At 37.8% G+C, this 71,114-nt stretch overlaps 6 protein-coding genes across 6 annotated transcripts; 5 read left to right on the forward strand and 1 right to left on the reverse strand.

Moving 5' to 3' along the window:
- The first annotated feature begins 451 nt into the window (after window positions 1-451).
- On the forward strand, window positions 452-3,588 carry LOC114461734 (granzyme B(G,H)-like). Its single transcript, XM_028444032.1, has 5 exons — window positions 452-601; window positions 674-821; window positions 893-1,025; window positions 3,008-3,268; window positions 3,356-3,588. The coding sequence occupies exons 1-5, from the start codon at window positions 544-546 to the stop codon at window positions 3,515-3,517; spliced, it is 762 nt and encodes a 253-aa protein (XP_028299833.1). The 5' UTR covers window positions 452-543; the 3' UTR covers window positions 3,518-3,588.
- Window positions 3,589-4,586: 998 nt separating this feature from the next.
- Window positions 4,587-7,854, forward strand: LOC114462006 (duodenase-1-like). The gene is made up of 5 exons (XM_028444549.1): window positions 4,587-4,831; window positions 4,904-5,051; window positions 5,123-5,255; window positions 7,236-7,496; window positions 7,584-7,854. Exons 1-5 carry the CDS (start codon window positions 4,774-4,776, stop codon window positions 7,743-7,745), a joined length of 762 nt encoding a protein of 253 aa, XP_028300350.1. The 5' UTR covers window positions 4,587-4,773; the 3' UTR covers window positions 7,746-7,854.
- A 16,572-nt stretch (window positions 7,855-24,426) lies between these two features.
- LOC114462003 (serine protease 57-like) lies at window positions 24,427-26,632 on the forward strand. Its single transcript, XM_028444546.1, has 5 exons — window positions 24,427-24,492; window positions 24,625-24,778; window positions 25,529-25,658; window positions 25,742-25,996; window positions 26,090-26,632. Exons 1-5 carry the CDS (start codon window positions 24,450-24,452, stop codon window positions 26,249-26,251), a joined length of 744 nt encoding a protein of 247 aa, XP_028300347.1. The 5' UTR covers window positions 24,427-24,449; the 3' UTR covers window positions 26,252-26,632.
- A 1,572-nt stretch (window positions 26,633-28,204) lies between these two features.
- On the forward strand, window positions 28,205-38,940 carry LOC114462428 (spindlin-Z-like). The gene is made up of 5 exons (XM_028445250.1): window positions 28,205-28,361; window positions 30,187-30,218; window positions 31,816-32,063; window positions 32,800-33,033; window positions 35,287-38,940. Exons 2-5 carry the CDS (start codon window positions 30,199-30,201, stop codon window positions 35,490-35,492), a joined length of 708 nt encoding a protein of 235 aa, XP_028301051.1. The 5' UTR covers window positions 28,205-28,361; window positions 30,187-30,198; the 3' UTR covers window positions 35,493-38,940.
- Window positions 38,941-40,867: 1,927 nt separating this feature from the next.
- Window positions 40,868-47,440, reverse strand: micos13 (mitochondrial contact site and cristae organizing system subunit 13). The gene is made up of 4 exons (XM_028444461.1): window positions 47,289-47,440; window positions 44,877-45,033; window positions 41,952-42,009; window positions 40,868-41,185 (listed from the first exon to the last, which is right to left on the reverse strand). Exons 1-4 carry the CDS (start codon window positions 47,315-47,317, stop codon window positions 41,088-41,090), a joined length of 342 nt encoding a protein of 113 aa, XP_028300262.1. The 5' UTR covers window positions 47,318-47,440; the 3' UTR covers window positions 40,868-41,087.
- Window positions 47,441-48,767: 1,327 nt separating this feature from the next.
- Window positions 48,768-59,628, forward strand: hsd11b1la (hydroxysteroid (11-beta) dehydrogenase 1-like a). Its single transcript, XM_028445512.1, has 6 exons — window positions 48,768-48,920; window positions 51,263-51,393; window positions 58,019-58,222; window positions 58,880-58,973; window positions 59,099-59,264; window positions 59,365-59,628. The coding sequence occupies exons 1-6, from the start codon at window positions 48,836-48,838 to the stop codon at window positions 59,546-59,548; spliced, it is 864 nt and encodes a 287-aa protein (XP_028301313.1). The 5' UTR covers window positions 48,768-48,835; the 3' UTR covers window positions 59,549-59,628.
- Window positions 59,629-71,114: the final 11,486 nt, after the last annotated feature.

The following is a 71,114-nucleotide window of genomic DNA, read 5'->3' on the forward strand; positions in this document are numbered from 1 at the left end:
GTAGGTGACCAAATACTTATTTTACCAAGGGATTTACCAATTTAGTCAATAAAAATCCTACAATGTGATTTTATGGCCCCACTGTATATGTCATAAAAATAATGTAAAATAAATAAATAGACATAAGAAAAAAAAAAAAAAAAAAAACATTAAAATAAATGGTTTTAAGAAAGTGAATGAGGAACTAAATGCACAGTCAAGTTAGATTTGAATTAGTTTGGATATATTCAGATTGCACACTAGAATTTCAGTTTCTTAGTTTTAACAGCTTTTGTGGCAACATTGAAGTTTTCCTGTTTGTTTTAGCTGGACACATATGACTACATTACAAAAAACCCTAACCATTTTTGTGGTCTAACATTGATGTGAACTCTCAATAATGAGCCACAAACTACAAAGAAACTGAAGTAAAAAAAAAAAAAAAAAAATGTGTTCGTGTACACAGGAGAGGGGCGTGGGAAGTTTTAGTGAAGAATATAAAAGCCACAGAATAACTGCAAAGGACTGCAAAAGTGATCGCTAAGCCATTGTTCTCCAACCACAATGCACAACCTGCTGCAGTGTTCACTGTTTCTTTTTCTGATCTGTTTCAGACAAGAAGGTAAGTAGAGTTGTTCTCATACTAATAGATTCACAAGACATTGCTTTAAACTATGTTATTATTTGCTTTTAGGTTTGGGGAGTGAGATCATTAATGGCCATAAGGTGAAGAATAACTTGATGCCGTACATGGCATCAGTGCAAAACGACCAAGGTCATGTCTGTGGAGGATTCCTTATCAGTGAAGATTTTGTGATGACGGCAGCACATTGTGGTGATTCGTAAGTGTGTTTCTCTGTTTGGTAATGTTTCATTTCTAAATGGTTCTTCACTGTAGTTCATCTTCATGCAGGAAGACCCTGACTGTGGTTTTGGGGACTCACAATTGGAAGAAAGTTACTAAGACAATGAAGTACACGACAAAGAAGTGCAAGCACCAACAATATAATAACGTATCTCTAGAAAATGACATCATGCTCCTTAAGGTAATTAAAATACATTTTAACTTAATTTAATTTATGCACCAAATACTGTAAGGTCATCTCACAGCACTTGTCACTATGATAATAGTAAACTACTTTAAGTTCATCCTCAAATAATGAGTAACATTCAATTCCACAGTAGTGTAATTAATATAGTTATAGTTGTTACTTTTTTCAAGCAAATTAAACTGTTGACATGTTAAGAAAAAGTAAATTTTGAAAAATATTTTTGCCTTTTTTTTTTTTTTTAAAGTTAATGCATTGACTCACAAAAGTGAGAACACACTAAATTTCAGCAGCAGGTGTGTGTTGCATTTAATATAGGCAGTGGTTATCTGTACGGTTGCCGTATCAATATATACAACATTCTATCCGTATGCAGCGCCCCTATTTGGCCAGTTTAGGTCACGTGATAGGTCAGTCATTGGCCAGTTTTGGTCACGTAACTAAGACTAAACCTAAAATTTGTTGCGATATTAGGTTATAACTAGGGATGCACCGGAAGGAACATTTGTGGCCGAAGCCGATTAAAATATAAACGCTTGGCCGAATACCGAATATCAAATGTGGTTGTTAAGTTTTTCACTATTTTTTTTTAATAGTGCATTAATAGATTAGAATAAATTTCTAGACATGTTTTTTAAAGAAAGTAAATGTTTATTGAATATTCTGACATTTTTTAAAAATATTCCAGTAGCCTTTGGTTTTCAACAAAAAGCACAACAAAGTTTTTTATTCATAGTAGACCTTCAAACAAAACAAAACATGCATTCCAAAAAAGTTAAGTGCATTAAAGTGGATAAACCCACAACAAATGAATTATTGTCCTTTTGGCACAAGTCTGCTTTGCCACAGTAGATAATCATAAATAATAATGTAAACCTAGGGCCCTAAAAATTCTGTTTTATTTTTTCCCAAATTCCGTGTTTTCCACTTAAATTTTTTTAATTCTGTTTTTTTTTTTTTTTCATTTGTAGAAATATGTATCATTTTTTAAAGAAAACAAACAAAAGGCTGGAATAAAAACAACTAAAGGAAAACACGGACTGAGTTATTCTTAGTTAGCCAGGCACAACAGTTCAAACACTGAGCAGGTGAAGATGATTAAAGCTGATTACATTCTCACGGAGCACCGCTGCGCTACACGAAAAACGGACGGAGCTTTACAGGCACAGCAAAGTGAAACGGGCACTGGAGGCTCTGTATTTAGGAGTCAGTGATGATTTGTGTTGTTTAATGCAGGGCGGTGCACTTAATAAACGGTCTCCAGATACATTTCCCCACGGTGACAGCGTTTCATGCCGATTCTGTCCATTTCCGGGTTTAACTGTTTTCATTGGTCAATTCCGTGATTCCGTCCGCAATTACGTTAATGCGGATGTGCCTGTATGTCAAGCCCCAAATAAAATGCTTAAGAAATCTGTAAGTCGGACAGGGAGTCACTGCACGTTGTTTGATTGCATCATTGCGTAACATGCTACATTCGGCCTTGCTTTTAACTCATTCCACCAAAGGCCGAATGTTGCTTTTTTTGCTATATTTGGCCGAATATATTCAGTTACCGAATATTCGGTGCATCCCTAGTTACAACCTAACTCTAACCCTAAACTTTACTATAATCCTAACCCTAAGACGTTACGTATGTGTACTTCGGTAACTGCAACAATAGCACCGGAGGTTTTCCGTACGGCAACTGTACAAATAGACGCTTTCTTTAATTTATTATTATATATGATAAACTTGCTTTAAAAAATAAATTCAAAGTGTTTGATGTATTTGGAAGATATCCTGAGTCAGCTGATAAATTAATTGAGATTTTAATCATAAACAGTTTCAGTAATTACATCTTAATACTGTCATACTGTTCTTTCAGCAGGCATAGTAAAATCCTTACTGAGATGATTGCATACTGCTGCCAAATACTATATATTTTGTTTATAATCATGTTGAGAGAAACATTAATTTTTTTCCCCATGTATTTCCAGCTGTCAAGGCAAGCTTATCTTGGAAAACATAAAATCAAGCCAGTTCCAATTCCAAGCAAGCCAAGAAATCTGAACGCTAACACAAAATGTGAGGTGGCTGGATGGGGATCCATTAAAACTGGTGGTGGAAGTGTGAATGAGCTGTATGCTACAGATGTTTCCATCATCAATCAGAAAACATGTCGGAAGTTGTGGAAGAATAGACTTCCAGCTAACATTATCTGCGCAGGTGGATACGACTCAGACAAGGGCTTCTGTCAGGTATTTCCGTTATATGGTGCCCTTTCACAGAAAACTAAGTACAATCCCATTTCTTCACAAAGTGACTGTGATGTATTCCTCCAACAGGGGGATTCTGGTGGCCCTTTGGTGTGTGACAAGATGGCAGTTGGAATTGTCTCCTTTAACTACAGGGGGAACTGTAGCTACCCAAATAAACCAAACATCTACACAGACCTGTCCAAGCATCTCCCCTGGGTCAGAGCTATTCTGAAGAAAAAGACATGCTAAGCCTTTTATCACATGTTTGAACTGTGATGTGAATGTGTATCTTTGTGGTTATTAAAAGGTTATCAAAAGTGGGCTGGGCTCTTTGTCTAAAGAAGAACTGACTGATACACAATCAATTATTTTAGAGTCATTGCTGAAATCTCAAATCTTAAAGATCATTTGAACACCAACTTATTCAACACAGTCATCATTTTACAGATATATATTGTAAGACTTACAGAAATAAACAATTAAATAAAGGAGAAAGGATAAGGACTTTGACACCCCTCAAGGCAGAGGAGTCTAACTTATTTTCTCTTAGGGACCAAATGTGGAGCAGGGTCGGACAAAATTGCACTTCCACATATAACAGACATATTTTAATATGTAAGGCACTGACTATCCAAACAATAAATCTGTCTACCTTAAAACATCGTTTTGTGTATTTGGGAGGATTGTTTACGAACATTTGCAGAATTTTACATGAATTGAGGATTATTTTGACAATTTATGACAGTGGTCATGTGATACATAGACACAGGACAATAACCAGCCTCTAAAAAAATATGGTGTCTGTAGTTTCAGTGAATTTGTGTATTTGGAGTGACAGAGATTTCTACAACTGAATAATTTGGTAATTTACACAATGATGAATGTTTTCTCTCTAATATTTACTTTTTTTGCGGGCCATTTAGATATGCTAAAGCAGTGTTTCTTAAATGGCGGTATGCAATGGCATTATAGGGGGTACTTGAGAGAGAGAGAGTGGAAAATTAAAAAATGTGAGCATGAACATATTTATTTTTTGTTAAAAATGATGATCATAATAATGATGATGAAAATTATCTTGATTAGAACATGAAATATATATAATTAATAATACAAGGGTCAGTCTTGGTCCCACACCAGGGGGTGAATAAACAAAAACGATTAAGAAAAAAAACCTATGGAAATAAATCTATTCTGGAGGCACTCAATCAGTGTTTTTCAACCTTGGGGACATGACCCCATGCAGTGTTGTTTGTTTTCCCTGGACACATATGACTACATTACAAAAAACCCTAACCATTTTTGTGGTCTAACATTGATGTGAACTCTCAATAATGAGCCACAAAATACAAAGAACCTGAAGTAAAAAAAAAAAAAAAAAAGACGAGTGAAATGTGTTTGTGTACACAGGAGAGGGGCGTGGGAAGTGTTAGTGAAGAATATAAAAGCCACAGAATAACTGCAAAGGACTGCAAAAGTGATCGCTAAGCCATTGTTCTCCAACCACAATGCACAACCTGCTGCAGTGTTCACTGTTTGTTTTTCTGATCTGTTTCAGACAAGAAGGTAAGTAGAGTTATTCTCATACTAATAGATTCACAAGACATTGCTTTAAACTATGTTATTATTTGCTTTTAGGTTTGGGGAGTGAGATCATTAATGGCCATAAGGTGAAGAATAACTTGATGCCGTACATGGCATCAGTGCAAAACGACAAAGGCCATGTCTGTGGAGGATTCCTTATCAGTGAAGATTTTGTGATGACGGCAGCACATTGTGATATTTCGTAAGTGTGTTTCTCTGTTTGGTAATGTTTCATTTCTAAATGGTTCTTCACTGTAGTTCATCTTCATGCAGGAAGACCCTGACTGTGGTTTTGGGGACTCACAATCTGAAGAAAGTTACTAAGACAATGAAGTACAGCACAAAGAAGTGCAAGCACCAACAATATAAGAACGTATCTCTAGGAAATGACATCATGCTCCTTAAGGTAATTAAAATACATTTTAACTTAATTTAATTTATGCACCAAATACTGTAAGGTCATCTCACAGCACTTGTCACTATGATATTAGTAAACTACTTTAAGTTCATCCTCAAATAATGAGTAACATTCAATTCCACAGTAGTGTAATTAATATAGTTATAGTTGTTGCTTTTTTCAAGCACATGAAACTGTTGACATGTTAAGAAAAAGTACATTTTGAAAAATATTTTTGGCTTTTTTTTTTTTTTTAAAGTTAATGCATTGACTCACAAAAGTGAGAACACACTAAATTTCAGCAGCAGGTGTGTGTTGCATTAAATATAGGCAGTGGTTATCTGTACGGTTGCCGTATCAATATATACAACATTCTATCCGTATGCAGCGCCCCTATTTGGCCAGTTTAGGTCACGTGATAGGTCAGTCATTGGCCAGTTTTGGTCACGTAGCTAAGACTAAACCTAAAATTTGTTGCGATATTAGGTTATAACTAGGGATGCACCGGAAGGAACATTTGTGGCCGAAGCTGATTAAAATATAAACGCTTGGCCGAATACCGAATATCAAATGTGGTTGTTAAGTTTTTCACTATTTTTTTTAAATAGTGCATAAATAGATTAGAATAAATTTCTAGACATGTTTTTTAAAGAAAGTAAATGTTTATTGAATATTCTGACATTTTTTTTAAATATTCCAGTAGCCTTTGCTTTTTAACAAAAAGCACAACAAAGTTTTTTATTCATAGTAGACCTTCAAACAAAACAAAACATGCATTCCAAAAAAGTTAAGTGCATTAAAGTGGATAAACCCACAACAAATGAATTATTGTCTGGCACAAGTCTGCTTTGCCACAGTAGATAATCATAAATAATAATGTACACCTAGGGCCCTAAAAATTCTGTTTTATTTTTTCCCAAATTCCGTGTTTTCCACTTAAATTTTTTTAATTCTGTTTTTTTTTTTTTTTTTCATTTGTAGAAATATGTATCATTTTTTAAAGAAAACAAACAAAAGGCTGGAATAAAAACAACTAAAGGAAAACACGGACTGAGTTATTCTTAGTTAGCCAGGCACAACAGTTCAAACACTGAGCAGGTGAAGATGATTAAAGCTGATTACATTCTCACGGAGCACCGCTGCGCTACACGAAAAACGGACGGAGCTTTACAGGCACAGCAAAGTGAAACGGGCACTGGAGGCTCTGTATTTAGGAGTCAGTGATGATTTGTGTTGTTTAATGCAGGGCGGTGCACTTAATAAACGGTCCCCAGATACATTTCCCCACGATGACAGCGTTTCATGCCGATTCTGTCCATTTCCGGGTTTAACCGTTTTCATTGGTCAATTCCGTGATTCCGTCCGCAATTACGTTAATGCGGATGTGCCTGTATGTCAAGCCCCAAATAAAATGCTTAAGAAATCTGTGAGTCGGACAGGGAGTCACTGCACGTTGTTTGATTGCATCATTGCGTAACATGCTACATTCGGCCTTGCTTTTAACTCATTCCACCAAAGGCCGAATGTGGCTTTTTTTGCAATATTTGGCCGAATATATTCAGTTACCGAATATTCGGTGCATCCCTAGTTACAACCTAACTCTAACCCTAAACTTTACTATAATCCTAACCCTAAGACGTTACGTACGTGTACTTCGGTAACTGCAACAATAGCACCGGAGGTTTTCTGTACGGCAACCGTACAAATAGACACTTTCTTTAATTTATTATTATATATGATAAACTTGCTTTAAAAAATAAATTCAAAGTGTTTGATGTATTTGGAAGATATCCTGAGTCAGCTGATAAATTAATTGAGATTTTAATCATAAACAGTTTTAGTAATTACATCTTAATACTGTCATACTGTTCTTTCAGCAGGCATAGTAAAATCCTTACTGAGATGATTGCATACTGCTGCCAAATACTATATATTTTGTTTATAATCATGTTGAGAGAAACATTAATTTTTTTCCCCATGTATTTCCAGCTGTCAAAGAAAGCTTATCTCGGAAAACATCAAATCAAGCCAGTTCCAATTCCAAGCAAGCCAAGAAATCTGAAAGATCACACAAAATGTAAGGTGGCTGGATGGGGATCCATTAAAACTGGTGGTGGAAGTGTGAATGAGCTGTATGCTACAGATGTTTCCATCATCAATCAGAAAACATGTCGGACGTCGTGGGAGAATAGACTTCCAGCTAACATTATCTGCGCAGGTGGATACGACTCAGACAAGGGCTTCTGTCAGGTATTTCCGTTATATGGTGCCCTTTCACAGAAAACTAAGTACAATCCCATTTCTTCACAAAGTGACTGTGATGTATTCCTCCAACAGGGGGATTCTGGTGGCCCTTTGGTGTGTGACAAGATGGCAGTTGGAATTGTCTCCTTTAACAACGGGAGGAACTGTAACTACCCAGAAAAACCAAACATCTATACAGACCTGTCCAAGCATCTCCCCTGGGTCAGAGCTATTCTGAAGAAAAAGACATGCTAAGCCTTTTATCACATGTTTGAACTGTGATGTGAATGTGTATCTTTGTGGTTATTAAAAGGTTATCAAAAGTGGGCTGGGCTCTTTGTCTAAAGAAGAACTGACTGATACACAATCAATTATTTTAGAGTCATTGCTGAAATCTCAAATCTTAAAGATCATTTGAACACCAACTTATTCAACACAGTCATAATCTTACATACAATATTTTCTTTTCAACTTTTAGCTACAAGACTTTGTTGGGAACCAAACCACTTAAAGCTGAACTTTAGCCTAAAGACTCTCTTTCTAACAGGATAAACCACGGAGCCTTTCTTTATCACAAACTGTTTACAGAATACTGCTCTAGCAACTTTGAGGTGCATAGCTAACCCCACTATGCTTCCTTTGAACCCAATAATGGAGCCAGGGAGACTGGCTCGAACACTTTTTCAGTAAAAACTATTTTTACGACTCCACACAGGGGGGAAAAACCCCGTCTTCTCCCCTTTCCCAAACAGATGCCTTTGGGAGGCTATAAGATCACAGAACTGTCCCATTGATTCCTGACCACCTGTGGTGAACTCTCACACAAGGATACATCCCAGGCCTCCTCTAAGAGACTGGGTGGAGAAATACTAGTAATTTTCCAAACCAAATGAGAACAAAGAAACTGTACTATGTTTGAAAAGTCACAAAAAAAAAAACATTATTGGAATGGTTCCTGCAGAAATAGAAATTGCAAATATTGTCTGTCCTATGCCACTCTTTCCAGGTAATTCTATACCAACAGAATGCTATTTTAAATGTTTCATCATTTAAAAAGTGTTTGAAATACCAGAAAACATCAAAAAAGTTAGTTTAAGGTATCTACTGTTTACCATATAGTAAGGAAAAAGCATAACACGAATTATGACCTTTGTGTTTACAAGTACGTAACAAGTAAAATTCATTAACCGGTTCCTGTCAAGTAATTCTTAAAAAATGATTTCAGAATAAAAATATATTCTTAAAATTCAAAACAACACACAATCTTAACTGTATTCTATACTTTCACAAATATAACTCCATATCACTAATCCTGGCCGCTCTGTATTTGTAACACAGTGAAACAAACATGATCAAAAACTAATTCTAGAAGAAAAAGTGTCTTTGGGGCCACCTGAAATTTTTTTTATTACAAAATGGGGTCACAATCCAAAAAAGGTTGGGAACCACTGTGATAAATACTGTTTCATTCCACTTATTTACAAAATTAAATTATTCAAACATGATATCACTCATCAATTCCTTTATTATGCTCTTTCTTTCATAGTATTCTGTGCAAAATGTTGTAGCCGGACAAAGGGGCTACTTGAATTCAGAAATAAGATAAAGGGGGTACTTGAGCCAAAAAGGTGCATGTTTTTGGTTTGTGGGAGAAAGCTACACACCTGGAGAAAACCAAGAGAACATGCAAAATCCACACAAAAGGGTCTGAGATAACCAGGCACTGAATCAAACCCAACACTCTGGACCTTCTTACTATAAGGCAGAATGTAAGTAAATGGTAAATGGACTTGATTTTATATAGCGCTTTATCACCACATTGAAGCAGTTTCAAAGCGCTTTACATATCAGCTCATTCACCCAATCACTCTCACATTCACACACCAGTGGGACAGGACTGCCATGCAAGGCGCTAGTCGACCACTGGGAGCAACTTAGGGTTCAGTGTCTTGCCCAAGGACACTTCGACACATAGTCAGGTACTGGGATCGAACCCCCAACCTCTCGATCAGAAGACAACCCTCTACCACCTGAGCCACGGTCTCAAGTGCCAACTGCTACACCAGCGTGCAAACATCATCATCTGAGAAATAAGTATCTCCTGCAAAATGGCAAACACCCCATAAGGAAGCTTTTGGAGAAGAGTTAAATCGATCAACACTGCAGTCATCACACTGAATCAAGTCAGATTCAACTTCATGTGTGCAAAAGCAGACATGCAAATGAGCTTTGGCATATTGTCATATGTACGAGTAAACTGGTAAACCTGCACAAATCAGTCAGAACTACGAAGCCGCTGAAAGATCACGTCCGCAAAAAAAAACAATTTCCATTTCCTGCATGCGGTAGTATAAATCCATTTTAGTGTGGCATATGTGTCTGTTTGCTCTTTCTATTTCTTATATGTGCGTCATGTGTTAAATACAGCAGTTATTTTTCTCGTCTTGAAAATGAATTGAACTGAAATCGACTTGAAATGAAATTATTACTTTCACAGATGTGGGAGTTGCTTGATGTTTGTTAGTGGAAACACTTCTAAGTGAAGGAATGGATTGCATCTGAATGTGAGAAGATCACTGCTCAGATGTGGTTTCTGTGGTTTTTGTAGTTTGTCATAAGATTTTACTTTTTTTTTTTTTTTTAGAAAAAGGGCAATCTTATTGCCAATAGCACCAAAATGTAAACATTTACACCTTTTGTATGTTCAATTTTTCCCACCTCATTTGGCTATGTAGCTTAAATGAAATTAGATGTTTAAAAAGATATCTGCAACAGCGGTTAAAAAAGACACACGTAAAGCAGCAGTCTGACTACTTTCATTCTGAGTGAGAGGTCGACCAGGTAAGAGAACGCTCTTCCAAGAAATAAGGGCCAACACTTCACAAACAAAGAGGCCACAATGCGTCATGTGTTAAACACATGTCAAGAGTAAAGAAGATTCCATGGGGGCCTGCTAACTATAACCACCACAGCACCATGTTACAATGTGTGTAGTTGTTTAGCTTGGCTACACGCGTAAGTCAGTAAGTAATATTTATTTATTTAGCACCTTTTACAGACAGGAGTCACAAAGTGCTTCACAATACATACAGCGCATACAATACAATACAAATTACAGTTACAGTCACAAAAATATGATGGTCATAAAACAACCCTTTATCACTGGAATTTTAAAATGCTTTCTGAAACAAATAGGTTTTCAGTTGGCTCTTAAAAGCATCAACGGAATCAAGCAAACGCAAGGAAAACGGAAGATCGTTCCAGAGCGTTGGCGCGACCGCCTGGAAGGAGCGATCTCCTCTGGTCTTGTAACGGGTACGGGGGACCATGAGCAGGTTCTGATCCTGGGACCTCAGTCGGACGGATATTATGATATGATAGCCTGATATGAAAAATTTAAGAGTATCCTAATCAACTTTCACTTACTTTCATACGCGTTTCGATGTCTTCTTCTTGTTCTTCTCTGTTCTGGTGGGTTAAAAACATAAGCCAGAAACGTGTCCGTCTGTAATACCGGTCCGTCGGAAACACTTCCGTTGTGACCTTTTTTCATTCGTGTTGTGACCATTTTGCATTTGTGTTCATTTCTTTAAATGCATTCACCTGACACTTCCCGGCCACCGGGTTTCCGCAACGGAAGTGTTTCCGACGGACCGGTATTCTATGAACCAATAGTTAGTGCTAGTTGTATACCTTTTTTCGGTCTTTGGCACTTTTGTAGAAACGTTGATAATATTATAAATCTTAACATTTTCAAGAATATGATTATAAAGTATTTTTGTGTTTTATGGAGAAGCAGCATTCAGTTTTTATTGCTCCTCATCTGCGAAATAAAAAAAACCCACAAGTCCGCTCAATCCCTCAGCGCTTTTATATCAAGGTTAAAGACATTTTTATTCAACACTGCTTTTAATTAACCACCTACATTATTTAATTTGATATTATCCCATTTTTTCCTAATTTTCAAATGAGATTTTTTTTGATAGTGTGCTATAGCTCTACTGTGATCTTTGTTTTGTGTAAAACACTTTGAATTGTCCTGTACATGAAAAGTTCTATATAAATAAACTTGACTTGTTAACTTTTTTTTTTGTTGCTCTGATCCAACGTTAAACTCTGCCTCCCTCAAGGGGGAGCCAAGTGTTTACAATACATACAGTATTTATGCTTTTGTAACTTTTTACCAAATGTGTTGCTGACTTTATATGGAGCACAATCAGAAGTCACTGTGCAAAGGTAATGTTTATGTGACCTTATTACACTGATTTAAAGTGTTGATGAAGTTTGGCCCTCAGATAACATACCAGAGTGACCTCAAATGAGTTATTACTCATTGTCAGGTCATCGTAATATTTAGTTCCCTCTCAGGAAACATGTGCTATCTCAACCAGTTTCCATACATTCTAAGGTAATCCTTCTGTTCATTTAAGGTTGTTTTTATATAATTATACATCTAGGCTGCTTAGTTACTGTCATGTTTTTTTTTTTTAAAACAGCCCATGAAGGTGACAAGCTGTTTTTATCTTTACAGCCAAATTATAGTTAAGAACAGTTTTAAAAGGAGTGGCTTCCTGTTATCTTTATGGTAGAGTGAAATGAGAAATAAACAAGAAACCATGGGAACTATTGGCCAACTTCTAACTACTGACTGATTCTTCAGCTTTGATTAAGTTTGTTGGGGTAAAAAAAAGACTTTTAGTCAAAATGTAGTCATCTGGACTATTTCAGTATACTTTTAGTCAATTAAATGACACACCGTGGACTTTGTGACCTAAAGAGTTGACCCATATGAGTTATTTTAAATGATTCCTCAGGCCAATATACAGCGCTTGACAGTATCTGCTCCGAGCATGGCTTCCCTCTTGAAATACCACCCATGTATGTTTGGAGAGACGGACCGTCTTTGGTAAGCTCATGTGACCTGGTGAATGCCTGGAGAACGTATTACTTTACTGCAGTCACGTGACCACACTAAGCCTCTGGTTAGTTTTTCACCTGTTCGGCTCCTGGTCATGACCGAGGCCAGCATAGAAGTTTAAAACTGCTTCTAAGGAGGCTAAAAAGACGAGACCCGGCTGCAGAGACCTGGCCGCCGAGACCCGGCGTGGCGGCCGGTGTAGGGGCGGATGGGGGACGGGCCGCCCTGAACCCGGCCGCCAGCGGCTAGCCTAGGCCAAGGAGTAGGGGGGAGCACCACTGACACGGCGAGGAGGGCCAAGCGCCGAGTCTTCGGCGCCAGGGAGAGAAGGGCGGCGCCGGCGGCTGCTCCTCCAGCCGTGGTGCGAGCCCAGCCCCGCTTCGCACCCCGGCTCAACCGACCCAGCCCTTAGAGCAGGGCTGCCGGACTCCAGTCATCAAGGGCCGGATTCCTGAGACTGTGTCTCCCTGCTCCAACACAACTGGCTGAAACCAATGCATTGTCATCAAGCTCTGCAGAAGCATGATAACGAGCCATTCAGTTGATTCAAGTGTGTTGGAGCAGGGACACATCTAAAAGTCTCAGGAATCCTGCCCTCGATCAAAACTGGTTTGTAAATACACACAGACAGCTTTGTGGTGATCAATGTGTAAGAACACACAATCACATGAGTTCTGACTGGATTTCATCCAATATGACAGAATTATAGTTTTGTTTTTATTAGTCGATGAAAATATCAATATACTTTTAAATATGGTAGTTTTCATTCCCTTTTTTTTTTATTAATTTAGTTATAGTCTAATTATTGTCACTTAAAAAAAGGTAATCGACGAGAACTATGATGACGTTTTACTGTCAACAAAATCAACCCTTAAAAACTTTATGAATCTTGGAGTTCAATTATCACTTTGTGCAGTTTTGGTACACAAACCACAAAATGTTTCTTATTTGTGTAGTCTATTTTGCATTATTATTGTAATAACCAAACTATTGCAGGATTCTTGACCAATGTAAAAACACAATTGTACATTGAGAAAAAAAAAATGTTTGTCGGATACTTAGAATCATGAATTAAAATCTTCTGTAATGGTTCAACTCATATTGGCCTTACGGAATTACCCAGGTACTTCATTTTTTCTGTTCGCTATTTTCCCTGTGCTGCAAAATGGGTCCATTGATGAAGAAACACACACAGTTTCTATAATACATAGCCTTGGAGAACATAATGACTCTGCTATGGTGGAAGCCAACACTGTAGGTCACGTTCTAGCAAAAGTGCATCTAATAATACACTGAAAAAACCATCCATCCCCTTCATGCGTGTTGCTGTTTTTAAGCAAATATTGTCAGTGACAAAATGAAAGGCTAAAAAACAAGCTGAACATGAGCTAAATGCTAATGTCAGCATGCTAACACATTTCCAATAAATGAGCCAGTTGTGACAACCAGTGGTTATTTCATGCTTAATTTAGCCTCAAAGTCGATTCAGTCTCGCTTCCACATGAAAGAAGACTTGATTTGTCGACACCCATGAGTTTCAGGAAAATAAATGGCTTTTTTAGATTAAAAATATTTGAGCTTATCAGCTCCATCACAAAAAGACAGAATCAATACTGTTTAAACTCTTTGAACAAGAATTTTAAAGCGTAATCACTTCACGGTGTAACAATTTGAAAAAAAAAACTAAAAACCACAGCTTCCTTTAAACTGAGTGTGAAGTAACTGAGCGGATATATGGCGAGAAATTACTTTTTGCTTCACTCTCTCTTTACCATAATGAGCTGAATTACTGCAGACACCGCCCTGACCCCTGAACCCTGTCCATGTTTTGCTTCATCCTAACCTCATATCAACAAGTTCCCAACGTATTTAAACCCCTTCTCTTTTTAACCTTGAGGCGGAAATCCCCCTTTTCATTAAAGTTTGATCATATCTGAACCACAAGTTGTTTGCTCTAATTTAGCTCGTATCTTGCTGATGCCTGAAGGTGTTAAAATGAGCAGGATATTGCCTAAATTAGTGGTATTTATTAATGCATAAGGCATATAATGCTCATAAACTACAGGCCAAGTTCTTGCACGTGGGTTTACTTCATGTGCATGATTTCAAACACGTGCACTTACTTTCAAACTTTGAAATGTATGTATATATTTTATCCAAAATTAGTTTAGAGTAGTTAAAGATGGTTTTAATGGTCCATTAGGTGAGACTCTCCTTTTTAACACGATTTACTATTTTAGCATATTTTCAATAAGTTTACAAGTGGCTTTTTATTCATGTATGGAAATGTCCAAGGCATGAGGAGGTCATATATGGAGGATATGTTGCGAGTGAGGATGTTTGCGTTTATTTTTTGAACAATGTGATGATGGCTCTCTGTAAAGTGAGGCTAGTTTGAATATAAAAACTATTCAGTATTTGGAATTTATATTGCATTGTGCATTTCTTTTGTTTTAATATTCACCACATTTACTTGCAGTTAATGTCGACTGGAACTTTCTCAGGAATCTTACAAGAACAGTTTATGTTCAGCCAACAAGAAAATACATAAAAAGATGCAAACACATAGATGTAGCCTATGAATACGACAGCAAATGTTCAGATTAACTTTTTTGGTTATTACTGAATCTAGATCAGTTAAAAAAAAAAAAAATCCCTACTTCTCATTATTGGCGTAGTTTTAAAAATGTATATCTTGGTTCGTAATTGACTGATATCCATTAAATTTGACTCAGGCATGTTGGCTTGGTTCCTCTATCACTCCACTGAGTTTTACCCGTATCTGTGTTAGGATTTCAAGTCGGACCCCAAAGCGGAGACGGAGACAGGAAAGCTTTGAGAATTTATTTTTACAAAAAAACGAAGTGGCTGAGGTGACGGAGGCTGGCTGGGAGCAGACGGAGCAGGAGCAGGCAGTGAGGCACAGAAGATATCCTGAGCACAGGAGGTAACAGGTAAGTATCAAAAAATCCTCAGTGTTCAAACAAAACAGCTCCAACAGTACCGAGCGTGACGGAATTTTCTGGCAGCATGGAGAGGGCTGAACAGAGCTTATATATCAGGCTCATCAACCAGGATCAGGTGTGCCTCGTTGCTGCAGGTCTCAGCCACGCCCCCGTCACTCAGCCCTGCAGAGAAACAAAAAAAAGAAAAAAAACACAAGGGGGAGGGAAAACAGAACAAACCCTAACAGTACCCCCCCCTCAAGGGACGCCTCCTGGCGGCCGACCCGGCTTAGTGGGATGCCCAGCATAGAAGTCCCGGAGGAGAGCAGGGTCCAAGATGAGGGACCGGGAAACCCAGGAGCGGTCCTCCGGACCGTAACCCTCCCAGTCCACCAAGTACTGGAAGCCACGACCCCGCCTCCGAACATCCAGCAGCCGCCGAACCGTAAAGGCAGGATAATCGTCCACCACCCGGGGGGGTGGCGGGGGCTCGGCCGGAGGGTTGAGAGGACTCGTGGCAACTGGCTTCAGCAGAGATACATGGAATGCAGGATGAACTCTCAACGAAGGAGGCAACTTGAGCTTTACAACCATAGGATTAATGACTCTCTCAATCTCGTACGGACCAACAAACCGGGGAGACAGTTTCTTCGACTCAGTCTGCAGGGGAAGATCACGAGATGATAGCCATACTCTTTGGCCAGGCTTGTAGTCTGGCGCTGGAGTGCGGTGGCGGTCAGCAAGCCTCTGATTCCTTGCAGCGGTACGAGACAGAGCTGCTCGAACTTCATGCCAAATCCGCCGAGCTCGCTGTAGATGCCCTTGGATGGATGGAACTGCAACATGACTCTCCTGGCTTGGAAAAAGAGGAGGTTGAAAGCCATTAGCAGCCATAAACGGGGACATACCGGTTGCGGAGGAAACCATGGAGTTGTGGGAATATTCAATCCAAGGGAGGTGGATAGACCAGGAAGTCGGATTGTGAGCGGTGACACATCGAAGGGCTGCCTCCAGGTCCTGATTTGCTCGCTCTGTTTGGCCGTTCGTCTGTGGATGATATCCTGAAGACAAGCTGGCTGTTGCACCAACAGCACGACAAAAAACTCTCCACACCTGGGAGGAGAACTGTGGGCCTCTGTCTGACACAATATCCTGAGGAATGCCATGCAGTTTGAAGACATGCTGAACGAGCAAGTTTGCAGTCTCATAGGCAGAGGGTAACTTGGGTAAAGGGACGAAATGTACAGATTTCGAAAAGCGGTCCACAATGGACAGAATGACTGTATTACCGTCAGAAGGAGGCAGACCGGTAACGAAATCCACCGCGATGTGAGACCAGGGACGGTGTGGAATAGGCAGTGGGCGGAGTAAGCCAGCTGGAGCGCGATGGGACGATTTACTGCGGGCACAGACAGAGCAAGCAGCAACATATTGTTTAGTGTCGGCGGATATAGTGGGCCACCAGAAACGCTCCCGAACAAAGGAGAGGGTGCGATGAAATCCAGGATGACATGAGAGCTTGGACGAATGGCCCCACTGAAGCACCACGGATCTGGCTGAAGGAGGCACAAACAGGCGACCTGGAGGACACCCATCAGGTGAGGGATGGTTAACCAGGGCCTCCTGGACGGTCTTCTCGACCTCCCAGTGGGCTGCCCCAACCACACAAGAAGAAGGCAGGATTGTTTCCACTGGAGGTTCATCCACAGGAGGTGCAAACTGGCGAGACAAGGCATCTGGCTTGACATTTCTGGAACCTGGACGGTAAGTCAAAGTAAAGTTGAAACGACCCAGGAAAAGCGCCCATCGAGCCTGGCGAGAGTTTAGCCTGCGTGCAGAGCGGAGATAAGATAAGTTTTTGTGATCTGTCCATACCATAAACGGTTGCACCGAGCCCTCCAGCCAGTGCCTCCACTCCTTAAATGCCACAACGACTGCCAGCAGCTCTCTGTTGCCAACATCATAATTTTTCTCCGCAGGGGTCAGTCGTCGGGAATAGAAAGCACATGGATGTAGCTTTTGGTCTGAAACAGAGCGTTGAGAAAGCACAGCTCCAATGCCAGAGTCGGATGCGTCCACTTCAATGACGAATTGTGATGAAGGATCTGGGTGAGACAAGATTGGAGCAGAACAAAATAGAGTCTTTAACTTGACAAAAGCTCCCCCTGCTTCAGCAGACCAGTTGAAAGGCACCTTTATAGACGTAAGTTTGTTGAGAGGTGCAGCCACTTTACTATAGTCTCTAATAAAGCGCCTATAGAAGTTGGCAAATCCCAAAAAACTCTGGAGTTGCTTTCTGTTGGTGGGAGTTGGCCAATCAGCCACGGCCCTTACTCTTGCTGGATCTGCTTTAATCCTCCCCTCTTCGACAACAAAACCAAGGAAACCAACAGAATGTAGATGAAACCCACACTTTTCAGCCTTAACATAAAGTCTGTTCTCCAGAAGACGTTGAAGTACCAGTCGTACATGCTGGACATGTTCCTCTAACGAGCGAGAAAAAATCAAAATGTCATCAATGTATACAAAAACAAAGCGATTCAACATGTCACGTAAAACATCATTAATGAGCGCCTGGAAAACAGCTGGGGCATTAGTTAAACCAAATGGCATAACTAGGTACTCAAAATGTCCAAGAGGAGTGTTGAATGCTGTCTTCCACTCATCTCCTTCCTTAATGCGGACCAGGTGATAAGCATTCCGGAGATCAAGTTTAGTAAAAATGGTGGCTTCTTGGAGAGAGCTAAAAGCAGAATCAATTAGGGGAAGAGGATACTTGTTCTTGACCGTTATGTCATTTAGCCCCCTGTAGTCAATGCATGGGCGTAGAGTCCGGTCCCTCTTGTCAACAAAAAAAAACCCAGCTCCAACAGGGGAAGAGGAAGGTCGAATGAGGCCAGAAGCTAGGGAATCAGAAATGTACGTCTCCATGGCCTCCCTCTCAGGCTTGGACAGATTATAAAGTTTACTGGTAGGCAACGGTGCACCTGAGATCAAGTCAATGCTGCAGTCATATGGTCTGTGAGGAGGTAGTGATAAGGCCTGATCCTTAGAAAAAACCTCCTGGAGGTCATGATATTCAACTGGTACCAAGGTCAGATCTATGGGCTTGAGGCTTGCAGGTGTGCTTGCGTTAGGAGGAATGGCTGAATGGAGACAATGATTGTGACAAAATAAACTCCAATTTACTATGGACAGCTTTAACCAGTCTATATGTGGGTTGTGTCGTTTAAGCCAGGGAAGGCCTAAAACTAATGGGGAGGAAGGTGAACTCACGATGTACAGGGATATGATCTCATGATGATTGCCAGAAAGTCGCAAAGAAATGGGAATGGTGCGGTGAGTTACAGTTGCCAGCAGTTTGCCATCTAGGGCATAGACATTCTTAGGCTCAGGGAGAGGCTCGGAGGGAATGTTACACTGGGAAACAAACAAATTGTCAATAAAATTATCATCGGCTCCGGAATCCACTAGGGCTAGCAGGGAAAAAGAGTCTTTAGAGTTGGACACTGTACCTTCTAGCTGGATTCGCCTGGAGGGGGGATCCGTGGGAGTGTGGCTCACCAGCGCCCCTCCGCTGGCCGATGAGCCTGGTCTTTTTGGCCGAGCTGAACAGTAAGCAACAAGGTGTCCAGCTTGTCCACAATACATGCATAGTCCGAGGCTTAGCCGGCGCTGACGCTCTTGAGAACTGAGTGTCATCCTGCCCAGCTGCATGGATCCTTCAGTACTCTGGGTGGAAGTAGCAGGAACAGAAGTGGAGTATGATTGTGGGGGTGGACGAGCTGCAGGTGTTGGCTGACGAGGCTGATTGGTGTAGAGAAGTGGGGGGGGTTGGCTTCTCCTAGCTGCTCTCTCCCTACGCCTCTCTGCTAAACGGTTGTCTAAACGTATGGTTAGGGAAATGAGTTCCTCAAGAGTGGTGGTCTCATCATGGGCAGCTAGCTGGTCCTTAATCTCTTCACTCAAACCCCGGAAGAATACTCCCTGCAAGGCCCTTTCATCCCACCCAGTCTCGGCTGCTAGGATACGGAAATCTATGGAGTAGGTGGTAACTGAACCTGCACCTTGACGTAATGAAAGTAGCCGGCTACTGGCTTCCTTTCCTTGAAGTGGGTGGTCAAACACTCTACGCATCTCATTAGTGAATGAACCCAGAGTATCACATACTGGAGAATTGCTATTGACTAGAGCTACAGCCCATGCTGAAGCTTTACCCGCGAGCAAACTCATAATAAAAGCAACCCTAGCTTTATCAGTGGAATAGGTTAATGGCTGTTGGTTAAAAACAAGCATACACTGGTGTATAAACTGACCACATGACCCTATTTCACCTGAATATCTGGCAGGAGTGGGGATGAAAGGTTCACGAGGTAGGGAATGGTGACTGTCTGGAGGCGCAGGAGCAGATGGAGCCTCAACTTGAGCTGGTGGAGAGTTGGCTGCGGCAATGTGAGTTGTAACTTGGTCAAGACGGCTACTCAACTCAGAAAAATTGCTATTGAGTTGACGGAGTGAATCCACGATCTCATTAAGAGTCTTTTCATGTTGACCAACACGAGTCCCTTGCAAAGCCAAAGCTTGCCTGAATTTTCCCATCTCTGCGGGGTCCATATTGGCCAGAAAATTCTGTTAGGATTTCAAGTCGGACCCCAAAGCGGAGACGGAGACAGGAAAGCTTTGAGAATTTATTTTTACAAAAAAACGAAGTGGCTGAGGTGACGGAGGCTGGCTGGGAGCAGACGGAGCAGGAGCAGGCAGTGAGGCACAGAAGATATCCTGAGCACAGGAGGTAACAGGTAAGTATCAAAAAATCCTCAGTGTTCAAACAAAACAGCTCCAACAGTACCGAGCGTGACGGAATTTTCTGGCAGCATGGAGAGGACTGAACAGAGCTTATATATCAGGCTCATCAACCAGGATCAGGTGTGCCTCGTTGCTGCAGGTCTCAGCCACGCCCCCGTCACTCAGCCCTGCAGAGAAACAAAAAAAAGAAAAAAAACACAAGGGGGAGGGAAAACAGAACAAACCCTAACAATCTGAAAGCAAACCGCTGCTATGGATAACCAGATTTTCTTCATTATCTTTGTAACATTTAGGTGACAATCTAATATAGGGGACTGCTATGGCACGGCAGAGGTCTGCGCTCTCTGAGTTCTTTTTTGTTATAAATAAGTTATAACCCTAAATATCCAATCATCAACAATTATTATTTAACCCAGTTTTTTTTTTCTTAATAGTTTTTGTGTTAAATCAGTTCTTTCAGGTTTCTAGTGCAGTTAAATGCACACTGTAACTTTTGGCCACTAGGGGCGCTAGACCTGTAACTTTCACTTCAAGCGCCCCTTGTGGCCACAAGTGTCGCAGCACTCTCGCAGCACGGGAAACGGACGACTCGATGTACGGGCGGTGTCCGGCGCCTGCCGGAGGGGGCCGAGTCACGGCGGTGTCCTTTTAGCCTCCTCAGAAGCAGTTTTTAACGTTTTGCTTGCCTCGGCCAACACCAGGAATCCAACAGGCGGAAAAATACTAACAAAAGCCATAGCTTCATGGGTATATCCGAGCCTGTGGTCACGTGACTGCCGTAAAGTCAAACATTCTCCAGGTCACATGACCTGGCCAAAGACGGTCCGTCTCTCTGAACTTACATGGGTGGTATTTCAAGAGGGAAGCCCCACTAGGAGCATTGATACTGTCAAGCTCTGTATATTGGCCTGAGGAATCATTTAAAATAACTCATATGGGTCACCTCTTTAGGTCAATAAGTCCGTGGTGTGGCTTTAACTTGGTCAGAGATGTACAACTTATTCCACTTCCTTTTTACTAAAATGGACATTGCTCTTAATTGCTCAATAATCTGACCTGACACTAGTGGATGTGTCTGTTATTGATCCACATGTATGTGTGTAAAGAGGAATGGCCTCTCTTGCCTTGTGGTGTAATCTGTACAGGCAGTTATTGCACCAACAAAAGCTTTTACCAGGAAGGATTTAAAGGGTAATTATTAACCTTCTTCATGCCAAAAATTGTTACACAGTGATTCTGGGGGTCCTCTGGTGAGCAATAAGGATGCTGTTGGTGTTGTGTCTTCAACAAACGAGGCAACTGTTGCTATCCCAACAAACCAAATGTCTCCACTGATATCACAAAGCATCTCCCCTGGATTTACAACATAGTCAAGGAAAAAGAGTGTTCAATGTTCTGTCTTCTCTGAGTGGTGAAAAAACAACACCTAATTAAAGAAATGCACGGTAGAATGAATGTTATACAAAGTAACAGTTTCATGCTTTGAAAAAGTCTTTATGTCTTTGTTTCTGCTTTGCTGTCAAAGCAAATTGCATTTTTCAACAGATTAATTCACTTTTACCACAGAGGGGACACAGAAATGTGATTGTCTGCTCCGAGGAACCCATTATCGACATTCATGTCAGGATCTATTTTTTATTTATTTTTTTTATTTATTCAGTTTATTTCCGACATGGTTGCATTCACAGAAGTTTTGTTATTCCCTTTTTTTTTTTTTTGTTTTGTACATGCCGAAAAAGGAGACGAGAAAAGCAGTTTGCTTATCCAAGTCCCGTCCCCTGTTTTGAACACAGAACATTTACATCAAAGCTTGTCTCTCTGGTCAAACAGTCTTAGGTTGTTCTGAACACAATTTCATTTTTTTTTTTTTTTTTGTCCTTTTTTATGTAGGATTTATTCTCATCTGTAGTCAGTGTTGTCTTTTTTCATTCCTCCTCCTCTCCATCGTTGTTCGTGTCACCCTTGTTCCCTGTAGATTTCATCCCCAGACGTTGTTTGCGTTCCTCCAGTTCAAAAGAAAAGTTCATCTTCTTTCGAAGTTCCTTGTTATCTTCAGATAGATTTCTTAGCAAACGAAGGATTAGAAAGGCAGATACCCCCATCATTAGCAGGCCAATGATCATGACCCCTAACAGGTAGAGGTCCTCCACATCTTCCACTGAGAGGATTGAGAGGCACAGCATTTGGGTTTTTCCCTTCTAGAATAAAAACCAATCTGAGCGCTAATAGAGGAAAAAAAACAAAGGCTTTTATGTGCATTTTTAAGTCTTTTGTTGTATTTTTTTTTAATGTATTATAGTGCCATTTTGTATATTTCTGGAATTCTTTTGTGCAGTTTTCCGTCATTGTGTATTTTTCTGTCGTTTCGCGTATATTTGTAACCTTTTGTGTGTTTCTGTCGTTACTTTGTGTATTTTTGTTACCATTTTGTGTGTTTTTTTTGTGATTTTATATATTGTGCTGACTGAGTTTCATATTCCTTCCATATTCTTAAAGCCTACTTAGGGACTATTTTGCGGGGCGACACAAAATTAGACTGAGGGCTGCCAGTTGCCCAAGTCTGAGCTTAACTTTTTATGCACACAACAACAAAAATGTGACACCTGTCACATTGATCTATCTTAAACAAGACAAAGCTTTACATAGATTTTAGCTTCACATATTTTTATTTCATTGTAAAAGAGCTTGAATGTTAAAATTAACTTAAAATGTTTGCAAGAGTAGCACATTGTTGCCATTTACCACTAGTAATATACAGACCCTTTCCAAAAATTTGAATATCATGGAAAAGTTGTTTAATTTCATAATTCCATTCAAAAAGTTAAACTTTCATAGAATATAGCTTCAGGGTCCACAATTTAAACAATTTCAAGTATTTATTTGTTTATTTTTTACATAATTTGGGCTTCCAGCTCATAAAACCCATAAAAACAGGAATTTAAAAAATTAGAATACTGTGAAGAAATCACATTGCACCCCAAATTATGACTGACTGGATATTTCACACTGGACCTCAAGCAGCTTGGGTTCTGTTCCTCATCAAGGTCCTTTACTTTCATCAGAAAAGAGGACCTTGGACCACTGGCCAACAGTCCAGTTGTTCATCTTCTCTTTTTTTCTGCAATACTCCTAGATGTCTTGTGAATTATCCAACTTTTACACTGAATCATTATTAAAAAGTTCAAGTTTTCTTCTTTTTTTTTTACATTAATCATGAAACATTCCTAGTGACCCATTATAATCCTGGGTAGCAAGAACATCTTTAGCAAACTAGATCATGCCATTTGAAAAAGAATTAGTGTGAAATGCACAAAGTTTAGACTTATATCTGTGTTAAATTATTGGTCGGTTGTATTTCGGAAGTAGAATTTGTCGTTGAACACACTTCATGGTGCACCACGTGTTTGTTCCACAGTTTACAACAACTGTGATGCAACCAAACATGAAGCAAAGCACTTCTGCAAAGAAGCAACCACAATATTTTAAGATTTTGACATTCACTTACACACACGCACATGCACACACGCACGCACACACGCGCGCGCACACACACACACACACACACACACACACACACACACACACACACACACACACACACACACACACACACACACACACACACACACACACACACACACACACACACACACACACACACACACACACACACACACACACACACAATATAAATGCCCTAATCAAAATTCAATTTGTAATTGAAAAAGTATTGTCATTCCTATGAAGATGATTTCAAACATACATGACACAAACATTTCCACACTCAGTGTGATAATGAGTTATTTTTGAATCATTATCAATTACGATTCTGGGGAGTTTGTTTTAGGATTTCCTTTGGAAAATATATTTTTCTGACAGAAGTGCTGTTTTCGTTTATACTGCAGGCTGAATTATTCTGTCCAATAGGGGAACAACTGGTTTGCACACATGAGAAAGTTTGGTGCACTTGGCAAATAGTAGTGTGAAAGCGGACCGGACCAAATGTAAAATGCAACAACCGCACCAGACTATATGTATGAAAACACCCTAAAGTCATCTTAGACTTTAAGGTCTCTACAAGGTCTCTAAGTTTGTCCTGCTTCTAGAATGCCTTACGAAACCTTGCCCTGGCTTTGTAGAACTTCACCTTTTGTAATTTGATGAAATGCTTGACAGAAAGCCCAGCAAATGTTGGCTAATTTAATGCAGCAACAGAGTCCTCACCACAATTTCATTTCCTAACAAGCACTATAAAAGCAGATGAGAACGTTCCCCCTTGTACTGGAGATAATGGCGCTCAGTTTCCTGCTTCTCCTGCTCCTCTCCACCTACGGTAAAGTTTTCATAATGAAAAACTTCTGAAAGTCTAAAACAGCAAGCAGAACTGCCTGGGTATTCACTTGTTATTTTAGTGAAGAATGTAACGGTCATGTTTTATGTTGGATGTATTTTCTTGGATTTGTAGAAGGTGAAGGATCTCTTATAGTCGGAGGCAGAGATGCTGCTCCTCACTCTCGACCCTACATGGCCTCGCTGCAAATTGTAGGTCGACACATCTGTGGAGGAGCGTTAATTAGAGAGGACTTTGTGGTCACTGCAGCTCACTGCCGGATACCAGTGTAAGAAAATGTCATTCTCTTTAAGTAAATCTGATTGCATTGTTCAGGATACCCATCAGTTGCTATATAATGTCAATGTTATATCTAAATGTTAAATAATAAATGTTGAATCTAAATCTAAATGTTAAATCTAAATGTTACATTTAAATATAAATGTTACATTTAAATATAAATGTTCAATCTAAATGCTAAATATTAATTCTAAATTTAAATGTTAAATATTAAATCTGAATCTAAATGTTGAATAGAAAAGTCACATCTAAATCTAAATGTAAAATATAAATCTAAATGTAAAATCTAAATCTAAATGTAAAATCTAAATCTAAATGTTAAACATTAAATCTAAATGATACATGTTAAATGTAAATAATAAATGTTAAATCTAAATGATAAATGTTACATCTAAATGTTAAATATTAAATCTAAATGTCATGGGTGAAAATAAATATTTAGTTCATATGCATGTTTACCTGAAGTACCAAAAAAAAAACTCATTGACGCAAACAAGCACGAACCGCAGCGTGGTTTGTTGCTAAATGTTGCAATTCAGTTGCTGTTTATTTTAGCATGTGCAACTTTACATTGGGCACCCTAAAGGATAGCTTGCAGCTTCCCCATCCCTTCGAGTCTCCCGTCACTTTCAGAGTCTCAAACAGTTTCATGCCTTTCACTGGAGGTCTTCAACAAGCCTGATGGATCATTTGACTCCGTTTTTTTTTAATTCTGTTTGATCTTATTTATGCTTTGTAGACCTTACACTGTGGTGCTTGGGGTTGATTCATTGACATCAAACGAGTCAACGAAGCAGGAATTCAGGGCAATGATGTCGATTCCACACCCAGACTTTGATGGACACAGGAACGATATCATGCTGCTTAAGGTGAGTGTGAGCACAGCTTTAACTGATCACATTTCAAGTCGATGAAAGCCACAAACTCTCATTTAAATACGTTTTTTTCTCAGCTGGATCGCAGGGCTCAGTTGGGTGAAGCGGTTCAGCTGATTCCTCTGAAAACCACAAGGCTGAGAGTGAGTCAGTGCATCACGGCTGGTTGGGGCGAGGCAGACAACAAAACGCAGCCAAACACTCTTCAGGAAGTCAACGTCACCACCCTGTTACAAAGGACCTGTCGCAGGAGATGGAGGCAAGGAAGGGTTCCCATCTCCCGATCCATGGTTTGTGGTGTCGGAGGCAGAGCGTTACAAGGCTTCTGCTCAGTAAGTAAACACGGTAGTGGAACATTCGTCACTCAGATGGTATTCTCAATCAAAGCCAACTCACTTATGAAGTGTTTTTTTTTTCTCTTAAAGGGGGATTCAGGGGGTCCGTTGGTGTGTGATGGAGGAGTAGCTGGTGTGGTCTCCTTCTCCGGACGCCAATGTGGGGATCCAAGCACTCCTGACGTCTACACACGTATATCGTCATTTCGGCGCTGGATTACACGCGAAATAAACAACACCAGCACTATTTAGGTTGGATACCTCCTGTATGTGTCACAATGCCAGAGGTGTAAAGAGTACTGATGTATCCTACTGAAGTAGAGGTACTAATTGAATAGTACTCAAAGTAAAAGTTACTAGTTACTTTCACCCTTATGTTTATTTTTGGTAATAAATCATTCAACGGGTTCCCTTGCATACAGTAAACAGCTCATGTATAAACTTAAAAAGGAAGACACAAAACTGAAGCACACATTATCTCCTGTTATTTGAATCTTACAATGTCTTAAGAAATATATGTTGATCATTATGTTAAGTTACAACTAATGCATTTCTTTTAAAGTCTTTCTGTAATGTATTTTCTTTCACTTTCCTTTAAATACCCAATTGTATCCAACAATGTATGTCTTTTACTTTGTGAAAAAAATCATGTTCATGAAATGGTTGCATTTTTACTGTATCTGCACCTCTATTAAAATATATACTGTACCACAACATAAGATTTACATTATTAACAAATCAGAATAAATTAACAAAAGCAAAATAAACAACAAACCCGTATTTTCATGGAAAGTTAACGCAAGGTTTCATTCTGTTATAAGCGTTTAGATGTACTACTCAGTATGCTGTGGTACTTCTCATCAAAACATTGAACCAAAGAAGCCAAAACGCAATCACTTATTCATCAAACTATATGAAAACTAGTCAAAAATGCTCTTCACTGCAACATCTATTCAGATTCTATTTAATTTTAAAGTGTTTATTGTCGTGCACAGTAAAGAAACATGTTTCCCTGTACAGTGAAATTTCTATTTTGCTCACCACACTGGATGCCACAAAAAACTAAATAATAATAATAATAATAATAATAATAAAGAGAAAAGTATAGTAACAATAATTATAATAATTTAAAAAGTAATAAAGATAAATATAAATATGTACAAGGTAGAAAAGATAGAAAAGTCAAATATAATATTTCCCCCCACCATTTAACAATGTTTCTGCTATACCAACATATGCCACCACTGTCTTTTAAAGAAAAGCTTTTGAATAGAGTAATAGAGGAGACTGGCACACTTTGGACTGTTTTTTAATCAAATAATCGTGACAAAATCTGAATTTCCTTCTGAAATTAACACTGAATAAATTCACAGAACTCTATGTCGCAAAAGCAAATATATTAAAGTAAGTATGGTAGTATGTTTAAATAAATAAATAATAAAAAATAATGTGCATCTCGGAGATATGGAAGCCCATTCCCACCAATAAAAAATAAACAACAAACAAACTAAGAAAAATAAAAATGCAAAAAATTATCTAAGTCATATTTATGAGATCTTTTTTCTTATATTTTTATCATAATTTTACTATAGCATAATTATGAGATCGTTTTTCTTTCTTTTTTATTATTTTACTTTTACTATCTCATAAATATGACCTAGATTTATTGGTATTATTATTACATTATTATTTTACTTTTCCTAGGTATTTCTGTTTTTGTTGTAATGGCGGGAATGGGCTTACTGAGAGTCTACATTTAAAACTGCTCTTTTTTCTTCTTCTTTTTTTCCCTTTTTTTTCTTTAAAAAATAAATAAATAAATAAATACAACTGCTCTAATTTAAGAATCAATTACCTCATCATTAGTGTATAATTGGGCATAATTCGTTTTTTTCTCTTAAAAAGATTTCACGACTACCTGCATCCAGAAAGGATAATTTGTAGCTCCCAATACAGTAATTATATACTTATGAAATACTGTTTACAAACGACAAAAATCTCTGAAATACTCTTTTTAGTTACAGCTAAAATGACCATAATAATAAACGATCTTTAGTTCAGTAAACAAATATTTTGCTGCTCTGGTATGACGTATACTGGTGTAAATCACGTGATAGGTGAGCTGTCAAAAATTGCTGTCGTTTCCTTTTTTCCAACTACAAGTCCCATCAGTCATTGCGTACCTGTTCAAGTTTGCAATTTGGTTCATGCGAACCGGGGGCATCCTGGGATATGAAGTCTCCTGTAGCCGTTCTCCCATTTTCCACGGGTTTTGGTGATATTTCCATAGCGGGTGTTGGTGTGTGGCAGCCTTTCTCTGTCTGAGGGACTGAACTATCACTGATATGATATCTGCGTAAAGGTAATAATGGATACATGCTGTTCGTGGCCAGATGTTCGTTTGTTAGCGGTGTTAGCTTCTCAGCTACAGGCACTGCTGCTGCATTGAGGTAGAGCCGAGTCCCTGTTAGCCTGGAGAGCTGTGGCTGTGTTGCTTTTACAGCAGCACTGGTTCAGCTTTGCTTTTCTTTGTGGTTTAAATGCACGTCTCAAGCTGTTTAAAGTGAAATATAACCAGCTAATGTTACACCGTGATGTTACGGAGAAATGGCTGAGTGTCGTAGATGCACGAGCTGTTCCTGCCACATTCACAGACTTTATTCTGCCTAGCCGAGGCCAGACTTGATATAAATACTTTATAATAATAATAATAATAACATAACTGTCCATACGTCGAGTGAAAAACATTGACCTCCATAACTCCGGATAGTCTCAGTAAACACCAGGAAGTTCCTCAGACAGGCTCGTTCCCATTGGCTGCCAGTGTTGTCAGTCAGTGTCACTGTTTCCTCCACAAAGGAGTTTATTGTTGACACACACATTTATTAATAACACAAACAACTGTGTGTTGTGTGAGAACTATAGTTTGTTTTTCTGCTGTTTTTTTTTTTTTTTTTTGGACACGTTTAAAACCTAGATAAATGAAAATGCCTGGAGTTTGCATACACTAGAATAGAACTACTTGAATAAAATTGGTGTGATTTTTGTGTGGCCCCCAACAAAAATGTCCAAAATGACCTAAAAAACAAACAAACAAACAGCTAAAACACTTCAACTTACTCTTAAAAAAAACACTAAACTAACAAAGGAATTTATAAAACGAATACCAAAATGCACAAAAAGACTACAAAAACAAACAAAATATAAGAAATACTCAAAATGACTCAAAAAAACAAAACACACACACAAAAAATAACAATAATACACCAAACGGCTGCAAAAATATACCATAAGACAATGAAAATACAAAAAATAAACATGCAAAATTCCTAAAAGACAACCACAATAAACATAAACGACATAGAAATATACAAAACGACAACAAAAAACATAAAATGAGAGATGAATTTACAAAAGAACTCCAAAAACACAGAGATATCAAAAATACAGACAAAACCCGATGTTCTTTACACAAATTATTATCAATGCTGTTGGTCATGAATGTTGACAATGTGACCCTCAGATCAGTCAATCGCATTTTTTTTTTCCTCAATTCATTTTTATTTTATTCAATTGTAGAATACTGTAGATATTATGTTTAAGGTTAAAATGTAAGTAACCTATTGGTTACATAATAAATGGGTCAGTTTTTCTCATACCTACTGTTGCTGACTACTGTTCTCTGTTTGAGTAACATCACTTGATCAAGTCTTTTCTAACATTCCACACTACAAAATAAGTCATTTTTATTTTTTTATTAAAGAAAATAAAAAGTATCGGCCGATACGCAAGGCTGCAATATCGGAAATGAAAAAGTTGTATTGGGATATTATTTTTTTAGGCAAAATTGCCCAGCCCTAATGCTTTTTTTCAGAACAATTGGACCATTAAATGAGACATTTTTAAAAACAATGGAAGATCCCTTGAAATGTTTTATCCATATTCAAACACTACCATTTATAATATTCATGTTAATATTTATATTACAATTCCAGCAAAGTCATTTTTTCTTCTTTGTTTAAATAAATGTTAAGGTTTCATTTATTTGCCTGAATGAACGAAAGCTTAACATATATTTATATTATGATTATTGTTATTTAGAGTGAGAGATGCCTTTTGTTTAAGTCTGTCTGTCAGCCCGCCTGTGTTAACTCGTGTAATAATTAGATTTTCTTACTTTTAAACAGACTCCTGAAGGCATGTCCAAGAAAAGGGGCAGGTATGTGGACTCAAGTTATCTAATGCATTCTCTGCTTGTTTCAGCATTCCCCAATTAAATGTAGCTTAAGATGGAATTCATTACAAAATTATATTAAACAACATAGTAGTTATGATTTTAACAAAAATCCCGAAAGAGATATTATTTATTTAGAAACTTTAATGAAAAAAACACTAATTCTAATACTAATGTCTGTTGTTGTTGATTTTGTTTGCATTGTAGTTGTTAAAATGCCTGTTTTGTTGGTGTAATGTGATTATTATTTTCATTGTATAAATTGTATTGTCGTGTAATTTGTGGACCCCAGGAATAATAGCTTATAGCTTATTCTTAAGCTAATGGGGACCCTAATAAACAAACAAACAAACTAACAAACAAAAGCCAAAGCGCCTGAACAATTCCACTGCATTTCTAATATATAATAATTTGAGAGAAATTTAGAAAAGTTCTTAATTTTTCCGTAACAATGTTATCACATATTAAACCCATATTTGGAGGATTGAATTTGCATTTTGTGGACCAAAAAAAAAAAAAAAATGACATATAATGCATACATACATACTGTATACTGGTACACACACACACACACACATATATATATTTCTCCATCACCTCCTCCATAATGACAATATTGCCTGCAGTACTTGTATATGTATGTATATATCCATCCCTTATCCTTTATTATTATTGTATTTGGCAATTGAAAATTGCAAAATACATTGTAATCGTAGGAGTTCTTATTATTTTTCTTCCGCAACTCCTTTTTCTTAGAACTCCTCCTAGGCTATTAATGCAGCACTAATGACACATATGTCATCTCATAGGGGCAATGGATGATTGGTCAACCTTTTCTGAGGCCAAAATGTTAAGGTCAAGTGTCAAAAACCAAACTTTTCCATATCTCTATGAATATTTATAGTACAAATTTGATGCTTACATTTATGAAAAGCTCATCTCAACTGGAGTATTTTATTTTTATTAGACCGAAGCTGTACGACCTACCTGTATAAAAAAATTCCCTATACCTTGGCCACAAATTGAGATACAGTGCTCAGACTAGTACCATTGAACAACATTTCCTTTCAATGTGTGACCTTGACATTTGCTCAAGGTTAAAAAAAAACTAAAACAAAAATACTTTTTTACCTATAACTTGGCCACAAATTGAGATACAGTGCTCAAACTGGTACCATTGAACAACATTTCCTTTTAATGTGTGACCTTCACTCAAGGTCATAGTTAAGGTCAAGGTCAGTTTTCTGTTTTTCCTGCATTATGTAACTTGTCAACAAATCCAGATACAGGTTGTCATTTTTGCCAATTTTTTCAATTACCAAATACGTATTTGCCTTGCGAAGACAGGTCTTGCCTCATTGTTGTTATTATTATTATTATTATTATTATTATTATTATTATTATTATTATTATTATGTTTCTGGATGTTTTTGCGGTTTTCTTTGTTTTTCGCACCATCCACCAAGTTAAATTCCTTGTATTGTTTTTAAATTGTACTTGGGGAATACAGGTTTTCTGATTTTGATTCTGACATAGATACATATGCTCTTAGTCACATGCTTCTGTTTACTGGATTTATTAGGAAACGAAGCAGCGGGGAACTGAATGACTCGCTTACCCCGGACCCCAACTGCATTCTGGGAGTGCGCATCCAGCATAACTGGCGTGAGAAGGGGAAGCAGAGCAAATGGAAAGGAACGGTCCTTGACAGATTAAATGTAAATTCTTCACTCTTCATGGTGAAGTACGACGGCTTCGACTGCGTTTACGGCATCGAGCTGTTCAAAGACGAGAGGGTGTCCAACCTGCAAGTCCTGTCAGAAAAAGTTGGTGAGTGGGTGCTAACTTCATCCAGTGGGGCTGTTATCTCATGGACATTGTACTTCTGTGCAGGGTTGGGGTCAATTATAATTGTAATTGTGTAATTGATACTTAATTACAATTGTGACGTAATTATAATTGTCATTGTAAGTGAACATATCTGTTGTTTATGTAATTGAGTTCTGATAATTGACTTAGTAATTGTAATTTGCGTGAAAATTCTCTAAAAACTGTCAATTCCAATTGAATTAAACACAAACATGTGGAACCATGTTACGGTTCTATGGTTTATACATACTTAGTTAATTATTAAAATGTGTTTCATATCAGATTTACCTGTGAGTTCTCTTAAGGATCGTTTTACTATTTGAAAAAATAAATAAAGTGAAATCGAGACAGAAAAAAGGCTCAGATGCCAACACCAAAAATATTAATACCAATATTTTCATCGATTAAGAAGCCTAACAAGGTAACCAAGAGATGAAAAACACTTAGATGTTTTTCAGTGTATTTTACAGCTGATTTAAGACATGAGTCAAAACTGACCCATTCTCATAAGAGATGCTAACACAAGACGAAGGTTAAGTTTTATAGGGTTATTTATTTCAGGCTTATTAATTGTAATTGAACTTTAGTAATTGAGAATGTAATAATTAGAAAAATGCCGTAGTCACAATTGAGTTGTTATTGAACATAGATAATTGAAGATGCAATTGACCCCAACCCTGCTTTTGTGTCTCCACAGTGAACAACAAGCTCAACATACCTGCGGGGGCCGAGGAGCTGGTGGGCAAAGCTGTGGAGCATCTGTTTGAGAAGGAGGACGGGGAGAAGAACGAGTGGAGAGGCATGGTGCTCTCCAGAGCGCCCATCATGACCAACTGGTATTATATTACTTATGAAAAGGACCCAGTTCTTTACATGTACCAGTTGTGGGATGACTACGCTGACGGAGACCTCAGGATTCTGCCTGAAGCAGGTAATAATGATGTGAAGCAAAGCCTTTTGTATAGAATGTCTGTGGATAATCTTGACTTCGGGCTTTATGGAGCTTTGGCTTTGGACGTGGTTTAACATGTGATAACACCAGCAGTCATGGTATTTACAATGCACATAAGATTCATCATCAGACATAATTTGGTTAAAGCCATGCAGAAGTTTGGTTTCCACAACCGTAGACAGCACAACGCCGTCATCTGCAGACTTTTCTATAGTTTGTCAATGCCACTCACTCACTTGTGTAGATCTTCAAACATTTAGCATCAAGCTAAGGTGCTCTCCAGAGCTCTGGCAAGATCTCCCATTACAGTTTCTCACTTATGTTTCCACGCCAGCAGCAATAAAACAATAACATGATATGATGATTAGTGATAAGTCACTGTAATGAAAGCACGAGTCAATGAGGAAGTGATTTGTAGATGTGCCCAGCTGTAGTTGAACTCTGATCATTTCTAACACATTTACGATTCCATAAAATAACTTCACTTTTGCCGACAGACACCTGGATATGTGTGGTGGAGCTTTACTGATGGCATTAAAAATCTGTATTTCTGCATTTTGGAACTGGAACTGTATTATGTAGGCATGCAGAACATTTATACAGGATTTTAGGACACTTAGGATGTGTCTGAATAGTCCCTCCTATCTCTTTTCCTATCCACTTTTTCTTATCCCTCAGTAGTGTTTAAGTGGTGGCCATGATAAGGAGCGTTCCAATTCTCTAAAAGCTAAGGAAAGGAGGCTCATTGCTTCCTTTATAACCTCCTTTAGCCTAGGAAACACTGATCTTTTACCAAAGGAGACCAGATAATGCTGCCCCACAATGCCTTGCGGCGACAACGTTTAAAGGGACCCTCTCATCAGAGTGTTCATGGAAACTCACGATGAATGAAAACAGAGCACTCTGTCGTTCAAGAAAAAGAAATCAGAAGCTGGGTTTCCATTACAGATTTTTGCGAAAGTGGTCATGTGACCAGGTACCTCACATCCTGTGACGTGTATTTGCGGAAAAAGTGCTTTCATAGCGCTTTTGATACATTTCAATATTGAAACATCTGCAATACCTCCCTAATGAAAGCGTCAAAACTTTTTAGTGATATTTGAGTGTTTATTTTTTTTTAATTCAGGTGTTTCCATTACCAGTTTTTATTGCACTATTTAGATTTTGTGCATTTCCAAGGGTAATGGAAACCCAGCTTGTGACATTTTTAGCCACATTATGTTTTATTCAACATATTTAATTCACCTAGGAAAGTTTTGTGCGGTTGTACATTTGTATGTCTACAACATTATGTAGGCCTATATCTTGCATAAATGCAACATTCTCAATGTGACGTTCTTTTAGTTTCACTTTTGTTCCACGTAGTTTGGTAGCCTCTTTACCTTTGATTTACATTCAAACCTTGTGATATTTGAGATTATATCAGTAGTTAAAGGCACAGGAGAAAGTGTTATAAATGTGCTTAGTCGTCCATTTTTGGAAATTTGTTTTTTCACCACGGCAGACGTCACGAACCTTCACCGCCGTCGCCTTCCTAGTGGAAGTGTGTCTGATTGTCTAAACAAGGTGATGGCCTTTCCCTAACTCCTTTAGGGAGTCTCCTAACACCTTTCATTAACCCTGTGACCCCATCCACGGGGGTTAAGGAAACATGGATAGCAAAGGAAATAGGAGGGACTATTCAGACTTATGGAGGTAGATTTGTGACTATATTATTCAATCAAATTACTTCAATTAGGAAAAAAACCTTTTCAATGAAAAATTTATATTTTTAATCATAGAAAAAAGTGTCCAAATGCAAAAAAAATATATATATATATATATATATATATATATTTGAGACCCAAATAATTGCATTTTTAGAACTTTTTCTCTTTGATTAAAAATGTTTTGTTTTTTTTTAATTAAAAAGGTTTTTTTTTTTATTGAAGTAATATTTTCTGTATTTAGACCATAGTATGGGTAGTACATTTGTGTCTTTATTATCAATCAAAAAATAAAACATTTCAATCAAAAAAAAAAGAATTCAATCCAAAAAAAAGTTCAATCAAAGAAAAAAAGTGTTAGAATGCTATATAAATGGAGATTCAGGTTTTTTTGGATTGAAGTGATTTTTATTAAAGACACAAATCTACCTCCATACAGATGCAGCATTAACCTTGAGCTCCAGTATATAAGACATCTTCTTGACTTTTATAAGTGTTTGCTCAGCACTTTTGCTCCTCCCCTCAGAAAACAAGCACCTGTTGCCCGCCGACAGGAAACCAGGAGAAGAAACTGAGAGTCTGGTGGGGAAACAGGTGGAGTATGTTACAGACAAAGGTGTGAAGAGGACAGGCCTGGTCATCTACCAGGTCCCTGCCAAGCCCTCAGTGTACTACATCAAATACGATGATGACTTTCATATCCACGTCTACGATCTCGTCAAAACCACCTAAGGTTAGGGGACACTTGGATCTCGCCACCCAATCTCCTTCCACATGCTTTTTGTTCGACCCGTTTCAGTTGGTTCTGCGAAGCAGTTATGGGGTTAAATAGCTGATGTGCTTTGTGGTTCAAAGTCGGTGCAATTTCCTTTGTGCGCTCAGCGCCACTGTAGCTCTACTGGGTTTGTCTCTGTCAGAGAGAATATCTTCTTGTTTTGATGTTGCCGCTCACATTATGATTGCACAGGCAGACTGCTCAGATTTGTATAGTTTTTATCATCAATCCAAAGCAAAGCTTTTAAAGCGCAGTGATTGACAGCGCTTCGCTAATAAACATGCTAGGATGTTGCAAATGGATGCTTACCAATGACAGTGGACGAAGCAGCCATTTTAATATCATCTACATATGACCCTCTTTGTTTGCTAAGCTATCGTACTCCTGCACTTTAGCACTGTGTTTAGCTTTATGCTTTTTTTTTCATTGACCATATTGAAAGTCTTCATGCACAACCCAAAAAAAAGAAAAAATGAAACCAATTTTAACCCTGAAAGTGTAATCGGAGGTGTTGTGATCCCATTTCAAAACTCCACGTTAAAATAGAAAATGATAAAGTGCCTTCTGGCTGGTCAAAATTGCTCATAACAATTGCCTTTTAGCTTTTAATTTAAAGTGGCAACACTGATTGCTTAAGGAAAGTCTCACGATCTATAGTATCAGTGATGCGCTTTATTTCCTTTAATGTAAAGGATGTTCAAATATTACTCTCATACTCATTGGTTGTGTAGCGGTTGATATTGTTGGAAGCACTTTAATGTATATAGTTTACATATTGATGTTTAATAGATTTCCCTTAAAAGCAAATATAAGAAAATGAAGAAAAAAAAAACCATGCTTTTACTGACACGCATGATTGAAAAACAAGTGAAGCCAAAACAAATGAATGGCAGTATTTATTCTGTGTAAACTTCTTGTAATGTTGCCTGTTGTCACTACAGTTTTTCTATTAACTCGTAGAAACTTCATCATCAGCTTAAAGTAGAAATGACAGCTACTTGATAAAAAGGGAGACATCTAAACACTTTAAATGAGTGTTGGGAGTTTGATGATGCAGTAGTTGTGTAAATATGCTTAAAACATGTATTTCATCACAGCTTTACCACGATTATCAGCAAAAATAATCATATCATTTGATGATGTGTCTTCAACCACATCGATGTAAAGATAAGTGTTTAGCTTTTCCTTTGCCATTTACTGTTTTTCATCATGCAAACTTTTTTTCCTCGATAAGTCCAAACTTACTTATATTACAAAAACGTAATATAAAGGGTTTTTTTTTTTTCGCTTTTTGGTGTCATAACTGCCTGCATGCTTCATTTAAACAGTACCAGGAAGCATTTCCACTGACTTTTTAACCATAACAGCACTTAAAATTCTTTAACCTTAATAGGTTTAGTGAGCCCCTGAAGTGAATTGATTTTTTTCCCTCAATATACAACCATATAAATCACATTTTTAAACATGCACCTGTATGTCATCCAAAAGTTGTTCTCATAAATCCTCAAATAGAGAAGGTAGAAATAACGTGGCTTGAACTTCAGAAAAGTTTCGCACATTGCATTGTGGGATTCGAAGTCCCGTAGAAGAATGCAAAGACTGTGCCGAAAGTGGAAAAGTTTCTTTAAAGCCACATCGTGAACTTTTTGACCTAAAGAGGTGACCCATATGAGTTATTTTAAATGATTCCTCAGGCCAGTATACAGAGCTTGACAGCATCAATGCTCCTAGCGTTGCTTCCCTCTTGAAATACTGCCCATGTAAGTTTGGAGAGACGGACCGTCGTTGGCCAGGTCATGTGACCTGGACAACGTTTCACTTTACGACAGTCACGTGACCACAGGCTCTGATATACTCATGGAGCTAAGGCTTTTGCTACTATTTTTCACTAAGTGGTGCTTTTTGGTCGCTCCATCACTTTATCGCTCCACTGACCAGGCGATGACCAGGTGTGTGTGTGGGTGTGCGCCTGTGTGTGCGTGCGCAGAAGCAGTGACAGAGGAGAGAGAGAGGTCTGATCACTTCTTTTCCTTCTTCTCCGACCGTGTGTTTACAGCACTTAACATAAACAGCTCCGCTTTTATGGTTTAAATGATCAACTTACGGAGTTACTAAAGGATGAGTTCACTCAGAATGTAGGCTTATTCAAGAAGTTAACTGCTTTAATTTTGCCCCGATAAATTGAGGAAGTGTAGTACAGCCCTCCGCTGCAGTGAAGGACGCGAGAGATTTGTCGCTTGAAGTCGCCTAAAAATTAACATTTTTCAATTTTGAGCGACGAGGTCACGCTTGACCTCGTCGCTCAAATCACGCAAGTCATGTTGCTTGAGGGGAGATAACTTGAGGTTGCGTCATTTACATTGATTTGAATGTATTCTAATCGCTTCAGTCGCGTTCGGTGTAAACACACCTTCAGGCATTTCGCGCAAGTGACAGATTCCTACTTACATAAATCTTACTTTACTTTTCTTTAATAGTGAGTTGATGATCTCTTCAACCAACAGGTCAAATACTGTCTGCATACACAATCAAAAGACAACGGAGGCTGGCCCGACTTACTGTTTGTTGCGGCGTTTGTGGCCACGAGGGGTGCTTGATGTGAAAGTTACAGGTCTAACGCCCCAAGTGGCCAAAAGTTACACGGTGTTGCTTTAAGAAGTGTTTTTATTTCATTCTTTTTCCCAGTGAAATGCGGTCCCTTAGATTTTGGGTGTTTCCGTGGAAGCCACAATATCAACATCCACCATTGTTTTGTCAACTACTTTCAATCCATGAAAACATCAGCAACGGATGAGGATTATTTTTGGATGACATACAGGTAGTTTAAAAAGGGATTTATGTGCCCAAGCAGCTTTAAATGGAAATATTTACACAAGCACTCCAGGAGGATTCTGTTGAGAATACAAAACCTGAATAAACCCCACCTGCTATGTCTGCAAACTGATGGAAAATGTGTGGAAGCAGAAACTTTCATCCACGTAGATGTTAGTCGCCTTTACATACTCGCATGAACAACTTTTGAAGTGCTCGGTTCAAAGTTTTACTCAAGCTCCTTAAATTCATGATACAACTTCCAATTTTAAGAAAATCAGACTCGCTTTAAAGGCTTTCTACAGGTTTACTGGCATATTGTGCAGTCTTGTCACTTAATTTATTTAACCCCTTAAAAAGCACCTTAGTTACTCGATAGCCAGGCTCTGCCTCAATTAAGCCCCATTTTTTTTATCAGCAGCAGTTTCCAGATCTGTCATATTCTGGTTTGCTTAGTATTTCTACGTTTTCTACAACAGGGGTTCTCAACTTTGGGGTCGGGAGACACTGGGAGGGGGGTCGTCATATGCCTTCAAGAAACTAAGAAACCCTTTTTCTGCAACTCCACCAAACTTGCCATATTTAAACCTATTTTTGTCACTTTTTCTTGCCATATTTTTGCTCTTTTTAATGCATTTTTGCGACAGAACTCCCATTTCTGCCACTTCTCCATCAAATGTCAATGCTTTTTCTGCACATTTTTTCCACTTTCAAGATATTTTCAGCACTTATAAACCCTTTCCACCACTTTTCTCAACCATGTCACATATGTTGACCCATTATTGTCAACTTTAACCTCTTTGCACCATATTTCATGCTTATTTTTGCCAATTTAACCATATTCGTAATTTGTCATCCCCATTATTTGCCAGTTTAAACTAATTGTTCCTACTTTTTTCTGCCACTTTTAACACTTTTACTACTTTTTTTGTCAGTTTTTGGCCACTAATCAGCAGCTTTTAACCAATTTCTGTGGTTTTTAAATCCGATTTAACCACCTTTTCCACCATTTTGGTCACTTTTAACCCAATTAAATTGACATCTTTAAGATGACTGTATACTATGGCACTAATAATAATACACTTATTGGATAACAGTGGATATTATTCAGATAAATAAATAAATGTGGTTATCACAGATTCATAGAACAATGGACCATCATTTTACTGACTTTATGAATTGGCCCCAAAAATCTCTCCCCTTTATCCCCCCTTATAGAAGGTCCTGTGTCCACATGACTGTTCTTCAATGTTCATGTCTGTGTTCAACCACCTTCAGGTACTGTGGGGGTTCCCGGTCTCCGGCACCTTTATTTTGGGGGTCACGGCCTGAACAGGTTGAGAACCACTGCTCTACAATGTTTCTCTTGGAATTATCTTCACTATGACATGTATCTCTCCAGATGTTTTCTGAAGCTAAATCCTGATTCTTGTAGCTCACTTCAGGTTTTGCTTGAAGACATTTAAAAGTCTTCTTCAGATCTGAAATGCAGTAATTCAGAGTCATAGATTTACACTGTGGAGTTATTGAACCATAATTCAATTAAACTATGATGCACTTTGAGGTATATTTCAAATAATTTGGATGGTCTAATTTGATCCAAGCAGTCACATTATCACAGAAGGTAAGAACCTTTCCTCTAGCATTTGCTGATAAGAGTGAATCCTCGCTGCAGGGGTCCAGTGTTACCAAAATATAAAGCAGCCTCAAAGCATCAGTAAACCACCAACATGCTTTACTTTTAGCTTGAGCTTTGTTCATAGCAGAACTTAATCTCCAAAATTATTTTATTTTTGGTTCTAAGCATATTAAAGGTATTTGATTTTCTATTGCCGTTTAGGCCTGTGACTTCTAGAGCTTTATTGTTATAACTGAAACTAAGTGCTGCACCAGGTCTTCAACATTCACTGGAGGGTTTTTCTGTGACCCACATTTTAACTTGAATTATGCTTACATTAGAATCTCAATTGACCTTTTTGGAGGGCAGATTTTTTTTGTCATTCTTCTAACCTGAATTAAATGAGAGAAATATGAATGACGCCAAAGCCTGTCCTAATATCTATGACTGGTCTCTAATAAATCTGTTGCAGGTCATTAGGCCCTTGACAAGTGAGTAATTTTCATTTTTTCATTGCCTAAGTTACAATTATTATCAAAATTCAATCATTTTTTAATCAGAATGCATTAAAAGGGTATTTTGGAAAACTATTTCAAATGTTCCAGGTTAAGATGGTAATTAAAGAGCAAGAAAATGATTTCCAACAATGTACCAAAAAAAAAAAAAAAATGCAACTGTACTTATACATCACAACTCCTGACGCTGTACAATGTTTTTGTGAAATCAATAACCATGTTTTTCTTCACTCTAATGCTCACCTCATATTGTTGTAGAATAATATACAAGCTGTCTTTATTATCCTGTCATGAGTAATAAAGAATTTTGCACATTTGTTTGGTTGGTAGTTTTGCTTTGTTCAGCCAGCAGAAAATATGTTGAAATGAATGAAAATAAACACAGGGGATGTGTTAAGATGAATGTATTTCTCATAAACTAGATAGATATATATACAACAGACGATCCCTTTCCAGCTTTTCCTGGTGATGCCACGCTTACGTCCAGACACATAGTACACGTAACAAGCTCACGCCTCGTAGCTTAACTTCACAACGTTCATTGACTGATTTATTGAAGATGTTTTAAATTAATATAAGTGCAAAATTCAAACATTATGTTCTCGGCTTCACTTGGTGAGATCTTTCAGGTATTGCAGTCCCTGATTTGTGTAGTCGGTGGCTTTTGTTGGAGCCTCAGAAAGCGTTGAAATGGTCCATCGCACGCCTGTAATCACACAAAAAGCAGCTGTTTGAGTTTATCAATAATAACTAAATTGCCAAATATTGAAAGTTGATGCCTCAACCAGGGTTGGGGTCAATTACATCTTTAATAATCCATGTTCAATTACAACTCAGTTATGATGACCGGCATATTTTTCCAATTACATTTAATTTCCGCCTGAAAGACAATTATGTTCTCAATTCCTAAAGTTTAAAAGTAATTAATCACAATTACTGAGCCTGTATTAAATAAGCCCATAAAACGTAGTCTTCCTCTTGTGTTACCATCTCTTATGATAATGCTTTGGTTTTTTGACCCATGTCTTAAATCAGCTGTAAAATGCACTAAAAAAGTGATCTATCATCTAATTTGTTTCACATCTCTTGTTTACCTTGTTAGGCTATTTTATCAATGAAAATATTGCTTTTAATATTTTTGGTGTGGGTGTCTGAGCCTTTTTTCTGTCAGTATAACACTTGTCTTATATATTGTTTTTACATAGAGAACTGACAGGTAGTGGGGAAACTTAATATGAAACATATTTTAATAATTGTTAACGACATGTGTGAGTTATAAAACTAACGTAATTCCACAGGTTTACGTAGAATTTCCATGACAATTACAAAGTCAGTTATCTGAACTCAATTACAACAGCAACAGATTATTTAAATTACAATCGTATCATAACTGTAATTAATGATCAATTTTGTGATTACAATTATAATTTACCCCAACCCTGGCCTCAGCTAAGTGGAACATAGTTTTTTACCAGAATTCCATGACTGAAGAGGAGAGAATTCCACCTGAGGCATGGTTGGAAGCTGAGCCTGGGAAAAACACAAAGAACACGATGGGATGTGTTCAACTAACATAATACACAGCTTTGTCCATTAGCTTAAAATCATGCAGTGAATGCTTTCAGCTCATGACTCTTCTCCCGTCATAGTCAACAGCTAGTTAGGTCAGAGTAATGATGGAGGGGTTATGGTGCAGTGTTGCATCAATGAGTGGACATAATTGCATTTTCACTGGATTTAGCAACCTTGGAATCCATGTACCCTTCATTCTTTGGTTATTCCGTTTTAAAACCAAATCAAAGTAAAAAAATAAAAGGTGTGATTATTTTAGATGAGCAGCGTGTTTCTGTTTTTTGTTTTTAAACTTGTTCTGTTTGTGTGACAGGGAAATTAGAGCGAGAACTGAAGTCCGCTACCCCTCGTTTCCCTCCCCAGGTCCTGGACCAGGTCTCCACACACAATAGGACTGTTTAGGATTTATTTCAGCAGTTTTCTGGTCCTGCTCATGTTTTCATTCAGTCTGTGGATGTTTTAACTTGTAAAACTGACTATTGACTGTGAGGCTGGTGTGAGGAACAATAGATATTAGATGAACTTCTACCATTTGTCACTTTTGCGGAAAAATTATAATTAAAAATTGTATTAATAACGTTTCAATTCACCAGTAATGTGACTTATGCATTGCTTCTTTTTATGTCCGGACCGGGAGCAAAAGTCCACCCAGTCACCAGTTTATCTGGATACTATTTGGACCGTAACACTGTTCAGTAAAGTTGGAAGATATTCACAGATTCAGACTTTCAGTATCAATAACTCTTTAACAAAACGTCATCAACTCACAAATTACACCTCTGCCATCAGTGTGAGGTGGACAACATGATATAAGATCATTTTTTATCAAACGCAGCAGAATAAAAGTCTGTCTGTCGTTCTGTGTGGTGAGTTTAAAACAGGAAGCTCTCTTCCTTGTTTCCCCGTAAACATCCAAATATCACACAAACAGAACCAGATTTTATTTAAAAACAGAAAAACGTTGCTTGTTTAGATATTTGTTTTTCAGTTTTCCTGTTTCTGGTTTTAAATGAATAAAACCAAAGAAACAATCCGTTTTTTCTATTTGGTTTTGAAAGGAAATAACCAAAGAATGAAGGGTACACGGATTCCTATGGTTCATCCTGGGGTTTTATGCATCTGGGCAAAAAGTTAATAAGAAGCCACAGTTGTTAAATTCCACAATAAATGTAAATGTATTGGCTTTTTTTTTTTTGTTCAGTGAATAATGATTTTAAAGTGTTTGAGTTTATATACTTTTTAAACAAGGTCTTGTCCTACATGCTTCTACTTTGTAACAAATAGTAATATTTGGTTAACTCAATGTAATAAGTTTTGTAATAGTTTAAGCATTTTTTAAATAAACAAAAACTGAACTACAACTAAAGGCAAGAAAAGATCAATCTAAACTGACTACCGCTAAGTTGACCGTTTTCTCAACACTGAAGAAATTTGGCCTGATTTTGTACAATCAACTGCTTTATTTTTAGGCATGAAATTGCAGGAAATGATGATAAAAGATCCATTGATGAATGATCTTTAGGTGGAAAATTAGAGTTGGAACTGTGGAGGATCTATTACCTGGGTGACAATAATAATGGTTATTTAAAGTATTTTTGAAGCAATTGTGGGTGAGTAAAAATATAAAATATTATTAGATTCAAGACTTTGAGAAAAATGGGGACTTTTGGTCAAACAAATTTGCATTTAAAATGAACAGTGGCTAAAGTAAAAATATCTTGAAAAACAAAGATTGAATTCATTAAGGCACATGGGCCAAATCCGGCTCTTTAGAGCATCTAATTCGACCCGCAGAAGAAAGTAAAAATTAAAGAAAAAAAACATGTATCATTGTGTAATTTATAAAATAATTAAGTTGTAAATATCTCAGCCCCACCAAATACACATGGATACAAAAAAACAATTTTTTTTTCAAAATCCTGCACATTTTCTCAAATAATTCTACTAAATTAAATAACAATTGTTAATAAAATGTAAGTTTAAGGTCACTAAATGCTTGGATATTGTCAGTCTCTCATATACTTTATATGTAATTTATACCTGGAAGTAGGGCTGGGCGATATGGACCAAAACTCAGATCTCAATGTTTTTTCTCAGAATGGTAATATACGATATAAACCTCGATATTTTTAACTCAATAAAGTCCAACCAGAAAGAAAATTATGAGTTAAATTGATGAAAAATGCCACACAGGCACATTTATTAAAAAACAGTAGAACAATATGTCCCACTTTTTCCTATAAGGGACAGCACCTGTGAGTGAGTTCTGTAGTGTGGATGTTTAGGGGAAGGTCTGGGTCAGTAATCCATCTAACTGAGCTTTTCATGTTCTGAGGAGTAACAACGAGTATTTTAATACAAAATAAGCTATAGAATATATATCTCAGAAATATGGAAAATTGTAAAGGACACTGTTTGATTGTACTCTATAAATAATATTAAACACTTGTATGATGTGATTTGTACTGTGTGATTGTAAAAATCAAAACAAGTAAAAAATATGTATGTACATGTTTTTTTTTTTTCTATATCGCTAAAATAGAAAACTCGATATGTCTTGAATGTCGATATATTTCCCAGCTCTACCTGAAAGTGCAAACTACGGTATATTAATGATGAAATTGTTCCTGCCTAAAATCTGTGGCCCACTTGAGATCAAACTGGTTTGTATTTGGCCCCTGAACTAAAATGAGTGTGAGACCCCTGCATTAAGGAATTAAAAAACATGAATTTCCTTTAGACAAACCACAACAACTTATTAGTTTTCTGCTGCACAGACACTATGTTTAAATGAATTATTTTAAAACCATTCATATGACTGCTACCTCCAAACCAAAGTACTTCATCCACTCCTCTATGGCGGGTGGTAGGGCAGCTTTAGCCTTCTTTAGGGCCTCAGAGCCCTGATCACTGCTTCCTAACAGACCCGAGTCATAGGCTACATAAAGGGCTCCTCCTGCGATGGTCAGCTTGGTGGTCAGCCTGCAAACAAACGAGCAGAGGACGTCCATCTACATTAGTTTAAAAGTTATTTGTTGATACAACTCAGTGAGTGCCATATATTTACACTTCTAACAACACAGGGGATTATTATTACCATATTCTGATCACCTTTATTTTAGGTTTGAATGGTGAGGTTTCATAATAATAAAAGTCTTACTTATGTCACTTGTGCAAAAAGCTGTACTATTTGGGTTAAAACCAGAACATATCTTCATTGAATAAGTTGCTGGCTTGTTTTTACAAGGATCCCTAGGGTCTGAGTAAAACCCGGAATTCCGAGGTATTTCCGAGTGATTTCTGAGGGTATACATATGCGTGCAATCACATGTTACTGGTATATTAACCCATATTAGGGCTAGGCAAAAAAAAATAAAAAATCGATGGAATCGATTAATCGAATTTGTAGATAAAAATGATTTTTATTTTGCAAATTCAAGTTTATTATTATCTTTTTTAATTTATTTTATTTCCCGCCACAGTTTTTTTGGACTTTTTCTTGTTCTGTCTTTGTAGGTTACTGTAGCGCGATGTTACCCTTTGAGCAGGCTATATGTGTTCCACAGGCATGTTTCATTTTTTTATTCACACTATGCCAGGGGTCTGCAACCTGCGGCTCTGGAGCCTCATGTGGCTCTTTGACTCTTTTGCAATGGCTCCCTATATCTTTATGAGAATAAATAAATGATTAATTGTTATTTCTTACAGAGTGTATTGATGAATAATGACTTTAACTTCAAATACATTATGATAAACCGATTTGTTAACCTAAAATAAATCACGTTGTGCAATAAGTCGGCCACCTTCCTACTTCACCTTTTGCAACCTCTCTACAGACCATCAACTTTCCTTACACCTGTGGTTAACCTTAAGTTTTAAATCCGTGGTCAGATAACTAAATCAACAAAAAGACTATTCTGGAAGAAAATAGAGATTTTATTTGTGTGGTTACAGATTTATTTAACTGCCAACATGCCGGCTAAATATGCTGCTTGATATGTAGCAAGAAATGAGCAATTAGCATGTGTTGAACAACTTGATCATGTGTTATCAAATTCAAGTTATTTTTTGTAGCCCTTCAAATACATTAACTTATTCTTTTTTTTTTTTTTATCTGTATAGAATAGTACAATTTAATACACTGTATTGTCTTCTTTGAGAAGATAATTTTTGGCTCCAGGAGGACTTTAATCCAGGTGAGAGGAAGCAAAATGGCTCCTTTGAGAGTAAAGGTTGCAGACCCCTGCACTATGCTGACATGCTAAGGGAAGAGTTTTTTTTTTTTTTTTAAATTGTAATGTTATATGTTATAAAATATGGCGTTATCTGATTTCTTAATCAGAAAATTGAAACTACTGTGAAGTTGCTGTTGCACTTTCACTTAAACCTGGGTTAAAACTTGACATTGTTGATTGACAGAGCCTCATTTAGTTCTGTTATTTTGACAATATATCTGTCATGTCTGCAGTCATTAAGTGCATAAAAAAAAATAAAATAAAAAATCGGATCGAAACTCAAATTATTATTATTTTTTTTTAAATCAGAGATTTTTTTTTTAAAGGCAAAATCGCCCAGCACTAACCCAAAAAAACCAAAAAATATGCCGTATCAATAAACCAAAATTCTATCCGTACGCAGAGCCAGTTTAGGTCACGTGACTAAGACTAAACCTTACCCTAACCCTAAAAATTGTTGCAATATTGGATTATACCCTAACCACAAAACGCTACATACTTGTACTTCGGTAACCGTACCAATAGCACCCTTGGTTGTCCGTTCGGCAACTGTACAAATAGACACTTTTTATTATCAAACCACGTGTCCTATTCACATAATACCAGTAATATGTCATACATTTGCAGCAGTAAAATGTTCCATTTCTATATTTTTTGGTTTATATGGCTTAATGCACCAGTAATATGTGTTTATATGCATATTTATACCCTCGGAAATACAATTGCTACCCCACTGCTAGTGTAGTAGCAACAGCCTGCACGTCAGCAAACAATGCTAACAAACTACATCACATATTTAACAGACATAACCAAATAAAATCACAACAAACAATCTCAGTGTGCTGGAAAATTCAATATCACCCAATAAACAAGGAATATGTAAGTGAATTTGGTGTGCAGGCATGACAACTAGTCGGCTAATGTAGCATTTAGCAATTTTACAACTATTAATAAAGTAGGAGGTTTGATTAAAAAATAAATATATAAATAATAGTTACTAACTTCACTATGGGTAGAATCCTTGCTGCCATGGTCGACAGTATTTTAATTCCCCTTACAGGCTGTTATTGGACATTCAACAACACAACCGGGCGAAGGCTAACAGCTTAGCTTCCCTGAAGGACAAGCGCTAGCGCTGACTGAACGCAAACTTGTCAATAAAGTTCATTCAAAGCCAGGCAAGATGCTTGTTGCCAAATAAAGATGTCAAAATCCCGCTACAAATAACTTTTAAAAAGGCGCAAGTTTCTCCTAAATATCCAAGTATTTAGTTTAGTGTTTTTGTTCAGTGTTGAGACTATTAAATAAATTAAATTTTGCTCTGAATGTCAAATGAATTTCTGTGAATGCAACCATGTCGGAAATGAACTGAATAAATAAAAAATAAATAAATAAATAAATAAAATAAAAAAAATAGACATGACCAAATTACTTAAAAATTGTAAAACACCCAAACCGTTATCATAATTGAAGAATTATCATAGTTATTAATCATTTAATGCTAACTCATTAAATTAAATCTGAAGCACTTTCTCCTGTCAACAATGTTCTTTAATTGATAGGTATATGACGCACAGATGTGCCTCAATGTTATAATGACAACAAGACAATAGAGGTTTTTGTTGTTTTTCATATATTTACACAAGTATAAACAATACAGGTTAAAGTAAACAGAACAATGGTATCTAAGTAAAATTGAAAATATGACCAAAATGTGTTTTTCTCCAAAAAAATGCTGATGTGTATTTTAGAATGATGTATGATAATAATAATAATAATAATAATAATAATAATAATAATAATAATAATAATAATAATAATAATAATCAATGCTACACACGGGGAGCAGGGAGGGGCCATTTCTACAAGAATGAACCAGTTTTGCTACAGACGTCACAAAATATGTAGCAAAACTCAAGCAGAGCAGATTCACACGAGAAAAGTAGTTTGTGAGAAGTTATAACCCGAGAGTTGTGGTTGTAAACGATCATTTACGCAAGTGATTAAAAAAAACCATGTGAATAAATGTTGGACTACAAGTTTGCAGCTGTAATTTTATGTGTAAATATAAGTCTATACATTTTTTTTCCCATGATTTGTGACATTAATTTCATTTCACGTGTGTTGATTTTTATAAAACAAGCTCACATCACATTCTACAAGCTCTCACATTTTGCAACATATCTACCTTCATATTTTTGTTTGTATCTGTACTTTTTCAATAAAAAAAAAAAAAAAAAAACACTTCCTATTTATAGGAAGTTGTCTGTGATTGGCTGGCCTACATGCGTGTGACTGAATGACGTCATGCATTAGCGACGGTGGTACGAAATATTATTTTATATACTTAATAATAACTGAAGAAGATTATATGTTATAATTTCTTCACTTAAACTTAATAATATAATTAAAGTAATTATTAAATATTATATATATACATGCCATTTTATAACGTGAGATACAAACTCCTCCCACTGCACACAAGAAAGGTTGTTACATAAAAGAGTCTGCAACAGTTCAAACTCACATCTCACTCATACTCTTTTACCATGGGAGCTTTCACTAAATTCCTGCTGGCGAGTGTTTGTGTAGCCTTTGTGGCTGTCATATGGAATAGGCCCAGCTTTGATCCAGGTACGTTCATTTGGAGTGTGATAGCTGTGAAGCTGAAAGGGTTAATTTACTGAACAACCTGGTGGGGGGTGCAGCAGATGACATGAAGGTAAAGACCTGTGCATTTAAAGCTGCGGGTAGTATAATGGGTTTATTTATGGGGTCAGCTATGTGATGATTAGAACACATTTTACAGGTCAGGTTAGGGTAATACTCTACTGGTAACAAGTCTCTTTTGACTTTCTAGTTACTTTGTTTACCCATTATGCAAATAACATGAAACTAGTAACTATTTTAACCATTGTGATGATAGCCAGCAAATCCAGACATGTATATTTCTATTTGCAATGCATGTGATCTAATGAGTTACAATACATTTACAAATGGTTTATGGATTTGATTTATATCGTACTTTACAGAGGTGAAAGTAATGGATTACAAGTACTCATATTACTGTAATGGAGTTGATTTAATGGGTACTTGTACTTTTTTTGAGTAATTTTTAAATCAGTAATTTTACTTGTACTTAAGTATGTTTTAAAATAAGTAATTTGTTACATTTCTACACCCCAACTGTCATTACCGTGCAAATATATTTTTGTTTTAAAATGATCAACGGACATTGTAAAATTTACAAAAAATGAAATGACCAGACAACTATCAAATGCATTACATTATAGCCGACCAATCAGATTAAACGTAATGCACTCCGCCAAAACTGCCACAAAACTCTAAAACGTCTGTTTTACAGTTTATAAATGGAGCTATACTGTACTTAGAGCCTGATATATTTTTTTTAAAATTTTGTTATTTTATTTAAAAAATTAATAATAATTGTAAATTTTATACAGATGCCTTGGTGAAAAATAAATTAAGTTCCAATTGTGCAATATTTCATCTCTTCCTTTTAAAGTTTATACATGAGATGTTTACTTTATGTATGTATTCACAGACTTGAGAACCCAGGGGTTAAATCACTGCATTTCATAGATCCTATAAAATCACGGGCAGTGTTCAGAAGTGAAAGCAATGTGCTTTTGTCCTCTCTACTTGGAGGTTGTGCAAAAATGTAGAGAGATAGAAGATAGATTTATTCATTTATTGTCATTGCACAAGAACAATGAAGTTGCTCATGTCCCTCCCAACAACATTCAACTACACTTTCAGATTCAAGCCAAACAGACACAATAATCATAAAAAAACAACAACAAAATGTATGATAAAAGTCTGTCGGAATAATAAGTTAATCACTATAAAAGAGCATTAGTAAAAATTATATATATATATATATATATATATATATATATATATATATATATATATATATATATATATTAGTTTATGAACAAATAACACAAAGTTATAATATCTTAAAGCTACTACTGGCACTTTTGCTTTTTCTCTTGAATCTAATGGCATCTTGCAAAAGTAATAAAAATGGGTTAGAGTTAGTTTAACTAACCAAGACACAGTTGACAACACAATACGCATATTTGTTCATTTTTCCTCTATTAATCTCAGTTTTAAAATTGCCTGATTTTGCAAACATTGACGTTTCTCTATTATGATAACGTGCTCAATTAAAGAGAAAAATATATTAATTCTGCTCAGGATTTAGTTTTATAAAACTGCATCTCAGTCTCATCTCAGCATTAAATTCCCACGTTATATCATAAACAAAATACATTATTTTCTAATCTTTTTTAATTCTATTCATACACTTTGAGAGATGACTTCTTCAGGGACTTTTGGAATTTCAAGCACAAAATGAGCGAGTAATTGATGATGATCTGCTTTACATGTGACTGAGTGTTTCCCAATAGAGGCAGAATGCAGCATTTATGCGTTTGAGCGCGTGTGGTTTTCTCAGTTGAATTTCACATCTACCAGCTCTGTGTTGGGAATTATCTGTTCCCAAGGTTTCATGAGTTATTGGTTAATCATCCATATTTAAATTAGTTAATCACAATATGTTATTGATACATTTGATGTGATTTGTTCATTATTTACCAAAGAAATGGGATCATCTTTAATATCTAATGTGTGTGATTAGGTCATTAGTATTATGTGTGTGTGCGTTTGTATTGAAAAATATGAAATTATTATTATATTGGTGATGCATAATCATAACCGCTCCCTATGCTCTTCAACCTCTTGGAGTATACCATCTCAGAAAGCATAAATTATGATAATTATAAAATATTAGACATTTTGTACATCTAATTTACATTTATGTGATCAAACTATGTTCTTTATGGTCCCCGCTCGACATCTCTAAGCACGAGTATAACTTAGATCTGAAAGTATAACTTTATATATTCATGTGTGGTGTGTTGAACTGTAATGCTATGGATTTATTTCAGAGTCTCTTCGAGGCGTGCGGGTGTTGGTAACGGGGGCCAGCACAGGTATTGGAGAGCAGATGGCGTATCATTATGCTAGCTTTGGAGCCCAGTTGGTTATAACGGCGAGGAGGGAAAAAGTCCTACAGCAGGTCAGTAAACCTCACAGCTCAAATGGAAGTAAAGCTTCTTCACTTTCAGTGCAGATGCTCAGATAAAGTATTTAAGGAACGTGCAATCAATGGCTGTGAAATCGCAGACTAACGTACAGGTCGCACTAAGTCTGACATCAAAATGAATATGTAGTTTGATGGTACAGTATAGTCCGTCTCAGTTTCACACACACTTCCACAGATAAGGATGAGGATGCAAAGTTTTGCTCCAACGGCACTAGTGAACCCTGTGAAAGGGACAGGCTATATCATAAGGTGGACATTATTTGTAGAGTCACAGTCAAAAGAAATGCATTAAGTTTAAAAAATGATCATTTTTGAGTTGAGGTGATATTGTGTCTGCTTTGAAGTATAAATGCGTTTATTTGGTTCAATTTCATTCAGCAAGCATGTCCAATCCAAGGAATTTGAGTTCAGTTGAGGAACTCAAGTGGTAAATCAGGTGAGTGGTTAAAATTGGGATAAAAGAGATTTTGTATGTTTTCACGAAAACCGCACATGCGCAGAACGACCGAAATTAACTTAAAGCGGAATGAAGTGTTTACAAGAAAGAGGAATTATTTAATTCAGAATTGAAATCGGAATAAACCAGCCACCTTATTCGGATTTAAGCTTAATTCAGAATAAATCTGCGTTAGGAATTCAGTGTTTAACTTTTATTCTGAATTAAAGCTCCCATGTAAATGTGGCCACTGTGCCTTATATAGAGGAACAGAATGTTGATATCATGCTTTGGCCAGATCTTAGTCCAATAGAACGTTTGTGGGACATGCTGAAGCGGCTGCACATGTTACTGGAGCTGGAAGTTGAGTGGAACAAGGTGATATGCCTTGATGTGGCATATCATCAAGGCATATCACCTCTGAGGAAGACTGGCAGTTGACAGTTGAAACATGTAAGGAGATACAATTTCCTGAAAGGCCTTTTTTTTAAAAAAAAAAAAACGTAACATATAAGGAAACCAATAGATAGGAAATAAAATATTAGATATTGATTTTTAGAGTATTTTACAACTGATTTAGGACCTGTTATCATACGAGATGCTAACAGAAAGCTAACACAAGAGGTCATTTATTTCAGGCTCAGTAATTGTGATAATATGTAATTGAACTTTAGTAATGGGGAAGGTAATTGTAATTGACTTTCTGAGGACAAAAAAAATTGTCATTTAATTGTAATTGGAAAAAAAATGCTGGTCACTGTAATCGTAATTAACCATGGATAATTGAAAATGTAATTGTAATTGACCCCAACCCTGGTAGTCAGTATGAGGCGACGATGTTTTGAGTGTATCGATGTTGGAGGACACACTCGTTACCGAATTGCACAAACGGACTCCGTTTGCATCAGTAGTGAAATTCACTGGTGTTGTGTTGTATAATCGAAACAATTTAAATCAATTTTCACTGTATTCACAATCTGTGAGCCTATTTTGCTTCAGGGCACTTGCTACTTTCTGTATGGCAACGCAACTGCTGTATGTTCCTGCTGAAGCTCCAACAGAGGGCATGAATGAATGGATGAATTCATTGTTCCCAGATACAGAGAGCACTCGACACAGGCTTTATTAGCTGACTGTAGATCAGTCCATCAAATAAAAATCTATACATTTCACACTAACAATTTGGGTTGGTTTCAATTCAACCATAGGTTAAAAAGTGATCGGCGCTTTCCCTGTGTTGAATTAACCAGGAAAAAAAATGTTATTCATATAACACAGAATAATGGGTTGTATAGTCAACCCAATAGTTGAGTATAATAACTACAGTTCTGTAGGGATGTCCTGATACAACTTTTTCATTTCCGATACGATACCGATATTGCAGCCTTGCGTATCGGCCAATATCGATATTGATCCAATACAATATCAGCAAGAATCATACATACTTTTATTACTTTTTTTTTTTAATAAATAAAAAAATAATTACTTATGTGGAATGTTAAAAAAGGCTTGATCAAGTGATGTCACTCAAACAGAGAACAATAGTCAGCAACAGTAGGTATGAGAGAAACTGACCATTTATTATTAACCAATTGATTACATACATTTTAACCTTCAACATAATATCTACAGTATTCTACAATTGAATAAAATAAAAAATAAATAAATAAATTGAAAAAAAAAAAACCACAGTAATGAATTGACTTTTCAATCCCTTATTGTGGGTTAAATAAATAACTTTTTTTGTGGGTAAATACCTTATTTTATCGCATTGCAATCCATGAAATGCAAACAACCTATTCTGTGAAAATAAACTTTATTTTGTAAGATTTTTGGTGATTTACCCCAGGAAAAACTAGCATCGCGTAATACAGAACACACAGAATAAATCCCAAAAGTTAGTGCAATAAGATGAAATCTAGCTTTGTAATCCAGGGCCGTATTGGATAAATCAAACTCCAAATGCACATTTAACCAAGCACAGCTATGAGGAATAACAATTTATTCTGTCAAAGATTTTTTAAGCATCAAGTGTCTTAATTATTGTTGTTTTCCTGTTGGAGTTCTGTGTCATGTTAATTAAATTAAACATTTGTTAAAATCTAAATATGTCAAGGACTTGTTTTCCCCTGACTTAAGTAAATGTGTTTCTGGGGGAAAAGACGAGATCTGCGTTTAATCTTTTTACATAATCAATTATCTTTATCCTCTTAGCCTGCGAGCGAATGCCATGCACATTCCCCCACATCAGTGTTTACTGAGACAAAACTAGAGGGTGGAGTTAGTCATTGTAAATATGAGCAAAGCAGCAAATCTGTGAAGTGTGTGTGTGATGGCTCTGCTACAATATATGGAAGTGAATCAACAAGGGTAAAAAAAACCTGTGAAACAGTTTATGGCATGCCATTGCTTCTTAAGTATGTAGTGCGCCCCCTCGTGGGGAATGGAGACATGACAGGTGGGGCATCGCAAACAGGAGGAAATGAAAAATGTCATGCCAATATTCTAAAGAAAAAAATGTCTTCATTGACTATAAAGATCATTCAGATTAAATAAAATGCCTACACACTAATAAAATAATAATAAATAGCTCAAAATGTAACAGAAAAGAAGTGATAATAAGTGAAGTGGAACAATAAAACTTTCAATGGCAGACTTGTATATCATGTTTTGTTTACTTAATCCTTTGGGCACAGATTGCAAACAATGATTCATATTTAGTTTTTGAGTTTAGATTTATTCATGAAATATGGTACTTGCCAGATTGATGTGTAGCCCTCCCTCTAATTCTAGTTCTCCACATCGATCTGGGTCTGTTTCTGGCAAATCCTTTCGGAACCTGGGAGGGACAAGGACAGAATGCTTGAAGCTGACTGGGCGAAGCGCCTGTCCACCGTGATTTGTTTTAACCAATCACACGGTAACAAATGATGATGTTGTCATCGGCACGCACCGCAGAGAAGTCGCTACAACAACAAGGCTCCGCTGGTGGAAACTTTCTTTTGGGATCGTAATGCTGCGGTCATTATGTTGTTGAGTCACTTTTGCCGTTTTTGCAACACGAGTATGCGAGTTAACCATCCATCTTTCTATTTTGATTCAGAGCTATGCTATTAGCGGTAACCCAGCTTGTTCCTCTCCCCGCAACTGCGCATGCACCAGTTTTGCTTTGGCGCTTCTGCCTTCTTCACACCCGGATATCCCGCCCTCAATCACAACACTGCCTCATGATTAGTTTGAACCGTTTCAGCTAAAATTAAAAAAGCAAAGGCGGGAACAACACAAGATGGATTCTGGTGTTTGTGAACACCAGGAGAATCCATCTTGCAGGCAAGGTTAAGTCCCAGGAAAATTTGACGTTCCGCTTGTAATGCATCATGGGACGGTTGAGTAGTGAACTAGTAGTGGGCCCACCGTGCATACTTAAAAAATGTCCTGATATAGTATACATCTAGGTATTTCTCGCGTACTTAATCTTTACATACTGTATGAATAGAAACATGTCTGTACTGTAAGACAGGCCTCACACTGGGGTACCCCTGTGTACCCTGGGGTCTGTGGGGCATCTAGTGGTGCTGTACACTCTTTAGCAAGGATAAGCCAATTAAATGTGCTTTACATGATTAAAAAGTGCAACAGAAAACATTACAGAGTTTAAAAATCAACAATAAAAACCTTGAATCAACAATAAAATGATTAAAAACCTATCTCTGTTATACATTGTAGAGAAAAGTAGTTTCTTTAACTTTGATTTATAAATGTTCACATTAGATGCTGACATCAGCTCTGCTGGCAGTTTGTTCCACTTCTTTGCAGCATAACAACTAAAAGCAGCATCACCATGTTTACTGTGAGCTCTGGGCTCCACTATCTGACCTGTGTCCATAGATCTGAGAGACCTGCTGGGTTCATACCTGACTAACATGTCACTGATGTATTCTGGACCAAACCTATTCATAGATTTATACACCAGCAGCAGAACTTTAAAGTCTATTCTGAGGCTGACTGGGAGCCAGTGTAAAGACTTTAAAACTGGAGTAATGTGTTCTGACCTCTTTGTTCTGGTTAAAACCCGAGCTGCAGCGTTCTGAACCAGCTGTAGCTGTTTGATGCTCTTTTGGGGGATTCCTGTCAGAAAACCATTACAATAGTCCAGTCTGCTGGATATAAAAGCATGGACCAGTTTCTCCTGATCTTTCTGAGCCATTAAACCTTTCACTCTGGAGATGTTCTTTAGGTGGTAGAAGATGTTTTTGTGATAGATTTGATCTGATGCTGAATGTAAGATCTGAGTCAATCAGAACACCAAGGTTTTTGACTTGGTCTTTAGCTTTTAAAGGTCGAGACTCAAGATACTTGCTGACAGCTGTCCTCTTTTCTTTGTTACCAAAGACAATCACCTCCATCTTGTCATGATTTAGTTCAAGGAAGTTTTCACTCATCCAGCAGTTTACTTTTTCTAAGCAGTCACACAGCACCTCTACGGTACCATAGTCATAGGGAGGGTGGTGGTTAGTGCAGGTTTTTCTTGTTTTCTCCTGGGGCCACCTGCTTGGCTGGTTCCTCAGGTCCTGGGTGTGCTCTGGTCTCCAATAGCAACCCATTTTCCCACATCTGTTATGGACACACTGGTGCTTCTGAACAGCTCTTATTGTGACTTGCAGAGATCTGTCACTCTTGGAAGCACACATCTGCACCCTCTGTTCACTCTTATCTCTACAACATTTGAGCATTGATATGTTTCTCCTGATTATTCTCTACACACATGTATCATTACACTGGCACAGCAGATTTCTGTTGCACATTTCTAACAGCACCACCAACTCTGCCTCTCTTACATCCTTCTTTGTACAATGCTCCCTAACCTCTTTACCTTTTTATTCACCCCCCTTAATCTCAAACTTCAAACTGTCTAATGTAACAAGGATTTAGGTTTTGCTATTGTGATAACGTGTATTTGTATTAACAGAAAACTCTGGTATGTGTTTGGTTGTATGGAACTAAATCAAGGGCTTAATGGGCCTAAACCTATAAAGGGCATGGATCTGCCAGTTTTTAAAGGGTTTATTTCATCAAAATGTTACAGTAACAGAAATACAGTCTAATAAGAGTACCTGGTACCATGATCATTCACACTTTAAAGGCTTGGAAGAAATCTCTTTCTCCATTAATAACAAAACAGTAGGTCCAAGTGTATAGGCAGTGGCGCACATATATTTTTTTCTTCAAAGAATGATGATGAAATGTGCAATCCAGATCCAATCCAAGTGAAACAGGGTGGGTGTTGGGTGAGAAACCAACTGACATAACGGAGTCAAATTTCATAAAGGCAACATCTTACATCATGTCTTACATGTCAGCCTGCATTGTGTCATCACAGCTGCTGTACCTTGGTTTCCTCAGCCTTTTTAGCCCTGTATTGTGAATTTGTTCACCTGACCAGGAAGGACAGGCTGAGAGGCCAGAAGGCACAAGCCATAACAACCACTTTAATAATGGATAACCTTTTGACATTTAAATCTATTGACCTAGCATGCAAAACTCATGTCTCTATATTTTTTCTCAAAATGGCATTATACGATATTAATCTCAATATTTTTAACTCAAAGTCTTACCGGAAAGACAATTCTGGGTTAAATTTGTTGATGAAAAAAGCCACACAGACACAAGCTGCACACTATGTACCACTTTTGGCTTTTAATCCTCTAAGGGACAGCACGTGTGAGTGAGTTCTGTAGTGTGGCTTGCTTATGGGAAGGTCTGGGTTTAGGACGCATTTAGAAATCCATCGAACTGTGCTTTTCATGCTGTAACGAAAGCAGCGACTCCTGAAATGACTATTTTAATATAAAATAAGAATCTCAGAAATATGGAAAAAATTGGAAAAGACACTGTTTGTCTGTACTCTAACAATAATATAAAATACTTGTATATTTTTATTGTGTGATTGAATAAATAAAAACAAGGGGAAAAAAAGGAGATATATAGGAGATATTGTCATTTTCTATATCGCTAAAACAGAAATCTCGATCTCTTGCCCAGCCCTACTTGCTGTTTGTTCAATTGAGTAAAGTGTCATCTTGGGTTAAAAGCATCTGCTTTCGCCAATAAATTAATACTGCATTTAATAATAATTCCTTTAATTATGATTTTGAATTATAGGTGGTGGATAAGTGCCTGAGTTTGGGAGCCCAGCAAGCTTTCTATGTAGCAGCAGATATGGCTGATGAGTCAGACCCAGACAGAGTTGTGGAGTTGGCTCTGGAGAAGCTGGGAGGCTTGGATTACTTGGTCCTCAACCACATCGGCCCGAGCCCCTTTAGTATGTGGACCGGAGATGTGGAGCACGTCCGGTGGCTGATGAAGGTAATGAAGTTTTTTAATGGTTTATGGCAGGAGTCTGCAACCTTTACTCCCAAAGGAGCCATTTTGTCTAATCTCACCTGGATTAAAATCCTTCCGGAGCTGAGAAAAAAACCTTAATGAAGACATTTCAGTGTATAAAATAATATTGAATAATTTTATGAATTAATGAATTTGAAGGGCTACAAAATATAACTTGAATTTGAGATCACGTGATCATGTCGGTCAACACATGCTAATTTCTTGCAACATATCAAGCATGCATATTAAGCCAGCATGTTGACAGTTAAATACATTTTTCCCCACACAAATAAAATCTCTATTTTCTTCCAGAATTGTCTTTTTGTTAGTTCAGTTATCTTAGTAGGGATTTAAAGCTCAAGATTAGCCACAGGTGCATTGGCCAATTTATTGTGCGAATTGATTTATTTTTAGGTTTTGCCATAATTTTATTTGAAGTTAATGTCATTAATCATCAATACCATCTGTAAGAAATAACAATGCATTATTCTAATATTTTTTCAAAGCTATAGTTAGCCATTGCGAAAGACTCAAAGAGCCACATGAGGCTCCAGAGCCGCAGGTTGCAGACCCCTGGTTTATGGGCAAATAAAAGAACACAGCGCCTCATACCTCTGTGTGTGTGTTTGCTTTTCATAGGTGAACTTCTTCAGCTATATTCAGATGGCCTGGAAAGGTTTGGCTGCACTTGAGCAGAGTCGGGGATCACTGGTGATTGTCTCCTCACTTTTAGGTTGGTTTGAAACATTATTGGTACACACACACAATGAGAAAAAAAAAAAAAGTAAATTAAATTTAGCCTTTTAGGAAGCTTAAACTCCAACTCTTGTTACACTGAACATTGTTGCTGCTTCACAGGTAAAATGCCGAGTCCATTTGTGGCACCGTATACCTCCACAAAGTTTGCTCTGAATGGGTTTTTTGGTGCCCTTCGTCATGAGCTCGGAATGAAGAATAGCAATGTGTCTATCTCAATCTGCACACTGGGACTCATTGATACTCCAAATGCAATGGATAAAGTCAAGTATGTTTAAAACAGCATGAGAGGAAAAAAAAACCCATATGTTTGATGGTGATTGTAATGGCATTAGTTCAGTGCTTAATGTCTTTTTTCCTTTTTCTAGGGGTGTCACTAATGTGCCTGCCTATCCGTCCTCGGAAGCAGCGTTGAACATCATCATCACTGCAGCCACAAGACAGCCTGAGCTTTTCTACCCATGGTTCACATACATTGTGACTCTAACCAAAGACTGGTTTCCTTCAGTCACGGATTACATTATCCAGAATTCTTACAACTACATTCCATGAAGACCTTTCAAACAAATAGTCTTTTAACTTTTGTTTTTAATAAAATATAGAAATACTGTATAAGTGTTGTAACTGAGAAACTTGGTGTTTATGTTTATTCAAATTGTTTATTGTCATGGGCACAGTAAGGAACCATGTTTCCCTGGACAATGAAATTCCTACTTTGCTGTCCACACTGGATGGCACAAAGAAAAACCAACAATTTTAAAACAAAGAACAAAAACAAAATGATGAAAAAAAAGAAAGTATGATTATAATAATTTAAAAAGTAATACATTTATATATACAAGGTAGAAAATATAGAAAAATGTGTGTTATGTGCGGTGGGAGTATGAATGGAGCTGAAGGTGAATCATATTCAGTTCTATCAGCTGTTGAGGAGTCTGATGGCAGAGGGAAAGTAGGAGTTCCTCAGTCTGGTGGTCTTGCATTTCACACGACTGTACCTCCAGCCTGAGGGAAGTAGTGTGAACAGTCTGTGTTGGGGGTGTGTGGGGTCTTTAATGATGGAGGCAGCTTTCCTGTGAAGTCCGCACTTGTCGATGCTCTGCAGAGAGGAGAGTGGAGTCCTGGTGATCGTTCATCCTGTCTTCACCACTCTCTGCAGGCGTTTGTGGTCCACGGTTGTGGTGTTGCCGTACCACACGGTGATGCGGCTGGTGAGGATGAACTCAGTGATGCAGCTGTAGAAGTTGGAGAGGACTTTTGGTGGCAAGTCAAATTTCCTCAGCCTCCACAGCTGCTGTTGAGCCTTCTTCACCAACTGTGTGGTGTTGAGGAACCAGATGAAGTCCCAGGTATTTTGTACTGCTCACCAGATTAGGGTAAATTATAACTGTAATGGTGTAATTTTGGCGTAATTATAATTGTTATTTTAAAAATCTGTTGCTGTCGTAATTATAATTAAATTGTAATTAGGTTTAGATAAATGGCTTTGTAATTGTAATTGCCACGCAAATTCAATGAAATTTTATGTAAAATTGTATAATTTAACACAAAACTGGGGAACCATGTTACAGTTCTGTGTACAGTTCTACTGTATGTAGTTAACAATTATTAAAATAGGTTTCATATCAAGCCTTCTCACATCTGACCTGTTAAAAAAAAATTAATCTCGGGGTATACTGACGCAAAAAATGCTCAGACGCCCACACCAAAAATATTAATACCATTTTTTTCATTGATTAGGAAGCCTAACAAGGTAACCAATAGATAGGAAAGACAATAGATATTTGTTTGCAGTGCATTTTACAGCTGATTTTTGACCCGTTATCATAAGAGATGCTAACAGAAAGCTATCACAAGAGGAAGGTTAACATTTATTAGGGTATTTATTTCAGCCTCAATAATTGTGATTAATTTTAATTGAACTTTAGTAATTGAGAACATAATTGTAATTGACTTTCTGAGGATAAAAAATAAATGTAATTGAAAAAAATGCAGATCAATTTAATCATAACTGAATTGTATTTGAACATGGGTAATTGTAAATGTAATTGTAACTGCAAATTGTAATTAACCTCAACCCTGCTGCTCAGCCGCTCCCCTTCCCGCTCCCGGATAGATAATGGCTGGTGAGAGCTCCTCTCTCCTTCCTCATATCCACTATCATCTCCTTGGTCTCGTCCGTGATGAGGGTGAGGTTGTTCTCCTCACACCATGTCATCAGACTGGCCAGTCCACCTCCCTCCAATAGGACACTTCGTCTCCACCAGTGATACATCCTATTACCACGGTGTCGTCTACCAAAACCGGGATGGTGTTGTCCTTGTGGGAGGCGACACATTTATCTGATCAGATAGCTGCGAGTTGAGTTAAACTAATATATTTCACTTCAGTCTCATGAATAAAACAAATAAGCAACACTTTACTTTAAGTTTCATACATAAAGGCTGGCATTAGGCTTTCATTATTATGATGTGACGTTGTAAGCATTGGAAACTTTGAATCTGACAGATTACCAATGTCCTGTGGGGTTCCTCAGGGCTCTGTTCTTGGACCCCTTCTGTTTAGCCTTTATATGCTTCCTTTAAGACACATTTTACAGAACTGTAAGGTTGATTATCAGAGCTACGCAGATGACACACAACTATATGTATCACTGAACCCAGATGATTATGGCTCCGTTGAGGTGTTGTGTGACTGCTTAGAAAAAGTAAACTGCTGGATGAGTGAAAACCTCCTTCAACTAAATCATGACAAAATGGAGGTGACAGCTATCAGCGAGTACCTTGAGTCTCGATCTTTAAAAGCTAAAGACCAAGTCAAAAACCTTGGTGTTCTGATTGACTCAGATCTTACATTCAGCAGTCAGATCAAATCTATCACAAAATATCTTCTACCACCTAAAGAACATCTCCAGAGTGAAAGATTTAATGACTCAGAAAGATCAGGAGAAACTGGTCCATGCTTTTATCTCCAGCAGACTGGACTATTGTAATGGTCTTCTGACAGGAATCCCCCAAAAGAGCATCAAACAGCTACAGCTGGTTCAGAACGCTGCAGCTCGGGTCTTAACCAAAACAAAGAGGTCAGAGCACATTAGTCCAGTTTTAAAGTCTTTACACTGACTCCCAGTCAGCCTCAGAATAGACTTTAAAGTTCTGCTGCTGGTGTATAAATCTGTGAATGGGTTTGGTCCAGAATACATCAGTGACATGATAGTCAGGTATGAACCCAGCAGGTCTCTCAGATCTATGGACACAGGTCAGATAGTGGAGCCCAGAGCTCACAGTAAACATGGTGATGCTGCTTTTAGTTGTTATGCTGCAAAGAAGTGGAACAAACTGCCAGAAGAGCTGAAGTCAGCATCTAATGTGAACATTTTAAAAAAAAAAGTGAAACGCACCCTTTTTTTCTACTGCGTATGACTGAGAGGGAGATTTTAATGTTCTTATTGATTTTGAAGCTGTTGAATATTTTCTGTTGCACTTTTTGATCATATAAAGCACACTGAGTTGCCTTGCGTGTGAAATGCACTATACAAATACATTTTCCTTGCCTTGGTGTTATGAAGGCTGTTATTAAGTGTTGTTTGTTACTCTAACCCACAAACCTAACCTTACCTAATTCCACTAGATCCCTTCACCTCACCCAAAAAATGCCAACATAGCTCCAAAGGTGTTATAATTGAGTGAACAACACTTAATGATAGCCTTTATGACACCTTATTCATGCTAATAACAGATAATGACAGCGTAATGTCAGCCTTGTGTATAAAACTTCAAGTCAAGTGTCACCAAAAATTATTGCTAAATAAACAAATAAACGAAAACACCTGTATCCTGTTACGTTTAATGAACATCAGGAAGAACCTGCCAGTCACTAACTCTCACTTATCCTATCACACAAAGGCACATCTACAGCAGTGTAGTGTCTGGATAGTTAATGGGACAATGTGGATACTGTGATCATAACTGTTATGTGGATGTTGATGAAAATGAATTGCAAACCAACTTTCATTTACCACAAGAGGGCAGTAGTGCTACAGCTGTAACACTGTCTACTCCTCTGCAGTCCTGTCTGTCTTTAGCACAGTACCAGGCCTTCTGTAGAGTCAAGTAATGACATGACTTTGAACTCTAAGACCAATATGGACATATCATTGGTCTGCAACTGTTAGTGAAAACTGAATTCTTCCAAGAAAAGAAAAGAAGGTCACTTTTATGTATTATGTATGCATTTATGATCAGAATCAGATTCAGAATCAGAATCTTTTATTGACCAGGTACAGTTTAGAACAATACGAGGAATTTGACTAGGTAGTTGCAGTGAAAGGAGACACATCAACACACCGGAGCAGCCATTTGCGGCGCCCACAATTATTAACTTGGATCAATTATTAACTTGGATTAAATGTCTGTCCTATTAAGTTCTTCACAAAATATCACATTTTTTTCTATGTATTTTCCTTTAAGCTCAACCACTGTTTTTTTTTTTTTTTTGTTTTTTTTCCCGCCTGTCGACTTTATGTCTGTTCTGTTTAATTTAGCTTTGTCATCGCTGACCACAGTAGACATTTCAGACTTCCTACAGTGCAGGACTTTCTCAGTGGGTTCCTTTGTGCCTTTGTTCATCATCTCTAAAGGCACTGCAGGCTTCCTGCGAAGCTGTTGGCCCAACCCATCCTGGTGGTCTCTCTATTGTAACACACCCCAGAGGTTGTAGCCCACTGCTCAAGACATTTTCAATGCAGCCCATACCAGCAGTGAGCCCTGCTCGTCACCATCGACAACGGAGCGCCGCCCTGCTGCTGGCTGCTCCACAGTTCTCCCGCTCCTGTTCCCCCATGTTATATGTGATTGTCTTTTCATGTTTCTTGGTCGTAACTGAAACTGAATTTCTCCTCGGGGATTAATAAAATATATTCAAAGTCTTTGGAGTTTAAAACAAATAGCACACATGCAAAAAAAAAGACTTTTCTCAAGTATTCAAAGTCGCACTGTTCTGATTTCAGTAGCCTTATCATCATGCATGGTGAGATATCATCGGATTACACTTTCTCCTTATCCTTATCTTCACTTTCTCTTGTGTTTTGTATCAATAATATAATCTTCTTGGAAATGCAGAAAAGAAAGGAGAAAAAAACAAAAACTAAAAACTTTTCCTCAATTTTTTTTCTTCCGTCACACATGCACACACACTGTTGGGGCCTCTTTCATATGAGAGCAGACATGGCCTGGGATCACAGCCAGAAACACCTGCAATAGATTAGTGCTCCTAATGCTGGATAATAAATCCTCTCACCCGTTTCTAGCATCTCTATCTCCACCGTGCATGGATTCTATAGGCTGCAGAGCATCCGCCCACCGCACATCATGGTAACACATCCAGAGAAGATTACATTCATTTATTTGTCTTGAGTGAAAGTGTTACAGTGAACAGCAGCAGCCACATGCCCACGTGTGCAAAATTTAGCATGAGAATTGTTATACTTATCGATAATAATGTCCCAAACTCAATGCAAAAACAATGTGTACTGTAATGGTGTGATTACTGAATTTCTCCATGGCTTTAGTCTGGGCCCAAACCTCGAGATTAAACATTTTCATCTTAATTGTTAACAGTCCAACCGAGACTCAGATCTTAGCCTGTCTGCTGAAGCCGGTCCTACCGTATTGTTTTGAAATGAAAATGAATACAAGTTTTTATTCTAGAAACAACATAACCCATGCATTATCTCCTCATTTTCAGGTAAAGGAGAATTTAGCACTATAAACTACTGTATCTGCATTTGCTGATGCAGCAGACATGTTATTAACATAATACATTCTCAATGTTTTGGTGTACCCAAATACCTACACATAACCTTAGGCAAAATCTTAGCACTAACCATAACCTTAACCACAAAACACAAACCTGAATGTTTGTTATAAAATATGTCATTTTTTGTACTTATACGACATGAGACTTGGATTGTGTGTCCTGTCACCTGTTCAGAGACATTCCATTATTTTGTAGCTAACATCAATGATTCTTAGAAAAGCAGAATGTATGTCTATCACTAACTTCTAAAAACAAACAAACAAACAAAAAACAGCCAATAATAAAGATTTTCAGGGTTAACTTGTCAAAACAGAGCCCAGCACATCGTTTTCTTTGACTAACCCCTTATTGTACATATCTAAGCAGACTGTTTATCTTCACCAAGAAAGTCTCAAAATTCCGGTAAAAAATATGATATACTTGAAAGCAGAAATGCTATAATTTCAGCCTTGCAGGTTCTCGACTGGTTAGATCTATCAATAAACGTCACCTCTCACCACCAGTCTGCAAAGATGTAAGACTAGTAGCTGATTGTTAAGGCATTTTGTGACTCACTCAGCAGAGAGACTCATTAATAAATGAGCCCCTGTAGATCAGACGTGGCAGCATATCGAAACACAGACATCATAGATATTCAGTGTTTTAGTTTTTCGTTAATGGGTGTTTCAGATTCGATCCAATTATTGGGTCTTTGATGAGACACCAGCCCTTGATCTGTATCCCTGTGTAAGCTGGCTATTTTCCGAAAGAATGTTAATCTTGCTGAATACCAAGCTTATAAATGACCTTTGAAAAGTTTTCACAAAACATCGAGCGATGATAACAAAAGAGGAGAGTGAGCGGGAGAGACTCAGGGAAGGTTGTGGGGGGGGGGGTTAGGCATGAAAACCCATGAAAGGGAGGGTGTGAATGCAAACTGTGGGTGTGAGAGGTGGCTGAGGTGGCCCTGTGGCCCCTGACCTCTTTCCCCCTGGTCCATTGAGAGCAACACAATGGTTGACACCTGTGTCCTTTCAGTACAGCTTCTGTTATTATTTACATCAGCCAGTGGGAGAGTGTGGGGAAAAACAGAAAGAGGCCAGAGGTGGTGTGAAGCAGAGTGCACCAGTATCATGCCCACCATCCCTCCCTCCCAGCTCGATCCCGTTCCGACAGGTGCCTTTCTATCAGTGGATGCTTGATACGGCGTGTCTGCCAGGCTGTTCTTTGATAATTACTTCCTATAATTTCTAAAATGTCAGCATAATATTTCACTAAAAGAAAAGAGGGTTGTTTTTGTAGACAGTAGCTCAGTGTTTCTCTCTTTTTTTTCTTTTTCTTTAGCTCAGTGTTTCTCAAATGGGGGTTGGTGTACCCCTAGGGGTACGCAATGGCCCTACAGGGGGTACTTGAGAAAGACAAAGAGGGGAAAATCAACAAATGAAAGCATTACCAATATAGGGTTTTCCAATGTTTATTTTTTAGATAAAAATGATAATAATACTAAAAATGATCAATTATCCTCAAATGACAACAAACAACACAAAATAAGAGAAAAACATACTGAAAAAAAAACAAAAAAAAACAGACAAACAACAAAGTACACAAAATGACACCAAAAACACACATTAAGAGAGAAAAATACGTACCAGCGACACACAAAAAGGCAACCAAGATGCACTTATTGAGAAAATAACACAATATCACTGCAGAATACACAAAAATAACAGAGAAACAACCAAACGACACCAAAAACACCCACACTGAGAGAATAATTTAAATAATAACAACAATACAAAAACTACAACAAAAACACACAAAATAAGTGAAAAATAAAAATAAACAAAATACACAACTCAGGAGGGAGATGACCGTAAATGATAAAAACTATAGAAATAAATCTATTCAGGAAGCCTAAATACTGTTTCATTCCACTTATTTACAAAATAAGGCTCTTTATATTAGAAAGTGTCTATGTGTACAGTTGCCGTATGGACAACCCAATGGTGCTATTGGTACGGTTACCGGAATACACGTACTTTTATTATTTATTTTTATTTTAGGGTTAGGGTTAGGATTAGGATTAGGGTTAGGTTTAGGATTAGGTTTAGGTTTAGGGTTAGGATTAGTTTGGTTTAGGGTCAGGTTTAGTTAGGTTTAGGGTTAGGTTTAGGGTTAGGTTTAGGTTTAGGTTTAGGGTTAGGGTTAGGTTTAGGGTTAGGATTAAGTTTAGTTAGGTTTAGGGTTAGGGGGTAGGTTTAGGTTTAGGGTTAGGGTTAGGTTTACGGTAAAGTTTAGTCTTAGTCTGACCTAAACTGGCCAATAACTGACCTATCATGTGATCTAAACTGGCCAATGACTGACCTATCGTGATCTAAACTGGCCAATGACTGACCTATCATGTGATGACTAGTCACTGCCTTTATAGTATTCTGAGCTAAATGTTGTAGTCGGACAAAGGGGGTACTTGAACCACTGCTGTAGCTAATGGTCAGAATTTCTGCTGTTTCATAGCATCATTTACAAAAGAATGAGGTAAGCAATTTAACAAGGAGAAAGTGTGGAATAATAGTACTGCTCGCAAGAATAAACACAAAGACAAGTTGGCTCATCAAAGCAACAAAAAATTAAAGAATTGCATAGTGACAATCAAAAAATGTCGTTCGAATGATCTCTAATGCATTTTGAACTAATACGTAGCCATAGGTAGAGGAATTTATGAATACTTTTGTTACATTGCATGTCTTCTCTAGGCCAGTTGGGAGAGCTACACTGGGAGCATGGGTGGCATGCTGCGGGTTTCATGAATTCCTCTTTTTTTCATTTGGAGAGAGAATGCCCAATTAACAATGGATAACAAGTGAACCGTAAACACGCTCAACAACGCCCAGTAAACCTCCGAGAGCTAGTGCACTCTCTCTCCTCTGCTGACCACTCCCCCCAAATTCACCCCCCCCCCCCATCTCTTGCTCACTCACTCTCTCTTCCCCTTCCCTCACAAAAGGAAGGCTCAGAGCTTACAAAGTGCCAATTAACACTGAATGTTTGCCCCTCGCACCTCCCTCTCTGAACTGCTGACAGCTCTGGTGTTTGGGTTAATACCAAAGGCCTGCAAAGAATTATAATTCTCCTCCTTGCCCCATCGCCCCCCTCACCCCCCCGCTCTCTCCCTCTCCTAGCCCTTTATTTTGTTTCCAATGGGGTGGTTTTACAGTTCAATGCACAGTCAAAGGATGATATAAAACGACTTTCTAAAGAATTTAATTTTGAAGAGAAGAGGGACAGCGTTGAGTTGGAACAGTCAGGGGCAGGATGAGGAATAAGGGTCACAATGGTGAGAAAAACATGAACAAATGAGGAAAACACTAAATCATCTCTGAAAAAAGAGTGTATCATAATATTTGTATCGCGGCTTTGTTTCCATTATCTAGCATGAAATGGCTGGTGATGGGTGTTAGTGTTGTTTATACCCAACAATCTGGCATTTCTTTCTCTTTCACTCACACATTAGATCCAAATTAATACAGTTGACACTCCTGCTTGTTCGCTTTATCGCCGACTAAGGTCGCACTCAACTAGAAGATAACACGTGGGTCATTTATCACAGGCAAAGCTGTTGGCAATGCTGTGCTTGTTTTCCATCTTGTGACCTCCAATAAATCAGTGCACATAATAATGGAGCAGCTAGTTTAAAGAGTTTGCAGGGTTAAACTCTATGAGGGTGATGATGGCAATCACAGGAAAGGAAGCACCGGCTGACGCACAATTTCTTGCTGAAATTGCTTTGGTATGTCACTTGTCACAATTCACGACATTCTCAGACCAGGTCTATTGTCTCTTCTTTCTAGGTTTTGTGACGAGGTGTATATGTGAAATATTTATTCAACTTTGTTTACATTATATAGCTCCAAATACAACAACAAGTCATCTTATACAACAGTTAGTTCAAACCAAGTAATTTGATTAGACAACAGACATTCCAAGAGTGCTGATACTGAGTAACAACAGCACCAGGACTTTTTACGGATCATATCATATCACTCTGCTGTACAGCTGATTTTTAAATCAGATTTTTTTTGTGTGTGATTGTTCATATTATATATTAAATAAGTACGAACGGAATGCAACCCTGAAGTGACCTGCATGCGCTGAAGAGAGATGCATGTGTTTACGGAAGTAAATATGGAGTCCATTGTTGGACCGTGTGTCGGGTTGCGCTAAGAAATGTTCTTTACAACAGAAGTCAGCGCTATACATAACTTTAAAGAGACTGAAAAAGAAGCGAACCATGTTCTAGCTGTTTGCAGTGCGATGGCTGCTACATCTTTACAACGGACTGTGCGGATGCAATGACGTAGGAGTCGGATAGAAAGCGCCTCGGCCATCCAGACTGCAGGCACATTGGTAAATATTGGATATGTATCAGATTTAGGACCACATATGACAGTGACCTGGGTTGGATTTGAAAAAATCGGAATTGTGCTGTTTAGAGTGTCTTTAACAGATAGGATACAGGTGGCATATGGGCAAAAAGATTGGATTTTGGTTGCATTTGCCTGCAGTGTGAACGTATGTGTGCTCTCCACTTGTGGAACTAATTTTGTTGGCAGAGCCAAATGAGTAAATGAACAAACAAATCATACGGACACTAAATGAATACTTAAAGTAACTTGTATCTGTAATATTGCATTGTTTAACTGTCTGTATGGAGATGTGCTGTACCGAAAATAATTTCCACCAACTCTGTTGTGTGGCCATTAATAAATTATTCTGATTCTGATAACCTCTTGTCACTTATTACTGTTAACAATGTAGTTTGCAGAATCCTCTCTCCGCTCTGTTTTGAAACCGAAACTCAACCTCCCATATCGGTGTCTTTTGTGAACGCTCTTTTTTCTCAATAGAGACATAGTGACAAGTGTATGGACTTTATCTTGTGTTATTGGACATTTTTCTGGTGTTTTAGAGACTCTAACATGAATGCACCTATCACTAGTTACTGCCCTGAGCAGTGGCTGCTGCCGTCGGCTCGTCCCCGCCACAGAGATCACACAGAGTGGGCTGTGATCCAGGCTGCCTACCGCTCTGAGTAGGGTTGGGTATTGGTTGGGTTTTATCCGATACCGGTGCCTACTCGGTATTTTTTAAACGGTTCCGGAGTTGAAGTATAAGACATAGCTCATATGTTGTTGAATAGCAATGATGTTTGCTGAGAGGAAAGGCTGCTGTCATCATCTGTGATGATGTGCGCCACACTGGCAGCGCTGGGAGCGGGACTCATTGCAATTTGTCCGGAGGGGTCGACACTGGTTGCTGCTGTTGTTAACGTGCCTAGCTCCGGGTGCACGGTGCATTGTTCGGCTTTTAAGTTAACTCCATGTGGTCTTTTATCCTCTCACTATCAGTTAAAAGCAACGGGTGTGCTGAATCTGCTGAGTAGAGGCACTGACGTCACAATCAACAACTGGGGGGGTGGCGAGGCACCAAAATGAGTCACCGAAATGTTCGTTCTTATTTGTTCTGGTTACGTCGGAACCGGTGCCATATTGGTACCATGTTTCGGTACCCAACCCTAGCTCTGAGCGGACTGAGAACCATCACTCCGCATCGAGACTACAAAATTAATTCACCTTGAATAAGCTTCTCTTGGTTTACATGAAATGTATCCCGTCTGTTAACACTCTCTCTCTGACACCAGTGTGTGTGTGGGGCGGACCCTCCGCAGTCACAGAGGTTCCATGAGAACGCATAGCGGTCCGTTCCTCCTCAGCGTTTGTGCGTTTAAACTGTTGCCTCTCCACCTCGATCTATCTTTTTCCTCTTGATTTACTGTATAACTGTTGTGTCTAATGCTGTGATGGAGACTTTTGTTAAGACGTCCATCATTACACTTTTTCTACCAATGGTCCCTGAACGCGCCTGACTTCAGTCAAGCAGCCAATAGTAACACCAAAAACAGCTCATGGAACACACGTGTTTGTTGAAAGATCTCTGATTAGCTGATATCCAGATTCTAGGAGCGTCGCATTCTTGGATTTATAAATGTAATTTTACAGAGCCAGGAGGAGGAGAATAGATTCACTGTCCACCCAGAACAATTGCATTATAATATGCTCAAAAATGATTATGGGCTTTTGCCAAAAATAGTTACATATTGTAGCTTTCACTAAATAAATGCGGTTGTATCTAAGGCCGCGTCCGGCCTCGTGCCCACGACCGAATCACACCAGTGCTGATATTTCAGCACAACAGCACTCCCTCTCATGTGATAATCATTGCACGAGAGCAATCAGTGACATTGGAGAGGAATGACTCCCTTTTA

Source organism: Gouania willdenowi, chromosome 4 (genome assembly GCF_900634775.1).
Source record: "Gouania willdenowi chromosome 4, fGouWil2.1, whole genome shotgun sequence".
Classification (NCBI taxonomy): domain Eukaryota; kingdom Metazoa; phylum Chordata; class Actinopteri; order Blenniiformes; family Gobiesocidae; genus Gouania; species Gouania willdenowi.

Excerpts from the sequence above, each read along its gene's own strand:
- LOC114461734 (XM_028444032.1), top strand. The coding sequence starts at position 544 with ATGCACAACCTGCTGCAGTGTTCACTGTTTCTTTTTCTGATCTGTTTC. Across the intron at positions 602-673 it reads GATCTGTTTCAGACAAGAAG|GTTTGGGGAGTGAGATCATT; the intron begins GTAAGTAGAGTT and ends ATTTGCTTTTAG. Across the intron at positions 822-892 it reads GCAGCACATTGTGGTGATTC|GAAGACCCTGACTGTGGTTT; the intron begins GTAAGTGTGTTT and ends ATCTTCATGCAG.
- LOC114462006 (XM_028444549.1), top strand. The coding sequence starts at position 4,774 with ATGCACAACCTGCTGCAGTGTTCACTGTTTGTTTTTCTGATCTGTTTC. Across the intron at positions 4,832-4,903 it reads GATCTGTTTCAGACAAGAAG|GTTTGGGGAGTGAGATCATT; the intron begins GTAAGTAGAGTT and ends ATTTGCTTTTAG. Across the intron at positions 5,256-7,235 it reads ATGACATCATGCTCCTTAAG|CTGTCAAAGAAAGCTTATCT; the intron begins GTAATTAAAATA and ends ATGTATTTCCAG.
- micos13 (XM_028444461.1), bottom strand. The coding sequence starts at position 47,317 with ATGGCAGCAAGGATTCTACCCATAGTGAA. Across the intron at positions 45,034-47,288 it reads AGGATTCTACCCATAGTGAA|GCTGACCACCAAGCTGACCA; the intron begins GTTAGTAACTAT and ends GTTTGTTTGCAG. Across the intron at positions 42,010-44,876 it reads TGAAGTACTTTGGTTTGGAG|GCTCAGCTTCCAACCATGCC; the intron begins GTAGCAGTCATA and ends TGTTTTTCCCAG.
- hsd11b1la (XM_028445512.1), top strand. The coding sequence starts at position 48,836 with ATGGGAGCTTTCACTAAATTCCTGCTGGCGAGTGTTTGTGTAGCCTTT. Across the intron at positions 58,223-58,879 it reads ACGTCCGGTGGCTGATGAAG|GTGAACTTCTTCAGCTATAT; the intron begins GTAATGAAGTTT and ends TGCTTTTCATAG. Across the intron at positions 59,265-59,364 it reads AATGCAATGGATAAAGTCAA|GGGTGTCACTAATGTGCCTG; the intron begins GTATGTTTAAAA and ends TCCTTTTTCTAG.
- LOC114462428 (XM_028445250.1), top strand. The coding sequence starts at position 30,199 with ATGTCCAAGAAAAGGGGCAG. Across the intron at positions 30,219-31,815 it reads ATGTCCAAGAAAAGGGGCAG|GAAACGAAGCAGCGGGGAAC; the intron begins GTATGTGGACTC and ends TGGATTTATTAG. Across the intron at positions 32,064-32,799 it reads AGTCCTGTCAGAAAAAGTTG|TGAACAACAAGCTCAACATA; the intron begins GTGAGTGGGTGC and ends GTGTCTCCACAG.
- LOC114462003 (XM_028444546.1), top strand. The coding sequence starts at position 24,450 with ATGGCGCTCAGTTTCCTGCTTCTCCTGCTCCTCTCCACCTACG. Across the intron at positions 24,779-25,528 it reads GCTCACTGCCGGATACCAGT|ACCTTACACTGTGGTGCTTG; the intron begins GTAAGAAAATGT and ends TATGCTTTGTAG. Across the intron at positions 25,659-25,741 it reads ACGATATCATGCTGCTTAAG|CTGGATCGCAGGGCTCAGTT; the intron begins GTGAGTGTGAGC and ends TTTTTTTCTCAG.